Source organism: Lactuca virosa, chromosome 6 (genome assembly GCF_052849685.1).
Source record: "Lactuca virosa cultivar CGN04683 chromosome 6, Lactuca_virosa_CGN04683_v6, whole genome shotgun sequence".
NCBI classification, from domain to species: Eukaryota; Viridiplantae; Streptophyta; class Magnoliopsida; order Asterales; family Asteraceae; genus Lactuca; species Lactuca virosa.
The window spans coordinates 135,133,639-135,205,727 of NC_136431.1; the positions used below are offsets into that span (position 1 = coordinate 135,133,639).

General features: G+C 37.8%; 1 protein-coding gene and 1 non-coding gene across 2 annotated transcripts; one reads left to right on the forward strand and one right to left on the reverse strand.

Moving 5' to 3' along the window:
- The first annotated feature begins 23,632 nt into the window (after nucleotides 1-23,632).
- Nucleotides 23,633-23,739, forward strand: LOC145122870 (small nucleolar RNA R71). The gene has a single exon (XR_013714771.1). It is a non-coding gene; the product is annotated as a small nucleolar RNA R71 (small nucleolar RNA).
- A 5,669-nt stretch (nucleotides 23,740-29,408) lies between these two features.
- LOC145122135 (phosphate transporter PHO1-like) lies at nucleotides 29,409-36,425 on the reverse strand. The gene is made up of 15 exons (XM_079057791.1): nucleotides 36,053-36,425; nucleotides 35,201-35,296; nucleotides 34,856-35,102; nucleotides 34,168-34,516; nucleotides 33,554-33,602; nucleotides 33,374-33,445; nucleotides 31,676-31,805; nucleotides 31,448-31,568; nucleotides 31,039-31,288; nucleotides 30,849-30,953; nucleotides 30,709-30,753; nucleotides 30,459-30,611; nucleotides 30,048-30,326; nucleotides 29,813-29,949; nucleotides 29,409-29,710 (listed from the first exon to the last, which is right to left on the reverse strand). The coding sequence occupies exons 1-15, from the start codon at nucleotides 36,287-36,289 to the stop codon at nucleotides 29,620-29,622; spliced, it is 2,361 nt and encodes a 786-aa protein (XP_078913917.1). The 5' UTR covers nucleotides 36,290-36,425; the 3' UTR covers nucleotides 29,409-29,619.
- Between the last annotated feature and the right edge of the window lie 35,664 nt (nucleotides 36,426-72,089).

Below are 72,089 nucleotides of genomic sequence, written 5' to 3' on the forward strand. Positions count from 1 at the left end.
ACCACAAAATCCTCGACTCCCTCGGGGAGCGTCAACACTGGCGCCTCACACAAACGTCGCTGGAGGGTCTCAAATGCCCTTTGCTGCTCAGAGCCCCATCGGAAATCCACCCCCTTCCTCGTAAGACGAGTGAGGGGTACTACAATCTTGGAGAAATCTAGAATAAATCTCCGGTAATGCCCTGCTAAACCCAAGAAACTCCTGATGTCCGAGGGAGACTTCGGAGTCTCCCACTGCATAACCGCCTCCACCTTGGCCGGATCGACCAAAATCCCCTCCTGGTTAACGAGATGTCCGAGGAACTGCACCTCTCGCAACCAAAACTCACACTTCGAGAACTTGGCATACAGTCGTTCTCGCCGCAGAACCTCTAGCAGCTCCCTGAGATGCTCCTCATGCTGCTCTCGGGTCTTGGAATATACCAAGATATCATCTATGAACACAATGACCGAGTGATCGAGCATCGGTCTGCAGACTCGGTTCATCAGATCCATGAACACCGGTGGCGCATTGGTGAGCCCAAACACGGCATCACCACGAACTCATAATGTCCATAACGAGTCCGAAACGCGGTCTTCTCCACGTCTTCCTCCCTCACCCTGACCTGGTGGTATCCTGATCTCAAATCAATCTCGGAAAACCAAGATGCACCCTGCAGCTGATCGAAAAGATCGTCTATCCTCGGGAGTGGATAACGGTTCTTCACCGTTAACTTGTTCAGCTCCCTATAGTCACTGCACATCCTGTGCGAACCGTCCTTCTTCCTGACGAAAAGGATCGGTGCTCCCCAGGGTGAGCTACTCGGACGAATAAACTGCTTACCCAACAGCTCCTGCAACTGAGATGATAGCTCCTGCATCTCTGGCGGTGCCAAACGGTACGACGCCTTGGCGATAGGGGCCGCACCTGGCACTAGATCAATCCTAAACTCAACCTGCCTCACCGGAGGCACTCGAGGTAACTCCTCCGGAAACACATCAGCAAACTCTCTAACCACCGGGACCTCTGAAACTGAGAGCTGCTCTCTAACCCGCACATCTACCACATACGCCAAATAACCGACACACCCGTGCTGAATATACTGTCGAGCCCTGGCCGCCGAACAAAACCCTGATCCCGACCTGGTGCCTTCACCATATACTACCAGTTCTCCCCCACTTGGGGTTCGAACCATCACCCGTTGTCCCTCACAGCCGATCATGGCGCCAAAACGGCTACGCCAATCCATCCCTACAATCACGCATACATCCCCCATGGGGATAGAGATCAAATCTATCGGGAAGGACACCCCGAAAATCTCCAACTCGCATCCCCGGTAGACCAAAGAAGCAGAAACCCCGTGCTCGTTGGCGATCGAAACTCGCAACGGACACTCAAGATCATCTATCGGCACACTGAACCCTCTAGAGAAGGTCTGAGATACAAACGACCGACTCGCCCCCGAGTCAAATAATACCAAAGCGGGCAAAGAATTCACTAAAAACGTACCTAACCACAGGTACAATCAATAAGTATAACACCAATACAATAACTGAGACAGAGAAAAAACGTACCAGCAACCACATCTGATGCTGCCTTGGCCTCCTCGGCCGTGAGCTGGAAGGCGCGACCCTGAGCCTTCGGAGGCTCCACCTTGACTGGCCTCCCATCTCCAATCCTCACAGTAGCTGGCGTGGAACCCAACGCCGGCTTGGCGGCGAACTGCGGACAGTTGGTCTTCACATGACCAACCTGATGACAATGGTAACAAATCCTCATATCTGCTGGAGGGGCGGACTGACGGCAGTCCCTGGCATAGTGCCCCTCCTTGCCACATTTTTGGCACCCACCTCCCGCTCGACAAACTCCCGAATGACCCCAGCCACACTTTCCACAAGTGCGGCACCCACCTCGCGCTCGACAAACTCCCGAATGTGTCGGTGCCTGATGCTGCTCCTTCAGCTGCAGCTCTATCTCCAACTCACGCCGCCTCGCGGCTTCCTGTATATCCAGGAGGATCTCGCAACGCTGTGTAGCCACAAACTGTCGTTTATCCGTCTTGAGCATACTCAGATAACGAGTCATCTGAGACTGCTCTGACGCAAACTCCGGGCAAAACATAGCCCTCTCAGTGAACATCCGGGTAATCTCCATCACAGACTCCCCATCCTGTCTCAATTTCAAAAACTCCTGAGCAAGCCGCTCCCGTTCCACGCGCGGAACGTAGCGGGTGTGAAACATATCCCGGAACTGCTCCCAAGTAATAGCAGCCCGCTGATCATCAGAATATGAACCTGTCGTCAACCTCCACCAGTGCTTTGCCCCGAGCCTAAGCAGGTTCACAGCACACCTGACCTTCTGGTCAGTAGGACATGAGCACGTGAAGAAATAGCCCTCCACGTCAGACAACCACCGCATAGCTCTGATCGCATCCTGAGTACCATCAAATGTCGGGGGCTTCGTATTATCAAAGTCCCGGTACTGGAAAGCCCTGCCGGCTCCTCCTCCAGCCTCTGCTGCAGTTACAGCCGAAGTGGTTGCAGCAGCTGCTGTCTCTGCCAGAGCTGCATATCGCTCATCAAAGTACTCAACCATCGCGGTCTTGATCAACCCAAACATCTCTGGTAGCTGCGCTCGGAAAGCCGCAGCGACCTCATCGTGCATGATCTCCCGGATCCTGGCATCCAACTCCTCGGTCCCTATTTGTACCACGGGCTCAGGTGCTACCGGCACCTCCAACCCTCCATCTCCCGACCCCGATCCTGATCCTGATCCGGATCCAGAAGCAACACGTCTCGTCACCACCATACTGAAATATATAAATCATCAGATAAATAACATAATATCGGGAGACCAAAACCCACAAATCCTAGGGGTTGTGACTTCCTTGCTACGCGTATGGGTCCTGTGCTTCCAGTAGTACAGGCCCATACTACCATCCACACCTACCCATATTTGTCTCAAGTATCACCACAACGCCCTAATACTATACTCAACATAATGTACACTCAACCCTCACTACTAGGGGACATCGCCTATCTCACAACTGATCCCACAGCTCTGCACAACTCACACCTCCATGGAACTTCATCAGCCCCTGCAGCGCTAGTGTATGCTAGCCGCACATAACGCTGGACCCGATAGACTTTCGAATATCCAATCCTACTCTAAGGTCGAATCAGACATTCTCAGGCTATAAGATCTTGACTATACACAGCCGTGATGCATATACTAAACATCTACAGTTATGATGTCAATTCCATATACAAGAAACCCTAGGCTAATAGGTATCATATAATCAGGCAAATCTATCATGCGATCCCTGAAGATCCCTAGCCTAGCACTAGCATGTTGTTCTAACATATCAGAATATCAAATAACTTTATGGTATTTTGGGGTTTACTTATAGGCTCCGGCTGATCGTACCCACTGCATCCTCCATCCTTTATTTTGAAAACCATTTTTAAAACTTACTTTCCGAAAATCTCCTTGATTTGAGACTGGATTCACACGAGTGTTCCTCCAATTCACTCAAACCAAGGCTCTGATACCAACTTGAAACATCCATAAATTTTACGCCAAATTTAAACTTTTTCGATCATAAATAAAAATCAAATAGCATCGTTTACAAAATGTTTTCAAATCAATATTCATCAGAGTGTCCCAAAATCATAACTTAAGGATGAGGAGCTGTACGGTCACGCCTTCGCCTTGCCATGATCTCCTGAAGTACCTGAAACAATAAACTGAAACCTGTAAGCCCGAGGGCTTAGTGAGCTACCCCCAAAATACCAATACCACACTGACAATGCCATATCAGTAACACTCAATCAATCAACATGCATACTGGGCCATCAGCCTGACTAGACCGCCCTACTGGGCCTACAGTCTATCTGAATCTATCGCGAGCCTTCGGCATGACTGGTCCGCCACGTGGGCCTGCAATCTCCCCGGACCGCTCATAGGGTATGATGGCTTATAGCACAAAGCAGGACCGCCTCAACCCAACCAACAAGCAAATAACCAAGTGCGCATAACTATTATATACTGGCATATACAAGCATCAAACATATCTATCACACTGATCATCAATCATAGAGTTCTCTCGTAACTAGAGTACCGACCCAACAGGTCACTAACATACCAATCCTTACAGATCATAATAGCATAACATACTGTCTACCCTGATTCCGATCTAGCAGATCATAACCACATGCAACATACCACAATAATAACAACTAAAGGGCCGACCTTGGTGCCGTAGACCCTATCGATATAGTGAGGATGACTCACCTTGCAGATGTCGACTCGGAAGATACACTCCAACTCTCGGATCACTTGACACAGGCTCCACCACCTATGATCATAGTACAATATAGTCATAAGTCCTTAACCTTATAAGGTACCCCATAACCCACCAGTAAACCCCTGGTCAAAGTCAAAGTCCTCAGTCAAGGTCAACAGTCCATGTTGACCCCAACTCGCCGAGTACCCTCGACTACTCGCCGAGTTCCTTGAAGTACAATCCAACTCGCCGAGTCATCGGGGTGACTCGCCGAGTTCCTTCGATTCTTGATCAAACTTTAAGGCCACCCGTCGAGTTCCCTCCTTGCAACTCGACGGATACACACGCATACATATTCTAGGGAAAACTCATCCGACTCGCCGAGTTGTTCTTCAACTCGTCGAGTCTTATGGTAATCTTCATCGGACTCGCCGAGTTGTTCATCCAACTCGTCGAGTTCACGGCCATCTTCATGTGACTCGCCGAGTCAACCTTGCGACTCGTCGAGTCCATTCAGTCCTCTTTCCATACAGACTTGTTCTGAGCCATGCAGCGGCTTCAAATCACAGATCCAAGCTTCTAGGGCATGCTTATCACGTAAAGTTGCAAACTTTACGTGCATGCATGGCTTTAAAGGCTCTAAATGCCTATTTTAAGTTCTTAATGGAACTTCATGCTCAAGAGGGACCTTAATCGTGACCAAAACTGAAACTTTATGCTTCTAGAATCCAGAGGGTCCAGATCTGAAGTTACAACCTCAGATCTAGCCCATAGCTCATCTTTCCAACTTAATATCTCACCAAAAACCCTAAAACTCAACCAATAGAAGAGATTCACAAGGAAAAAGGCGATATGGTTACCTCCAGAAGATGATAAATGAGATAGGAGTTGATTCCCACACTCTACTTGCTCCAATCTCCTTCTCCTCCAAGCCTTCTCCCTCCAAAGATCCTCTTTTCAAGCTTAAAACACATAATGGTCACACACACGCGTATGAGGGTTTTAAGGAGCTCTCAAAGACTACAAAGAGGCCAAAGGAGGCTGAGGCTCCTTTAAATAGAGGTGCAAACCCCGGGATTTAGGGTTTCATCTGCCAGCTCCTACTCGCCGAGTCCCAACATGGACTCATCGAGTAGGTCACTTAACACGCGATCCCACCCCGCTGCTACTCGACGAGTAGGTCAACCAACTCGTCGAGTAGAGCTTAACCCAGTAGATCTTATTTAAACAATACCTGAGAATCGGGGCGTTACAAAGGGAAAAAGGTATGGAGAGAGCTGAGGTAGGAGAGAAAAGGAAGTTTGATAGATCTTTAAGTTCCAACAACAAGAGGAAGTTCTCAAGGTCTGGTTCGAAGAAGTTCAGAGGAGGAGGAGGCAAAGCAAGATGGTGTGAGAAGTGCAAAAAAAGGCACTTTGGAAAGTGTGGCGAGGAAGTCACTTGTTTTAAATGTGGAAAGTTTGGGCATTAGGCCAACAAGTGCACATTCAACAAGAAGGTGTGTTTTGGATGTAATGAAGAAGGGCATATTTCTAGGGACTGCCCGAAGAAGAAAGAGGCAGCAAGGCCTAATGTTCCCCTGAGGCCAAAGGCAAGAGCATTCTAGATGACCCTGAAAGCAGAAAAGGATGCAGCAGATGTCGCTTGAGGTACCTTTCTCGTAAATGGATTGCCCGCCAATATATTTTTTGATTCTGGAGAAAATTACTCCTTTATATCACATAAATTTGGTGGAAGACTAGCATTACCTGTAGATAAACTTGATAATGCTCTATTTGTAAAAGTTGCTAGTGGCAAATTCACACCTGTAAGCGATTGCATTAAAAACATCGCCATCGACTTGAACGAGAATAAATTCCACGAGGAGTTGTTACCCATTGAGTTGAACGGTTTCGACATCGTACTCGGAATGGATTGGCTTAGTGTAAACGATGCCGAAATACTATGCAAGAAAAAGATGGTGAGAGTAAACCCACAAGAGTCATTTGTGGTGTACAGGGACAAACATAGAGTAAATTCGGGAATCATTTCCCTAATGAAATCCAGAAAATGTTTGTCTAAAGGATGCACATCATACTTGGCATTTGTGATCGATGCAATGAAAGAGAAAAAAGAGATATAAAGAATACCAGTGTTGTGTGACTATCCGGAAGTCTTTCCCGAAGATCTTCCTAGATTGCCCCCTAATAGACAAGAGAATTCCGTATCGAATTGTATCCAGGAACCACACCAATAGCGAAAGCACCATACTGAATAACACCAACAGAGATGAAGGAGCTTATGATGCAACTTCAGGAATTATTGGACAAAGGTTTCATTAGACCTAGTTTATCACCCTGGGGAGCTCTAGTGTTATTCTTAAAGAAGAAGGATGGAAGCATGAGGATGTGCATAGACTATAGAGAGCTGAACAAGGCAACGGTAAAGAATAAATACCCATAGCCAAGGATTGATGGCTTGTTCGATCAGCTGCAAGGTTCGAGCTATTTCTCAAAGATTGATCTCAAGACAGGAAATCATCAGCTAAAGGTGAGAGAACAAGATATTGAAAAGACCGCATTCAGGACGAGATATGGACACTATGAGTTTGTATTTATGTCGTTTGGACTAACCAATGCCCCAGCAACATTTATGGATTTGATGAACAGGGTTTGTAAACCATTCCTAGATAAATTCGTGATAGTGTTCATAGATGACATTCTGATTTACTCAAAGAGACAGCACGAGCATGGCAAGCACTTGCGAGAAGTATTAGAAGTTCTGAAGAAGAAGAAGTTGTATGAAACGTTCTCCAAATGTATTTTTAGATTCGAGAAGTCCAATTCTTGGGTCACGTGGTTAACCATGAAGGAATAATGGTTGATCCAACAAAGATTGAAGTTGTGATGAAATGGGAACGACCAAAAAGTCCTACTGAGATTCGAAGCTTTCTGGGATTAGCTAGATACTACCGAAGGTTTATCCAAGGCTTTTCTTCGATAGCTGCTCCATTGACAGCTTTGACCCATAAAGGAGTTACATATACATGGAGTGAGAAACATGAAGAAGCATTCGAGAAATTAAAGAAGAAGTTGTGTGAAGCATCAATTCTTTCTTTACTTGACGGAGTTGAAGACTTCACAGTCTATAGCGATGCATCTGGAGTTGGGTTAGGATGTGTTATGACACAGAGAGAGAAAGTTATAGCATAGCATCTCGACAATTGAAAGAGCACGAGAAGAACTACCCCACTCATGATCTGGAGTTAGCAGCGGTAGTATTTGCATTAAATATATGGAGGCATTATCTTTATGGCACGAAGTGCAAGCTCCACGCCGATCATAAAAGTCTCTAGTATCTCTTTGATCAAAAAGAATTGAATATGAGGAAGCGATGTTGGCTAGAGTTGCTCAACGATTACGACTGTGAGATACTTTACCACCCTGGTAAAGTAAATGATGTAGCTGATGCTCTAAGTCGAAAAGTAAACCTCGAAAGAAAGAGGCCAAGAGCGTTAAGAATAGAAGTTGTCTCAAAAATTGTGGAAATCATCAAGAAAGCTTAGGAAGAAGCTTTGGAGAAAAATGACCGAAAGGAAGAACGTTTAGGCAAGAAGTTGGTATTCGGTATAAATAGTCAAGGTTTGAAGGTATTCCAATATAGGATTTGGGTACCTAATATGGGAGGAATGAGAGATCTTCTAATGGAAGAAGCTCACAAGACCATGTACTCGATTCATCCCGGCAGAACTAAGATGTATAGGGATCTAAAACCTTGCTACTGGTGGCTGACGATGAAGCTCGATGTTGCAAAGTATGTGGCAGAGTGTGTAACGTGTGCAAGAGTTAAAGCACAACATTAAAATCCATATGGGAGTTTAGAACCTTTACATGTACACATGGGTAAATGGGAAGATATCACCATGGATTTTGTGACTAAACTGCCCAGGACGAAGAATGGTCACAACATGATTTGGGTAGTTGATGTGCGTAAAACGAACTAGTTTTAATCCTACTTATAAAATCTAATTTTAATCACACAAAGGCAGTGGACCTGTCTATTGGTGGTATAGTTCTAGTAAGCAGGGTATCGAACTCAGGGAACGGCAATTTAAACTAATTACTAAAATTATCTAATAGCCACTAACAAATAATAAAAGAGAAGGTTTTCTCTAGTTTTACAAGACTAGAAACTTACTACTTAATACTTAAACTAATTAACTGAAGACTAGATAAGCAAAGATTCGACTAAATTCAATAATGAAGGAGACTTCTGTTTAGGTTCAACTCAATTGATCCTATGGTTGATTTTGTGGTAATAGTGCAATGGATTAACTCTTTTATTGGCTACCGATTCAGGTGATTAGGTTCACATTCGCTACACTAATCCTTAGAAAACAAACTAACTCAAACAGTGGCCAGTTGTCTAAATTAATTTAATTCCCTAGGTTATTTATTCGGGTTAATTAAGACTTGTTGTGGTTAACTAATTTGGTCCTTTAGTTAACCTCTTGTTGATGGTCATCACACAAGCTCACACGTAAATTTACCTATTTTCTTATTAATTCTAGTTTCACATTCGCTAATCCTAGTCATATAATAAAGTGTTCACATAAATTATACGAGGTAAACAATTAAGAGATGTTCATGCAACTTAATTATCTTCCTATTAACAGAAAAATAGTTTTCATTCACACATAAGGTTCTTTAACAAGCTTAAATTAACGAAATCACCAATATTAAGCTAATCCTACCATAAATCAAACCATAATCTTAACATTGTCTCCCCAAATAGAAGCTATAAAAGTTTTAGCTCATGATTAAGGTAAAAACGAACTCAAACACAGATTCTAAAAGCTTAAAGATAATTAAAACTAAAGATCTAAGTAAAGAGTTATGATTTGTGCCTTAATTCTCCTTTGAAATTGGATCTAGGGTTGGATCTTCACTCTCCAGGTCTCCTATGGCTCTTAATCGCAGCTTCTCTCCCCCAACGGTTCTCTGGAAAAAAACGTGAATCGATCTGAGGGTCTCTTTTTATAGATTCGACCCGACTCGTCGAGTCCAAGACTGGCTCGTCGAGTCCATCGTTAAATTCCCGTGTACGGCAAGTCAAGGATTCCTCAGCTTCGCGAATCTTCGTAGCGACTCGTCGAGTCGGTGCCAGACTCGACGAGTCCCCTGTGGTTTTTGGTCTTTTCTTCTTTTGATAATTCCAAAACTTTCTGATGGTTACTCTTGCTTCTTTTTGCTTCCGAGCATTCCTTTTGGACTGAAAACACAATTCAAACACTTTTAAGTATCTTTTGTCCATATTATGCAAATAAATAGCTAATAAATGATAAAAATCAATATTAAATAAAGGACTAAATATGCACATATCAAAATACCCCACACTTGACTTTTGCTTGCCCCCAAGCAAAACTGAATTTTAGCACACTAAAATCACATAAGACAGTCCCAATCAAACCCAGCCATTATGCCAAGACCGCAACGCATGCATTTGTGTCTAAATTTTTTCCTAAGGACCCCCCTCATCCTAAATACTCACAATCCTCATAAACACTCGCCCACTTCTTTTGAGCAATGCTCATTTTATGCATCCCTCCGAATCCATCAGCAGAAAACCTCCTAGCCTCAAGGTATTTTTGGTTGAGCAACCCAAGCATACATAATCTAAAAATTACAACTTAAATACCACTATGGAGCTTTGTTTTTTTGGAATTCTTCACTTCTTTGATATTTGATCTTTGATTTCTTTGAATTCACCACCTTTTTGATTTTTGGTATCTTCAACTTTTGAATTTTTGGAATTTTGATCTTCAAATTTACACTTTACTAGCTCCAAAATTTCTTCAACTTTTTTGTAATTCTCTCTTTTTTTTTTATTACATGTAACTCACTTTTTTCCACTCAATACCTACATGCTTAAGCAGGGGCGCTCAACTTCAACCTTTATTGATTAAAGATAAAAAATTTCCTGGATACATTTCTGGTACACGATGCTAAACATATTGCATCTCTCAAACTAAGCGAGGTTGTGTTTTTGTCCCATGATTTCACTAGAATAAAGGGGGCCACAAATGCATTATAACGTGTATAGGCTTAACTAAACATTTGGGTCTTTATGCAATCATCAAACATAATACTTAGCATGATTCCTAATTGCTTTTACCAAAATTTTCTCAATTAAGTCCTAGCAATTTTTATGCAAAAATTTCAAAATTTTCAAAATTTAACTAAAAATTTCAACTAATGTAACCAACCCCCTACCCCACACTTAATTTATGCAATGTCCCCATTGCATATTATGCATGATAAAGAACAATAAAATAAAGAGGGAATTGGAACAAACTCCCCTGGGATAGTAGTCACGAGGTCGATCTTCTTCATGTAAAGCTCCATCTTCAGCTGTCTTGAGACATGGGAACAGCTCATCCATGCCTTGGGTGTCATGTCACGTGTGGTTGAAAGCTCTAAAAACACAGGAAAAACTTTCAGAAATTTCCAGAAATCACGCTTCAAAATAAGAACCAAACGCCGTGGAATATAAGCATCAAGTCAGCAGTCAAGTAATGAAAATTGTATTAACTCGTCGAGTCAGTAGATGCACTCGGCGAGTCGTAGCGGGAAAGTGCAGAAATCGCGATTGTACTCTTGGACTCGTCGAGTCAGAAAATGCACTCGTCAAGTCGGCCGGTGGGTGAAAATACTTCGCTTCCTACGCCCAGTCTGTTTGTATAGACTCCAATTACTTCAGATTTGAATTAATTCTAATACTCCTCTTCAGTAATAAGACTCATTTTAATGCTCCTTATGACCGAACTCAAAACTTGGACTTAATTAACCCTTTCGCTGAGACTTGAAACTCCTATAACTCTCGAGACGTTTTAGACTTGACCCATTCCAAATTCTGAAAAGAAAACTAAAAACAAACCATGAGAACATAAACTAAATAAATCCTAACGTACTTAAAATTCAAACAACCAAAACCAAACAAATAAAAATAATAAATTGTTCAACAAAACACAAATAAAAATAAACTAGTCTTCATCCGCTTCCGCATCATCGTCCCCTCCATGCATAGCTCCACTTCCTCCGGCTCCACTACGCCTCGCGTTAATGACCTCGTCTTAAGGTGGAATGTAGGGGAAGTTACCCCCATCAATGTGTGGAATGTGGAAATGATCAAAAAGTCGAACGTGGGATTCGTTGCTAAAATTTATACCCCTTGCCATTAGATCTTGAAGCCGCCTCATCTCGACATTGTACCAATCCATTGGTACTTCGTCATGATCAACCGCAATCACCGGCGGTTCCTCTTCCACTTCCCGCTCACGCCTCCTCACTCGCCGACCCGGCTCCGCGGGACCAATTACCACGTCATCACGGGGTATGATAAAATCTCCTCCACCAATATCCTCGACAATCCTTGCCCTTCTGAAAAGTATGGTATTAAAAAGAGGGGTTGGAACCTCCGTTAACATCCCCCATGCTCCCGCACCCATTAATCCATAGGAATGAGCCAAACGGGTCACAAACATCCCGCCATTAATCTTTGATGTTTTGCGGTCCTTAACCGCCCCTTCGCTTAAATAAGTGGCCAAACACCATGGAATGTTACAAAAAATGTTTGGTGTGATAATGCACCAAAGGTAGAAAACATCAAGGTTTGGAACCTTGTCGTCATCTTTCCTTTGGTTAATTGTGCTGGCTATTAGGCGGTGGATAAGGCGGTGAGTGGGTGATCGGATGCTACCCTCTTGGGCAGATTTAGGAATATAGACGTTGTTGGCGATAGTGTTCCACCAACGTGAGCTTGTAATGCCATCCGGGAACACCTTGTGAGAGTGTTCCAAAAATGTACCAAAAGCAGCTGTATTGACCAATTGTTGGTCATAAATTCCCAAACGCCAAGCAAGTTCTACCACGGAGCATTGGCGGACCTCGCCCCCTAGACAAAAAGTAAGGCTCCCGGGGCTATAACAATCTTCTCCTCCTCGGAAAGTAATCGTGGAAAAGAACTCCCAACAAAGCTCTTGATATATCGGCTCCTGGATCCGGAAAAGTCGGCTCCATCCATCATATATTATAGAATCGCCATTATGGACAAAAGTTTTCATCAAATAAGGTGCCAATTCTTCTTCGTAATGAACCTCTCCAAGCCATCTCCAGTTTATGGCATTAGGCACGTAGATGTCTTTCCTCTTGATGTCAGCAAGCTTTTTCTTCCATCTAGTTATGGTGGATTTGGATTCAACCCTTGGGAAATCTAACCAAGGGTGATCCCCTTGGCTACCTTGAGAAGTCTGACCCCTAAAAAACATGGTTCCTGCACAACAAATAACAAACAATCCAGAAAACACAGAAACACATTAAAACAAAATAAATCTGGGTTTCACGACTGGACTCGTCGAGTCCATGGACAGACTCGGCGAGTCTGATGAACTGCACGAGTCAGTCGGCGGGTCTGTAAAATTTCAACCATAAAAACTCAAAATTAGTCCAAGGGTTTGTCCAGGAATGTGTATAAGGCATATTAATGCAAGAACATGCATCCAAAACACCATGATTAAGTCAAAATCAAAACCCTAAAAATTCTAAAATTCCAAAAACGGGTGTTCTATCAAATTGATACTTCCACACATCTATAAATCATGACTTTAACAACAATATAGAAGAAATTAAGTACCTTGCTTGATGAAATTCGAAAAATTGGGAGAAAATTGGAAGAAATTGATGAATGCTTGAGAGAGAAAGAGGCGCACGGCGAGTGTGTCGGCTGAGATGTGTTCTAAATGAGGGTTAAAACCCTAGTTTTACCAGATGTAAAAATATTATTTTTTTTCAGTAAATAAAGTCGACTCGTCGAGTCGGGGTCAGACTCGGCGAGTCTGGTCGCGAATGAAGGTTATCATCTCTTCGTAAAAATATTCAATCCACCCCACACTCAGACCATGCTTACCCTCAAGCAATCATTTTTGATGATTTAGAAGATGAAAACAGAAAAATCCTAAGAAAATCAAACAAAAACTAAAACGAAAATGATAAAGGAAAAAGAAAGCAAACTCTCATAACGGGTTGCCTCCCGCCAAGCGCTTCTTTTTGAGGAGTCTTTAGCTGGACTCTCTCCCGCTCTACGTTCCTTCGTTGTTCTTCATCGGGATGCCATGCTTAATCTTTTGTTGCTTATATTTCGTTTTGTAAACATGTATTTTCCTCTTGTATGCTCTTCTCACTTCCTCTTTTCTCTTCTTTTGAGCATTATTTTCAGATTCACTCCTAGCCCTTTTTCCACACTTCTTTTTCCTCACCCCTTTACTTCGACCCATTTCAAGCACTTTTTCTTTGTCAACCTCGAATTCTCGTTCAATTTCCACTTCATCGTCACTTGATATTAGGAATTCGTAATCACTCTCATCACCTTCCAAAGAATCCGGTGGTTCACATGTGAACACTTCATAATTAGTCGACACTTGGGCTCGAGGTTTTGTTCTTTTAAGTGTAGGTGACTTGTTCTTCTGATTAGCAATTTGTGACTCAATAGACAAATTCGGCAAGTCATTATTATCTGCCCTTGTATTCTCTTTTTCTCCCAAACTTGCCCCCTCGTTAAGTCGAATTGCTTCATCTTGTTGTATTAACGTGTCAAGGTAAGCTACTTGCGCGTTTTGGAAGTCACAATAATTTTTAACAAATTCTCCTTCTGCTATTGGATCTTCCAAAGACTCAGAAAAAATATGCAAGTCCGTGCCATAAAGAGAACTGGAAAGTGGCAGGTCAAATTTTTCAGTAAAATTGAAATTCTCGACTGGACTCGTCGATTCAGTCGATGCGACTCGGCGAGTCAATGCGTGTTCCACAATTTCAATTGTTTCTCCTAAATCAGCCTCCTCTAGTAACTTTTCTATCTCCTTTAAATCTTTTTCAGCATCAAAATTTCCTCTAGAAGTTAGTAGAAATTTACTTGGATCCTCTTCTTGCAAAAGTGCAAGCTCTTTCTCTAACATTTCATCATTCAAATCAATTGAGGAAACTTCTTCTTTCTTTGACTCTGTATGCTTAATGTCTTGTGTAGTCTTAAACACCACTGAATCGTTCCCCACCCTTAGTGTTAGGGTGGATTCGCATACATCGACCAATGCACAAGTGGTGTTCAAAAATGGTCTCCCCAAAATAATTGGAACTTTGGAGTCTTCTTCCATGTCAAGCACTACAAAATCCACAGGAAACACAAACTTATCTACCTTGATGAGAAGATCTTCACAAACACCTTTTGGATGAATGATTGTCTTATCGGCTAGATGGATCTTCATGTCAATAGGCTTTGGCTCCGGCAAGTTCAACTTCTTGAAGAAAGAGTATGGCATGAGATTAATGCTTGCACCCGAATCCTTCAACGCTCGAGTGGTAATTAGATTCCCAAATTGGCATGGTAAGGTAATACTACCCGGATCGCCCTTCTTCTTTGGCACCTCATTTAACACCAACTCAGCGACTTCTGCCATATTTTTTCTAGCGGTAAAGATGATGGGTTTTAAGCATAAGAACAATCCTATGTGCTCATACAAACCCTAATGCTTGGATCTAGGTTTCTCTATTGTACATGCAATGAATCCAAGACTCACAAACCCTAAATCTATCAAATAAGAACTGAATTAAGGGTTTAGTAATTACCTTTGATTGTCATATAGCAATAACAATCAATCCTTGCTTTGATTGGCTTCAGAAAGCTTAGTGCCTCAAGTGTTGCACCTCTAATGGAGTCACAAACACCACTAAGCAACTTGGATGAAGAGGGAGGAGAGAGGAGGCACCAAAAATGGCTGGAAACCCTAGAGGAACTCTTAGCCACGTTTTTGTGGCATAGGGGTCCTATATATACATGTAGGCTATTAGGGGTTGCAACTAGGAAACCCTAATCTGACTGCTTAAACCCTAAGCAGTCCAATGGACCATTCCAGAAGGCCCTTGGACGATTTCTTTATGGTCCTCCATATAGAATTCGTCCATTGCCATCTAATGGATCCTAAGCCCAACTTTGTAACTATCTTATAATTACAATATCAGTCCCCTTAATTTAATTAATCTCTTTTAGTCACAAAATTAATTCTTAATTAATTCTTAACTAATATTAATTAAACAATATGATTTCTCCTTTAATATATTATTCTTATAATATATTAATAAATCATAATTAAACCTTTCTCTCTCCTTAATTCATCCTACATATTGCTATGGTGAAGGCAACCCAAAAGGACCATGCTCATAATCGGGTCAAGTACATACCAAAATAGTTATGGACTTAGACACTAATCCAACAGTCTCCCACTTGGATAAGTCTAATAACCATTCTGTGTATGACTTCAGAACCTGATCAGTAATCGTAGCTTCCAAAAGCCGCTGTCAACTCTGATCTTATCAGATACGCGTTTCCTTTAGATAAGGGATTATATATTCCTCCATTCTACAAGATATCGTATAGACATGAGACATGGATTGAAATCATTCTCTCAGTCTATGTGTCGTTTCCCGATTTCCGATTTATGACGACTGACTAATGAACAAATCAAAATCAGTCCTGGCCCGACCGAGCACTTTCCTTTGTCATCACTAAATCATCGAGGGGCCCACAGATATCGCTTTTATCCCACCTTGGGTAAAAGGAATGGATAAACTTTGACTCAAATGCTTGCTTGCACCTACTAATCGAATCACACACAACAATAAGTTTTATAACACCAAGTTACTGGTGCGTTTACTTATCATCAATGTGCAACTGATCAGCAAGTAACAACTCACACGTCTTGGTTTCAAGAATATACAATATTATCGTCTCACCAATCACTCGTGATAAAACCATGAAGTGATTCAAGTGAGCGTGGGTTTAATCCAATACTTTAATCTTGTCAAAGCACTCATGAACTCTGCAGCAAACTTGTGCTATGTCTAAACACTTTAGACAATCTACAGACAGATTCATGACAGTCTTCCTTCATACCTACTTCCAACGTATGACCGACTGTGAAGGTTCGAATAACCTAGTTATTCTAGAAGTCAAAACATGCAAAGTGAAACGCAATAATAATATTAATCCTATATGGTCCCAAAACTTTTTGAGCGTAAATAAAACACTTTTATTTAAACACTATATTGATTACTCATTATTCATTGCTTACTGTTTCAGAAACTCAACTTATTACTCGAATTATAACCACAATTGTCCAATGCTCCAAGCATGCGCACTTTGGTTTCCTATGGTCCATACTTTGTGAAATAGATCAATTGAAAACTTTTCCAATGAAACTCATTTCACAATCCCCAATCCGTATTATTAGTATAAGAATACCAAATTCTTGCCACTTTTAGAATATGTCAGATTCTAACATTTTATGCAATGATTCTTTCGTAATGTCATAGCACAAAAGTCACCAAGACCTGGCTAATGAAATTACAAGGTATTCTATCGGAAATTGTTACAAGACAATTCCATAGACGTGAAGTCTCACATTCAAAGTACATTCCTTTGAACATGCTTCTCGCATAAAAGTTTCTAATCTAGACATATTTCTTAATATCCAACTCCCATTAATGGAAACATTTCCATATTTGCCATATGACAACTCATTCTTAATAGAATCTTATATATTCATAATAATGTCAATATAGTCCATCCAGTACTATACTTCCAACTACTCACAAGCGACAAATCCTCAGTGAACCTCAGATCGTCCTTTGATAGTTGTTTAATTATTTTAGTCAAAACCAGTTCTAGTCCCTTTTCCCTCTTAATGCCCTAGGGATTTGGAAAATTTTAGAATGGTCAAATATTATAGCATATGCAATCGATCCTATACCCGAAGCGTATTGGACATGATGCATAATGTCTCACATAAAGACATGATACTTCATCATCCTTCTGCCATAATATTTTATGTGCCCTGTTCCCACAATTCGAACTATGAAGATGGATGACGTAATCATAATCGAATTTTTGAGAATGCACTATGTATCCTTGACTAAATTTATTAACATTTCTCGCTCTAAGCTTTAGAATTTTGAAACGAAGTATAATATTCTCTCCCTTAATTATAGCAAAACAATTTTTCAACCCTTGCAACTTTGCAAAATGAATCTTTGTTTTCTATAATTAATATTGCTAACTTGCAATACTTACCATAATAATCATGCTCCCACTAACATGATGATTATTTTCTTACCAGCATAACACTTATGCTCCCACTAGCTTTGACATGTATTCAGAAAACAATTGAACTTCTAGAAAACAATGCTTATTGAATTCCTTAAGTTCATATTTCTAATACCTAATGCTTTGATAAGCCTTTATCTAAGCTTTTTAAGCTCATACACCTTTGCCTTAGATAGCTCACATGTGTGTCTAAACAATTCATAATTTATGTTACTAAGTCCCAAATGTTCAGATCAATTGCCAAATCTCACAATTCGAACTATGAAAAGGGATGCCGTAATCATAATCGAATTTGAGAATACAATTTTTCACAATTGCTATCTTCTTAAAATCTCTCTTAGTGAAAGCATTTCCTCATAATCATTTTCATGAAGGAGGAAAACCTTATGACACTTAGATTTTATGATGTATGTGTTCCTATCCATGTGAATTTGTCAAAACGAAAGTTTGCGACAAATCCAAAACCATATGGACTGAACTTGTTCAATCTTGATTTCTTGCCTCATGGTAACATGAATGCCCACCATGTCTTCCAACCAACTCACCCTTTCATATCAATGTACTTTCCATTGATCAAGGTGCTTTGTCTTTATGCATTCAAATGAGAACTCATAGAACTCACACGCATAATTAACTCAATTGGAATGGCACAGAAAAAGAGTATGTCATCCACGATAGGCTTTAAACCTCAAGTCGTGTGCTAGTGATGATCAACTAGGTTTACTCTTGATTTGTTCTTGAAACTTTTCAAGACCATTAAGACTCCCACTGAATCCTTGACATATAAGATTCTCTTGTCAAGAAACATTTCTTGACAAACAAATATTCAAGAGTTAGTGTAGCTTTTTGTCAAGTTTAACACTTCACACAGTTGGTCCTGGTTGGTCTTTGTCTTATCCAAGACATCACAACTTACCAATTTCAAATGTGCAAGAATAAGAAAACTTTTCCAAATTCCACATTTGTCGAGTGTTATAAACCTACTTAAGACTTGTCACTCATGTCAGAATCTTGACTCTTAGACTTGATATTGGAACGAAGTATGATTGACTTCTTCATTTAACCATTTCTACAATTCTTGATTCCTCTTCTTAGACATGCAATTGCACTAAGACTCACTTAGAGGATCAATTGGGATATGGTTCTTAATCATTAAGACTTATCATAAAACACAATAAAAGGTACTCTCCCTTCTTCTTAGAATAGAGAAACTTTTATCTTTCTGCCTACTTGATTCTTCTTATTCGTTCTGCTATTGATTGAAACTCTTTCAATCAACTCAGAATTATACTTAATCTTATAAGTATAATCATATTTACTAACCTTTAGTAAATCATGATGAATATCTTTATCACTGTTGTGGTGGACTTGATCAACGCACAACCTAGTGTACTCGATCTCCTGGTCCTTCTCTTGACACTTTGCCAAAGAATTAGTCTAATTTCCAAAATATGAAGTTTCTCATTCATCACGCAACCAAGTTGTATGATTCCAAGTTTCTATCCAATTGAAACTTGGGTGATGAGAATCTTCCTTTATTTGGCAAATCCTCGACATTTCACAAATAACATAATCAAGAATCACATCCAATTCAACATTGCTAAAATTAGAAATACATAAACATCCATTTTCACATATGCCATTGCAAGGATAAATAAATAGGACGAAATCAAAATTCATTTTATTGTGGAAAAACTTGTCCTTACAATGCAATTCAAATGAAAACTATGCTATTTCAATTTCTAAGCAATCTATTCTAACTCTAAAGTAGTAGCTCAAAAATCCGATCTTCAAGCAATGCGATCGAAATCCATTTCTTCATGATCAGATTCAGCTTACTTCTTCCCTTAAGCTTCCTCTCTTTTCTTCGATCCTACAAAACATCAAAATGTAATCTTATCACATCATGTATTGAAAATCAAAGAATATGAACTTATAGAGTTAGTTATTGGATTTTACCTGAAGTAGAGCCATACGTCTTGACTCTCCCATCTCTTAGATCTCTCAGGTAAACAGGGCAGCTTCGTCTCCAATGCCCCTTCTCTTGGCAGTAGAAGCAGATGGACTCTTTTGGAATGGCACAAGGAACTATCTCAGAATTTACCTTTTCTGGATTTCCAATGTCACCATTTTCAATGTCCATTGAAGTTTGGGAGTTTGATTTGCCAGACAAATTTGCTTGATCAGCATGCCAAATCATTTCTGATTCAGCAGCTATAAGCAAATAGGTCAAATCAATGAGGGTCACGTCATGGTCCATCATATAGTACTCTCTAACGAACTCACTATATGATTCAGGAAGTGACTGAAGAACCCAGTCAATAGCCAACATTTCTGAGATATCGACACCCATCATCCTTAACCTATCAATGTGTGACTTCATCTCTAAGATGTGTGCACACACAGGTTTCCCATCTTCGTGTTTACTTGCCAAAAGGGCTTGAGTGAGCTTGAACTTTTCAAGCCTTTGAACTTGTGGGTTAGGGAGAATAATTGGAGGAGGTGGAGGAAGTGAAGCATGACTCTCATTTCCTTGATCGTATCGTGGAACGTCATCTTCATTTGGAAAGCTTGTTCCAAGGGACTTGGGAAGACCATTGTAAGATTTAGACATCTACAAAACGGGAGAAAATTCAAGTTAGTTGATAAGAATCCTTGATGTAACACCCAAATGAAACATCAAGGCTAGGATCCAACACAACATTCTACAACCTAGAAGAGGGATGCCGTAATCTAGTTGCAGAATATTTGAAGGTAGGTAAATGACGATTTACCAATTCCCACCATGAAAAACGAAAAAGAAATTTAAGTTTTAAATGAATTGAAACTCCTAGATCTTTTGAGATTCATTGAACTTTTCAATGGCATGTTTAATCTCGATTATGCCCTTCTATTTGTGACTGGGATGCCGAGGATCACAAACAAGGTGTGAATAACCATACGAATCACGTGGTGCACCCAATTGCTACTATCACCTAATCAGTGTGCCGGTTAGCCACACACGCTCCATTGATCTATGATAAACATCGAGCCACCCTTCGCCACCAATGTCAATCCCAAATTAGTGTGCCGGTTAGCCACACACGCTCCACTAACGTTTGACAAGGGTACGAAGTGTAATTCCATGGATTAGCATACAAATTCACATTTTGCCCTAAAGTAACTAAGATTGGGAATTTGTAAAATCATTTAGTTACTTTGTACTTCATTATACTTATAATGGAAGGTTCCGTCCTATCCTACCCGTTCGGCTAACGACCCTCCACTAGTCAAGAGTGCGGTGGGTAAGAGTGGATATCCATTCAATCGCCATTTTATAAGCAATTTCCTTAAACATCTCTTATAGACCAGCTTCGTGAATGAGGCCTACTAACGGTAAGACTGACTCTTTACTCATATATATAATATTAGACTTTTAATGTTAAACATATATAGTATAGGGTGTATTTTACACTTTTAAAATACTAGGTGGTTTTATTAACTTTCTCTTTTAATTAAACTTTTAATTAACTTAACAAAACCATGAGGGTGTAATTTGAACTTTTCAAAATACTAGAGTTTTAGAATTTAAATATTTCATAATTAAACTATTAATCAAAATTTTAAATTCCAAAACTTGAGGGCAAGTTTTGAAACATTTCAAAACATTAGGTTTTAGAATTTAAATATTTCAACATTAAACTTTTAATCAAAATTTTAAATTCCAAAACTTGAGGGCAAGTTTTGAAACTTTTCAAACATTTGGGTTTAACTATTTAAATTTCAAAAACAAAACTTTTAAGTTCAAATTTAAACTATAAAACCTAAAGGGAGTAATTTGAAACTATTCAAACTTACTAGGGATCAAATAACAAATAATATAAATCAAACAATTAATTTAGTGATTATCTATATTTGACCTAATTCAATTTCTTGCAAGATAAGTTACCCAATTAATACAAATAATCAATTTTAATCATATAAGGAATTTATTATCTAATCAATTGGTAATTATCTTGTGTTTTGGCAAGGATAATCTTTCAATAACAATAAAATTCGAATTTTATCAGTTAAAAACATATAAGGCAATTATTCTTCACCAAAATAGCAAGAAATCCCGAGATATCCTCTGTCTGAGTCCCAAACTCGCCGAGTAGCAATCTGAACTCGCCGAGTAGGGCCAACTCGCCGAGTCCAGATACTGACTCGCCGAGTTGGTTCGGGCAGAGGCAAGAAAATCGCTTTTCAGCAAGAATTCGACAATTGCATCACATACAACAGAAACCAATCAAGGCTCTGATACCACTGATGGGTTTTAAGCATAAGAACAATCCTATGTGCTCATACAAACCCTAATGCTTGGATCTAGGTTTCTCTATTGTACATGCAATGAATCCAAGACTCACAAACCCTAAATCTATCAAATAAGAACTGAAGTAAGGGTTAAGTAATTACCTTTGATTGTTATATAGCAATAACAATCCATCCTTGCTTTGATTGGCTTCAGAAAGCTTAGTGCCTCAAGTGTTGCACCTCTAATGGAGTCACAAACACCACTAAGAAACTTGGATGAAGAGGGAGGAGAGAGGAGGCACCAAAAATGGCTGGAAACCCTAGAGGAACTCTTAGCCACATTTTTGGGGCATAGGGGTCCTATATATATATACATGTAGGCTATTAGGGTTTGCAACTAGGAAACCCTAATCTGACTGCTTAAGCCCTAAGTAGTCCAATGGACCATTCCAGAAGGCCCTTGGACGATTTCTTTATGGTCCTCCATATAGAATTCGTCCATTGCCATCTAATGGATCCTAAGCCCAACTTTGTAACTATCTTATAATTACAATATCAGTCCCCTTAATTTAATTAATCTCTTTTAGTCACAAAATTAATTCTTAATTAATTCTTAACTAATATTAATTAAACAATATGATTTCTCCTTTAATATATTATTCTTATAATATATTAATAAATCATAATTAAACCTTTCTCTCTCCTTAATTCATCCTACATATTGCTATGGTGAAGGCAACCCAAAAGGACCATGCTCATAATCGGGTCAAGTACATACCAAAATAGTTATGGACTTAGACACTAATCCAACAAAAGAGACCCTTAAGCAAACTTGCATATTTAGGCGTTTGAAGTATTGTTTCAACTAATGGAATATTGACTTGAAGGGCTTTTACATGCTCCATGAAAGCTCTGTATTCGTTAACCTTCTCATCAGGTATGGCTCGAATCGGGAATGGCAAAGGTGGCCTGTAAGGCTTTAAAGAAACAACAGATTTGTCATCAGGCCTTGGACTCGTTGAGTCCATGAGATGGACTCGGCGATTCGAGTCGGGTTTTGCTGAACTCGAGTATTCTGTCTTTTCTGCTTGCAACTTTGTTGAGGCCTTCTGTGCAGGGGTCAGAGGAGTGAAAATTTTCCCAGAACTAGTTGTTATTGCATTAATATGCGCCATTTTCGGATTGTTTTCGGTGTTTCTTGGAAGTTCACCCGCTTGTCTTTGGTTTACTTGTTGAGCTAGCTGTCATATCTGCTTCTCGATGTTATGAATGGATGCTTGCTGGTTCCTTAGTATAGTTCTTGTTTCTTGTATTGCAGCATCATGATCATTGTGTCTTTTCTCAGAAACAACTACAAATTTTGTTAGCATCTCTTCCAAGTTGGGTTTCATGTCTTGCACTGGTTCCTCTTTTTGGTATAAACCCCTTGCTTGTTGTCTAAACTTCTCCTCCTTTGCCTTCTTGTATTCATCATAGGGTAGCCATTCTTTCTTCGGTTTCCGCCAATCATAATCAAACCTATCACCGCTTGAATAGCATACTTGCGCCTTTTTATTTCCATTCTCGTCCAAGTCGCAATCTATCGTAAGGTGAGGTCCATTGCAATTTTCACAACCCACCCGAATAGCATGGATTGTTTGATCCATTTTATCCATTCTTCTATCCATGCTTTTCAACATCGCCATCATCGCCATCATCGCCGCCATGTCTTCAGAAGCATAATTCACATCTCCCCTAATTGGATTATTCCTAGGATTATGATATTCTCTAGAGTGCTTAGAGAATTCTTCAATCAATTGTTTAATCACCGGGGGTGCCTTCTTTGTGAGCGGGCCTTGCGAGTCAAGTAATTGTCTTGTCGTCACATTGACTCCATCATAGAAGATGGATACTTCTTGTTGGCTATTAAGGTCATGGTGTGGGCAATTCCTTAGTAGACTTTTTTACCTCTCCCACGCCTCATAAAGGGACTCTCCGGGTTGTTGTTCAAAATTGGCTATAGCTTTCTTCAACTTGGATATTTTAGAAGGTGGGCAAAACTGATCAATGAATTCTTCTTTCATCTTAGCCCAAGTCATGATGGATCCGGGAGGTAGTGATTTTAGCCAATCTTTTGCAGCACCCTTGAATGTAACTGGAAGCATACGAAGCAGCTGGGTCTCGCGAGACACATTTGGAACATTAAAGTAATCAGCTACATCATTGACTTCATCCAAGTGTTTATAAGCATCTTCGTGGTCTTTTCCATAAAAGGGTATCTCCTTGAGTTGAGCAAGTATATGACCCTTGAGCTCAAAAGTGGCAGTTGCTGGAATTGCGGGTTGCACAAGTCACGGGCCGGTGTCATCTCGTATCCTCTTCTTCCATTCCCCCATGGGGACTTCATCGATGTTAGACATGAGAATAGCTAACTCGTCGTCGGAATCGAAATCGTGCCCAAATGTAGGGTCTTCTTCTCCTTCGGTTTCGTACTCGGTGTCCTCTTTGATTGGGTCGTCGCTTGCGAAAGAGGCGCTGGATTCTCCGACTTTCTTGCCCTTTTTCTTGCTGAAAACGGATTTAAGATTCCTCAGTGGTGAGTTCTTCGGTTTTTCGGGATCTCCAATTGTTATGTCTTTGTTTCTTCTAAGTGTTGCTTCCGGATCGTCAAAAGGTGGAATCAGTGGTGTGCCTCCTCCCCTGGTCATAAACGTTCTGCAAACAAAAAGAAAGACACGCGTAAAAAGAACAAAAGAAAATTAATAACGAGAATTTTATGTTCAGCGATGGACTCGTCGAGTCTGTTCGAAGGGACTCGGAGAGTCGATTGCAAAAACAGCAAAATTTTTGAACAAAATTTCCTAAAACTACTAACTAAGGTGCAATCCTATGCTAAATCTAATAAAAACAGTAACCTTGTGCAAGAAAAATCTCACACAATGGATCGATAACAATAGTAATCAATTCAAAGTTGGAACCGTTCCCCGGCAACGGCGCCAAAAACTTGATGTGCATAAAACGAACTAGTTTTAATCCTACTTATAAAATCTAATTTTAATCACACAAAGGCAGTGGACCTGTCTAATGGTGGTATAGTTCTAGTAAGCAGGGTATCGAACTCAGGGAACGGCAATTTAAACTAATTACTAAAATTATCTAATAACCACTAACAAATAATAAAAGAGAAGGTTTTCTCTAGTTTTACAAGACTAGAAACTTACTACTTAATACTTAAACTAATTAACTGAAGACTAGATAAGCAAAAATTAGACTAAATTCAATAATTAAGGAGACTTCTATTTAGGTTCAACTCAATTGATCCTATGGTTGATTTTGTGGTAATAGTGCAATGGATTAACTCTTTTATTGGCTACCGATTCAGGTGATTAGGTTCACATTCGCTACACTAATCCTTAGAAAACAAACTAACTCAAACAGTGGCCAGTTGTCTAAATTAATTTAATTCCCTAGGTTATTTATTCGGGTTAATTAAGACTTGTTGTGGTTAACTAATTTGGTCCTTTAGTTAACCTCTTGTTGATGGTCATCACACAAGCTCACACGTAAATTTACTTATTTTCTTATTAACTCTAGTTTCACATTCGCTAATCCTAGTCATATAATAAAGTGTTCACATAAATTATACGAGGTAAACAATTAAGAGATGTTCATGCAACTTAATTATCTTCCTATTAACATAAAAATAGTTTTCATTCACACATAAGGTTCTTTAACAAGCTTAAATTAACGAAATCACCAATATTAAGCTAATCCTACCATAAATCAAACCATAATCTCAACATTGTCTCCCCAAACAGAAGCTATAAAAGTTTTAGCTCATGATTAAGGTAAAAACGAACTCAAACACAGATTCTAAAAGCTTAAACATAATTAAAACTAAAGATCTAAGTAAAGAGTTATGATTTGTGCCTTAATTCTCCTTTGAAATTGGATCTAGGGTTGGATCTTCACTCTCCAGGTCTCCTCTGGCTCTTAATCGCAGCTTCTCTCCCCCAACGGTTCTCTGGAAAAAACGTGAATCGATCTGAGGGTCTCTTTTTATAGATTCGACCCGACTCGTCGAGTCCAAGACTGACTCGTCGAGTCCATCGTTAAATTCCCGTGTACGGCAAGTCAAGGATTCCTCAACTTCGCGAATCTTCGTAGCGACTCGTCAAGTCCGTGCCAGACTCGGCGAGTCCCCTGTGGTTTTTGGTCTTTTCTTCTTTTGATCATTCCAAAACTTTCCGATGGTTACTCGTGCTTCTTTTTGCTTCCGATCATTCCTTTTGGACTGAAAACACAATTCAAACACTTTTAAGTATCTTTTGTCCATATTATGCAAATAAATAGCTAATAAATGATAAAAATCAATATTAAATAAAGGGCTAAATATCCACATATCAGTAGTCATGGATCGTTTCACAAAGAGTGCACACTTCATAGCAGCCAATGAGAAATGGTCTATGGATAAGCTTGCAAATGCTTACATGAAGGAGATAGTAAGACTTCACGGTGTACCATTAATGATTGTATCGGATCGTGACAGTCGTTTCACATCAAGATTTTGGAAAAGTCTACAAGAATAAATGGGTACGAAATTGTGTTTAAGTACAACTTACCATCCCCAGACTAATGGTCAGAGTGAAAGGAAGATTCAAACATTGGAGGATATGTTGCAAGCATGTACTTTGGAATTTCCAAGTAACTGGCATGAGCACTTAACACTAGTGGAATTATCCTACAACAACAGTTATCATTCAAGCATTAAGATGGCACTCTATCATGCGTTGTACGGACAGAAGTGTCGTACGCCATCTTGTTGGCTTGAAGCTAGAGAAAAGCAGTTTATGGGTCCTGAGATATTCCATCAAATTGTTGAAAATTGAAGGTGATCAAAGACAAAATGTTAGCAGCTCCAAATCATCAAAAGTGCTACACAGATAAGAAAACGATGACCAATAAGTTTCTAAGTTTGAGATTTGGTATTGCTCAAAGTCTCACCGTGGAATGGACTTATAAGATTTGGAAATAGAGGAAAGTTGAGTCCAAGGTTTATTGGACCATTCAAGGTATTGCTCAAATTCTCACCGTGGAAGGGACTTATAAGATCTGGAATTGCCAGTTGAACTAGAAGGCATCCATAACACCTTTCATGTGTCGTGCCTAGCATGTGTCGTGGCTACACGTGCAACTAAGTTTAGCCAAGTCTAGAACCGCCTCCAATTTTGACAGTTGTCACAAGTTAGACTAACCTTGGTTATGTTTTCATAGTTATTGTTTGTTTGTCCTTTGTGTGTTTTTAACACCTCTTGTTCTTATTATTTAATTAAGTCTTGATCATGAAAATGTGTACACTTATTTTGATATCTCAATATTCGCAATAAATGACAAAGCATAATGCTAATAGAAAGATTTGAACTTGATCCTTAAATTCTATAATTTCCTTAAGTTATTATAAAGAGCTGCAAAAGACTTAAAACCTTTATTGTTAACAACAGACTTCAAATCATATAATTCCATAGGTCACAACACCAACATTTGTCTATGGAGCTTCGTAGTCAAAGTCAGTGATAATGATTTAGAGCATTTTTTCAACATAGATAACTAGACATATCTAAAAATATTGTGTAAAAATATCATGATATATACATATTTACAGTCAACTTATATATGATAATTATAAAAAGTTTTGAATTTATCGATATTTTTCTAATGAACATGAACATAAACCTATTGGTAATTATGATGACTAAATAATTGAATTCACTAGGAAAATATAGGGTAACTTTTATTCATCACAATAGAGATTTAATGTTCTAGAAAATGAAGATAAAAACAAGGTGAAATTACAATAGAGGCTAAAAAAATCTTGGCATGCTTTCTGATGCTTCATCATATCATATGAATAGCCACACAGTTTTCCTTGTCTATGTAACGCTCGCGTTTCCTGTTTGGCATAATTATAAAATATGTATTTACATCGATCGACGATTGTAACCTTTTAAGAATAAGTGAAAGATAATTATTCGAGTATATGTTATATGCGTGGACATTTGACAAATATTATGTGTATATAATATTTGTGTAAAAAAGTTTAAAAAATAAAAAGATTATTTAGGATAAATAATCTTAACGAAAGTTGTAACGAACCTAAAATTTCAAATTATATGTTATAAGATGTATTTGGTCTAAATACATTTAAGGGTGAACCCAAGTAGTGAAACGATAATTTTTTTCCGTTACACCCGTTTTTCGATAATAATTGACCGAGTACTTTTTACGGCGTTAGTTATTGATTATAAATTTGGATAAGATTTTGTTATAAAGGGTATAATGAAGGATATATTGTGTTAATACAAGAATAACTGAGTGACCATAAATGTAGCTATAATTGATTTGTGAATTGCAAACCAACATCCATGTAAGAAATATAAGAAAGGTCGTACATATTTTATTAATTAAAAATAACACGTGTTGTTTAAATATGTGATCGTACAACTTCATTTAATAAAAAGGTATACGTGTTACTTTTACAAGATGACTAAGATAATTATAATGGTACATACGTGTCCAAATTTATGCTACATGTTGATTTTGATAAGATTGGGGATCACGTTTCATCATGGGTATAAATAGGATGATTTATATATATATATATATATATATATATATATATATATATATATATATATATATATATATATATATATATATATATATATATATATATATTTCGCAACATATAATTCACATAAATTTAGAAAGAAAGACTAGAAGATATTTTGAAAAAGGGAAATTTCAGCTAATAAGAGATCGGGAAGTTACTCTGAGAACTAATTACGATCTGTATTACACTTGTTATATCAGGTGAGTGCATAGTTACTTTCATCTTACACATAGATATGAAGTATTTAATATAAATTACGTGTTATGTGTGCATATTATCTGTGTTCTTCATATTTATGTTGAATGAACAAAATATACATGTTTTATTTGATTTAAACTGTACATGTATTTTATACCTATAATTATGATGGGTAAAGATGGGTAGATGATATAGATGATGAAATAAATGATGAGTGATGAATTAAAATGATGAGAGGCCTCGATGTTTAAGCTGACTTAGTCATCTAGACAGTCTAGTGGAACGCTGGTAGACTCGCAACCTGTAGGTGTTTGTGAACGATGTGTTCACCGGTGTACTCCATCCCCCTCATGGTTGCCTTATATATATTGCTGAGGAATCCCCTAAGCAGTATTGTCATCCCGATGATGATCCTTATGTTAGGTCCCTTAATTTAGATGTTTTAGGGACAGAAAATGAGGATAACGGGAACGGGTAACCGGGTTGATTGATTGATGAAATTAATAAATTTAATTAGAATAATGATGTATTGACCATGACATCCCAAGCCGGACCCACTCAGTTTCTTTGTATCACAAGTAGCGGCACAAGAGCACAGATGTGATGAGTTTAATATGGAGAGAGATTTAAAGGAGAATAAGCCATTAGAATAATGATCTATTGTAAGGCCTGTAATATTACATTTATGCTTATGTTGATGTATTGACCATGACATCCCAAGGTTTTTAAATATAAATGAAATACATTTCCTCGCAAATGCTTTGATAATGAAATTGTCGTATTTTTTGGAACAAATTCCGCATTATTACTCTTTTGAAAAGAATACTCTAATTTAAATAAGTATAAACAAATCTGTCTTTTCTGGCCGTGAAATTGGAGATGTCACAGTCTATTAGTTATATATGATTTTTGATGACTCTGATTCACATTGTCCAAACCATTCCATATATGCCACTATATAACAAAAGATGACACCCGCACTACATCATGTTATGCCCTTTAGATACACTTGATAGGGGAAACTAGACAAGGACATAAGACAAACTTCTCAGCCATCAGAATCCGTCTCATGAAATGGTAAAGGAACATTTTTCACTGCTCTAAACTTTCCAACATTATTTAAGTGCTCATTTTCCAACCTGTATCATATAAAAAAATTTAAAATACATGATACCTTCCAACTAATATATAACTTAACGAAAAAATAGTACAAACTATATGAAAACGCATATGTATCTTACCTATAGTAATTCCAATGCCCACGACGAATCACTTCTAACGAAGCAAGAGAAAACTCAAGCAAGCGTGATTCAAACAATCCAACTTTGAATTGCAGTACTATTTCTAACCAAGCGACCCTCAAAACAAAATTCAATGCCTACATATATATACAAAGATTTTGGTATTTCAAGTTATAAACCTGTTAAAACGTAAAAATTTTAACAAAAACGTGATACTTAGTGATATAAAACTTACAATGGCTGTGTAGTAAAATCCTTTTTTCTTAAGAACAAGTTCATCTCGAAGCCATTTGTTTTTTGAATCAAGATCAAGAAGTCCCCAGTCCTTGACAAAGTCCCAGTATAGCTGGTATACGGTGGCAAACAAGGAAGTCACCAAAACAATTATCAACCACAATTGTGTTTCTTGCCTTGCATAAGTTAACTGTGCCCCAGCTGCTATCATGGCTGACACATACTTACCCAAGTTAGCCAAGTGGTTAACGTCACACTCGTCAAACCATCTCCTCGTACAGTGTATATCCCAAAGTATTTAAGTTATCCATGTTGGGCGTATTATAAAATGGTAATTAAAATATTTTGGAATTCATATATATATATATATATATATATATATATATATATATATATATATATATATATACACCTGCATAGCACGCCAATAGTAAGGAGCAAAAGAGATTACATAAGCAAGCTCTGGATATAACTTCCCTGCTTTACAAGTATGAAAATGATGTGTTTTAAAACTTCCTGCAAGGAAATAACATGTTGTTGATTCCATATGCCTCAACAACGGGATCTGTAATAAATACATAAATAAATATAACAACTTTAACACCAGAAAATGTAAGATAACGATCCTAGAACATATATTTCCACCATATTAGAATATTTACCTGACTAGTAAGTTGATCTCCCATAAAGAAATCAATCATCAAAACCTACGTTTTTCCAAAAAAAAAATCATTATGTTGTTGTATACATATTTAATTTAGCTGCCATAGTTTAGGTGATAAATTGTGTAAATTAGGATTACCTTGTATAAAGGAGAGTAGATGATGTTTCGTATGACTCTAAGGAAACAGTAACGAGTTGGGCGGTAAAACATGTTCAATGGACATACAAGTATTCCAATGTATATCTAAATATCAAATTGAATATAAGAATAAGAACTAGAATCTTTTAAAAATATTGGTCGATGTAACTAGTCAAGGTAGTAAGTTTACCAAGAAAAGAATGCTCGGAATAATGTCAACTTGATTAGGTGAAAATCCATTTGAAACCAAAATGAGATGTAGTACCATGGCAGAAACCACTGTAGTCATCATGCATGTACAAATGAGAAATGCATCTCTATACTTGAGTGTTGTACCATCTTGGAATTCAAATATGAAGTTGTAATTAATCCTTGTCACCTTCCACATGAAAAGGTTGCAGCCATACATAAACATATGCAAGCTCAACAGTGCAAACATGCTGCATCAACATTTTACCAAGCAAACATAAGTATTTAATTGTTTTTTGTTATGGAAATTCATTCTTTACTTTACTTATCTAGTGAGAATATATATATATATATATATATATATATATATATATATATATAATACTAAACAAGCATGTACATTATTATACCTGAAGACGGGGTAGATAGTTTCAACATAGTTAGTTTGTGTACCATGGGAGAACATGCCACTAGTATGTGCCAATATTGCATATAGAGAGAAAAGGGTTATAAAACTACCCGTAAACAGTCCTGACACAACAAAATAAATGTCATTATCTAGTTTTGTTGCTTGATGTTGTCATGTTAATTATTTTTCTAACTAGTATTATGAAGATAGTTGATAAGAGGTTCAATACCAACAAAGAACGTGACCATGTGAGAGTCTTTTGGTTGACATGGCCTCAAAAATTTCATCGCCTTTTTCCTGTCATCCTTGGCAAAGTGTTTAGTGAAAGAAGATTCCACCTCATCCATTAATTTTACCACCTAAAATTCATAATTCTTTATTATCAAACATTATATCCACAAGGCTTGAAACTCAATAAAAATCAATTAATTGTCACATCACCATTTTATTTTAAATACAACTTTATGATTTTTCCTATAATGCATTGAATTTTATAGATACTTACTTGACTCGTCTACTCTAAGATCAAAAAAGTTTCATTTTTTTCCATTGAATAGTTTAATGGCGAGTGAACACCACCTCTATATTGAAGGCAAACGTGAAACCCCAGTTAAATTTTATCCATTAAATTCCATGTAGGCATTCCATTTCATTTAAATATTTTATTAAAATATGAATTGCGATGTTCTAAAAACACCATGTAGTTTGTGGTTCTAAAGAAAAAAACACTGATGTGTTTGAAAACATGTAAATTGCTCATTATGGATTCATTTGTCAAGAAGTATTAAAATTTGGTCTTAAAAACACCAAACATGACTATAACATTTTGAATTAAGAAGAAAAACAATTTAAGTAAGGAGTGATATATTAATCAGAAAAGCAAATTGGTGCATAAAGAAACAAATTGGTGCATAAATAATTATAAATGATCACCTTGTTAGACGGATCATGATTTATCTTTTCAATTTTAGTTTAATTAATTAATGTAAAGTTGACCATGTCTTTTTTTAGCCAATAAAGTTAGAAATTTTTTTTATCAATTTCTCTAAGAGCATCTATAATATAGTGAGTTTTTCATATAGTTTTTAGACCACCTCCAATCCTTAACATTATTTTTTTTATATTATACCTATAATTATAGTGTAAAAGATAGTATAAACACTAAAGTCCTCGACGCATTAAACTATATTTAACACTAAAGAGAATATTCTAGGTATATTGTTCTTTATTTAACATTATATTTAAAGTTACACTAAAATTGAACACTATATATAGTGTTAGGTATAGTGTAGGATTGGAACATTATAGGGTAAAAAGGGTAGGGTTGGAGATGCCTTTAATGTCATTTTATCACCTGGTCAAAAATCTAAAAAAATTAACATACCTCTATTATATGAGAGTTTTTTTTCACATAACTTATATATATGAGATACTCATTTTAACTTTTACAATTATATTTTTTTTAAATAAATTGTTCTAGTTAATAATGTTTTTATAATAATTAAAATCACCATAATCACCCAAAAGCTCTCAGCAATTTGTAAAAGCATCTCCCACTATAAAGATCAGGCTTTTCCAAAATGAAAAAATGCTTTAAAAAACTCTTATTGTAGATAAGAAAAAGTTTTTCACGACTGTGGGGAGCTATTATTGTTTTGGTTTTTTTTTCTAAATTCGTGCTAGCCCATTGAATATCTTCGACAGTTCAAAAAGAAAAACTGTATGGAGCAATTGCATCAATATATGGACATTTTTTCAAACCTATAAAAACTTGATACGACCCTGTTACATAAAGTAAACAGTTTTGAAGGACTGCTGAAGATTTATGTTATATAATTAAAGTAAAAAGGAGTGATTGTAACAAGTAAGCTAATATTAAAGCACAAATAAAAGAGAATGTATAATTGGTTTTAATCACTTGATTTACCTTATCAGAACTAATGAAATGAGATCTTTTGACAGCTTTTAGATAAGTTGCCGAAGACTGTCGATTAGAAACCTATTAAATTAAAGGGAAAAAAAAACAGTCGGAGTCAAAATTTTATCAAAATTAATGCGTCACAAATATTGTTTATATGGTTACCAACATGAAGCTTTGTCGACTTACCTTGTCAAATTTCTTCAGTATTTTCACAAATGCCACCATATTCAGAGAGCTGCAAAAAAATTCATTTGATCAGAAATTTATATGCCTATAGTAAATAGAAAAGTAAACATTTTGATGTTGCATTTTTAACATAAGAAACCGAAGTTTCTTATTTTAACAATGATGAATATATGTAAATAGTTAATTTTGTAAATTAGAGAAAAGATGCATAATATTAAGGGAAGGGAAGTGATTGACTGATTGTATACAACAGTTTTTCGTCATAGACAAATAAGGCAAAAAATTATAACATTTTTTGATGGCATGTCCACTATATATGAATCTTTGTTTATTAGCTCCTAATATATTATTTTACAAGTAATAGTTACATGTGCCATTATCATCATATAGTGATGGAAGCCTGGCGGTTGATGTTGTAGAATTCCATAAAAAAAGGTTTAATTAAGACTCGAGGTTTGGTAGCCAAGAATATTGCTAGCTAGTGAATTGTAATTTACCCCCAACATGATGAGTCGTGGACGGTTTCAGCATGGGTAGAGTGTGCGACTTACCCCTTTTTGTATGTGTAATTTTTATATATGCATGTAATTTTTACGAACGAGAACAATACGTACCTATACGTCTTTAATAGACCAAGACCTCTATAAAGTTCCACAAAAGCCCCTCTGATCATTTTTTCCGCGCATTGGAGCTTCTTGCGATTGACGTATTCACTTGGTCCACCTTCTTTCTTAGGATTGTTTACTAGATCTTCCCATAGCATTGATGTTACTGCTGTTATGGTTCTTGTAGGGGTGGTTGCTGGAATATCGATTCGCATGGCCACTTTAGGCTTTCCCTTTTTAGTCTTTCCTCTAGTAGCAGCACCAGCAAGTAGGTTGATACCATTTTTTTCTACAGCTGAAATCACATCATTTGTCTGTGTCCCCTCTCCAAGCCTTTCTGCAAACTCCGTGGGAGTTTCTGCATGCCAAATTTCAATAATTCAATTCATTTAGATCGGTTGCTAATCAATAGATAGAGCTAGCAGCATAGATCATTTTTTTTAGAAATACCCGAGCTATTAATTAATTAAATCTTGATTTAATATTTTTAGATATGATTCTTTCTTAAGAAAACACTATATATAAAGTATGCGCTTTAGTTAGCGACATTAATTAATTAATTAATTAATTATACAAGATTACAAGGTGCGATCGTGTGTAGGATCGAGCATTCTTTTAATTAATTTCCTGGAAATTAAAAAGGCCACTATTTAAGGAAGTTGAAGAAAATGGGAAATTGTGGTACTATTTTGGTTACCGGAGTCAGAGTCAGAGGTACGGCCAGACGAGTAAGAGCGGATGAGTCGGGAGGAGGTTGCGGATCGTGAGAAATTAAACCTGCCTGAAGATTGTCTCCGGCAACCAAGAACTTGCTGGAGGTCAAATAATATTTGGAGCTGTTTATTCAGCATTTCTCCTCTCTCAAGGAACTCGCTTTCTTTATTGGTATAAAACCGGTTCACCTTATCCAATTCCTCATCCAATTTCTCAAAGAACACCTTCAACTACGTACATGATTAATTGAATGATATAATAACCAAAATAAGTTTTTTATTTTTGCCAAAAATAAAACTAGAAATTAATCAACTTTACGTAATCTTACCTCGTCTTCCTCCGAGTTCAAATGCTCAACAAGTTCAGCGTCATCGTTTTCATCTTCACCTGATTCATCACCTTGTTCGGAAAGAGTGTTTTTCACCTATAACATGACACGTGGAACATCTATTTATAGCAATCATAACTATCAAGGAAACAATTCATATAATTATGTATTTTTGTGTACTGGTATGCCATGTGTTATATATCTTTTGGATCACGATACCATCGTGAATTAAGGAGCAGTGACAACCGTTTTTATTGGCTTTTAGTCCCCAAAAATAGTCAATTTCATGAAAATTAAGCCTTTGCAAACGCCATCTCACCGCTTCCTTTTATCAATTACAACTACATTCACCACAACTTTAACTCTCAATATATGTTTCGTCTCACACCCTCAGACACAGTAACTAATGTTATTATTGAAAATACACACATACTCCATGTGAAAAAAGAGTGGGTAAACCAAAAAAGTAATTATGTTTTGCAAAATATATCCTTCAAAAAATTAATTAATGTCATCTATTTATCTATCACTTAATGGAAAATGAGTAAACTGAATAGTCAATGAGATTTTATGTGTAACGTAACCAAATCCACAGCAGAATGCAAAAACACATCTGGTTCAATGGTAAAAAAGAAAAAAAAAATCGTGAACGCATGATGACACAAAAACCATGAAGAAGACATGCACCAAAAGTATTTTCTTTTCAAATTTCAACAGTACTAGCTTGCAAGCATTAAAGTAGATAGACACATGTTTTTTTCATTTTTAACATTTCAATTCGTAATTAATTAGCAAAAGCTTCACCATCTTCCGATGGCTATTACATTTCCTTGTAAATTGTAATTAGCATACCTGAAGAATCTGATCCGGTTGGTGATTGGTGACACTAGATGAAAGATGGCGAAAGAAAGAGCAAACAGGGTCGAATATAGAGATGCCATAATCATGACTACAAGTTGTTTGTGAAAGCTTCAACATCCTTGATAGTTTAACCTTCTTAACATGTTTCTTGAGCTGCCAATAATTGACAAATGCATCTTTCCATTCAGGGATGAGTTGGGCTTCAAGCTCTTTAGAGAACTTCACCATTCTTTAAGTACCAGAATCTCCACCTGGTTATTAGGAGAGAGAGAGAGAGAGAGAGAGAGAGAGAGAGAGAGAGAGAGAGAGAGAGAGAGAGATGAGTTAATGGGGGATGAGTGGCCGGATGGGTGCCAAATATGTAGCTAGAAGAAAGATGGTTTAACAAGCAATGACTTGAAAGGCTTCTATATATCTACTAAAGCCAAAAATGGAAAATTAATTATAAAAAAAAATGAAAATGAAAATGGCTGATGAAGAGGAAATTTGTCTGTTTCTGTGACTGTGCGTTTGGTTGTGGAAAATTTTCTAGTTTTCTAGGAAAAATTTCTATGAAAAACAGAAAATTTGAAAACGCGTTTGGTTCGTTCAGTTTTCCAAAATTTTCCAGGAAAATGAAAATTTTCAGTTTTTCAAATTGTATGTAAAATAGAAAAGTGACTTTTAATTTTTTCCAAAGTTTCCAAATTTATAAGATGGAAAATGAAAACTCCCCCGGTTTCAACCAAACGTGTTTTCTAAAATTTTCATTGAAAATTGAAAATAAAAACTAAACTCTATTTTCTGAAAACATTTTCTTAGAAAATGAAAACAATCTTCCACAACCAAACGCACCCTTAGGGTGCATTTGGTTGTGGAAAATTTTCTAGTTTTCTAGGAAAATTTTCCAAGATAAACGGAAAATTTGAAAACGCGTTTGGTTCGTTCTGTTTTCTAAAATTTTCCAGGAAAAAAAAATTCAGTTTTCCAAATTGTATGTAAATTAGAAAAGTGACTTTTACTGTTTTCAAAAGTTTTCCAAATTTATAAAATGGAAAATGAAAACTCCCCCGGTTTCAACCAAACGCGTTTTCTAAAATTTTCATTGAAAATTGAAAATGAAAACTTAACTCTATTTTCTGAAAACATTTTCTTAGAAAATGAAAACAATTTTCCACAACCAAACGCACCCTTAAACTTCCTTCTCTTCTCTGTTCTTTGATTTACTTCCAGATTCATGTTAATTAATGGAGAATGCAGACTCCACTTTCAATTGCATTTCCACAACCTTATTCTTCTTCCGTTATTATCTTTTTATGTATTATTATATGCATTTCTTAAATTTATCCTATAATGGAGGTCACGTAACTTCAAGGATTGCTTGTAAAAAAGTTTCATATCAATACTTTTTTACCTTCTATTAGTGGAAAAGACTCCTAAAGTTATTAACATTGCACGTACCACCTATATTTTGACAATCATATTTAAGCTACTCGGTACCTGCTCGGCCGACTACCGATGTAACACCCGGTTTTGAAAAGTACATCAGTTGCGGGTTCGGAGGCCCAGGGTATAAGCGATTCGGTCTTTTATGGGGTTCTCGGGTTTATCCGGAAGGTTTTAGTCTTGGGAGTGTGGCTAGGAGCGTAGGGCTTCCCGCCACCTTTTCATCGATATCAAGTTCGTCGGAAACGGACTTAGAATGAAGGAGTTATGGCATTTTGAAGTTATTGTCAATTTTAGCCCCTAATGGAGTTTTGTGACAACGCAGCCCATGCATGCCAGGAATGCATGCGTGTGTTTAGCTGGGTACGCCCAGCGTAAGTTGGGTTACGCCCAGCGTATAAGGATTTATGGTCGCGGGTGCGGAGAGGCGGACGCCCAACGTACGCTCAGAGTCCCTAAACCCTAATTTTTAGGGTTGGCTCACTATTTAAAGCACCTTAAGTCCAAGGGGTGCGCCTCCCTTTCATTCTCAGAGCCTTAAACCCTAATTTCGAGTGGTAGCTTCATCTAAGAGTGTTATGAGCTTTGTGGGTGCATTTTAGGTGGTTTGTGGTGCATTTCAAGAAGTTGGAACTTGTTGCAAAGATGGGAATCAAGGAGGAGCTTGTGGATCTAGCATTAGGGACTCATTCTCAGCTTGATGAAGGTATAAAGCTTTGATCTTGATCTTTCATCTCTTAGATCTACCATTGTGAGTTTTAGTTCATTTTGGTCCCAAGGATGGAACTTTATGGTTGAAATCCGATTCTTAGGCTTTGAGTCGCCACTCTCAGTGTTAGATGAGTCCCTAAGGCAGAAAGTTGCCATCTTGGAGGTCTTTATGGGTTCATGAATGAGTTAAGACCATTTCCATGGAATTAGTTTATCATTTTTGGAGTTTGAGCTTATGTGGGTCATGCAAAGCCATCAAGTAAGCAACTTTATGGTTTTAGACGTTAAAGAGGACTTGGATCTGTGATTGTAGCTTCTGGATCTGAGTATTAAGCACTTAATGGGAAAACGACCTAGGCTGTGTTTGGCGCGCCACAGCTAGCTGATAAGCTAGCTTATTTTTCCAGCTTTTTTATGTTGTCGTGTTTGACAAGCCAAAAAGTAGCTTATAAGCTAGCTTTTTGAAAAGCTACTTAGACTAGTTTTTAGGAGCTTTTTTAAAATTTTCCAAATACACCCCTTAATTAATTATAGAAACACATACTCATACATGTCCTTTTATGTAATTTTATATATTTCAGCTAGCTTTTCAGCTAGTTTTACCAAACGTTATTTTTTATCAGCTAGCTTTTCAGCTATCAGCTAGCTTTTTATTTAACAGCTAGCTTTTCAGCTATCAGCTAGCTTTTCAGCTAGTACGCCAAACATAGCCTTAATAAGGGAGTACGCTCAGCGTACATGCAGGTACGCCCAGCGTACACACCATTTGGCTAGTACGCTTAGTGTACAAGGGAGTACGCCCCGCATACTCGTCAGTATTGGGCTTGGAGTGTTTTGGGCCTCGGTTTGGGCCAGGCAGTGGAATTTGGGCCTTTAGGCCTTAGTGGACCATCAGTAGTCAGATGCTTTGGGCCAGGAATGTGTTTGGGCTTAAGGAAAGGCCCATTAGAGGGGTTGGGCTCAATTTGGCAAATTGGGCCATTACTGGGCCACTAGTGGGCTTGGAAAGCCTACCTAGTGTTGGGCTTTTGTTTTGGGTTTGGGCCTAAGTTTGGATCGTACTGGGCCAGGGGTAGAATGGTCATTTTACCCCATGCATGGATTAAGGATTATGGTATGGGACCCAACTGCTAATTGGGTATATTGATTAGTAGTGACAGCTCGGGAAGCTGGCGGGGCAACAGCTAAGGAATTCATGCGGGAAGCTTCTGCAGTGCGAGGTGAGTCTTCTCACCATACCAATGGGTCTAAGGCACCAAGGCCGGCCCATTTTATGATAGTTGGTATATTTGTTGTGTAGAGGTGTGTAACTTAAATATGTGATAATATGCAGTAGAGATAGCCTTTGTGGCTAATGGTAAAGATAGCCTTTATGGATAACGGTTGAGACAGCCTTTGGCGCTAATGGTAGAGATAGCCTTTGGGGCTAATGGTAGAGATAGCCTTTGGGGCTGACGGTAGAGATAGCCTTTGAGGCTAATAGTAGAGATAGCTTGATAGCTAATTGATATGTGATACGTGGTAGAGGTAGCTTTTATAGCTAATGGATATGTGATATGTGGTAGAGGCAGCTTTTGTAGATAATTGATCTGTATTATGTGGTAGAGGTAGCTTTTATAGCTAATTGATAGGTGGTATGCGGTAGAGATAGATTTTATGGCTAATATGATATGTGTTATGTGGATTGTGTGTGGGGTATGCTCTGGGGGACTCACTAAACTTTGTGCTTACGGTTTACAGTTTTGGTTTCAGGTATCAACGTTTGGAAAAGAAGAGCTCGGATTGATCGCAGTGCACACATCTATGATTTCCACAATGAATGATTTTGGGATGAACTCTGATAAATGTTTTACTTATAGATGATTTGAAATGTTCGATATAAATGATATTAATGTTTTAGCTATATTAAAAATGAAATTTTTACCCTTGATTTTTGGGTCGTTACCATTTGGTATCAGAGCCTTGGTTTGAGGGATTCGGACATACTTTCAGGTGTGTCTAAACTCAGACTGAGGATCAGTAAAGATTTCAAAAGAAAAATGTTTTAAGTAAAGAATTGCTAAGACAAGAAAGGGTGTGGTGCATGCAATCAGCCGAGCTCGAGTAAGTTTCCCCAGAATACTGACAATTGTTATCTGTTATGATTTGATTATGAATCTATGAATCGCATGCTAGTTAGGGCTAGGGGATATGCATGTATATGTTGTATGAGTTGGTAGACTTGCATGCTAGTGCTGCGTAGTCAGCAATAGATTGGCATGATATGTGGTGCTTGTAGCCATGAGGATATTGGATGTCATGCTGGAATGAGAATGATAGTTGGTATTTGTACTGCAATGTGTATGTTTTGAAAATTGTATACGGTTAGGATCTTATAGCCTTAGAATAGCTGATTTGACCTTATTTCCTGTGGTCTTAGGGTAGAGTCTATTATTCGACAGTCTATTAGATCCTGTTTTGTGTATAATTTGCATGCATAAGGCAGCCGGCAGCGAGGGTGGATGTGGACAGCATGGGTTGTGGTAGATGGGTCGGATGTTCTATGATAGTTTGTGGGTCAGAGATTACCCTAGGGGAAGCTTAGGATGAGGTTAGCGACAGGTGTTACCTGCTTGCAGGATGTATGTGTGGATAGACTGATTTGTCTAGTGTATGCTGGTCAGATTTACTGATTACCTGAATGTTGCTTGCTTTGTGCTTTGTAGGACTTTTATTAATGTGAGTTAGCTATTAAGTGAATATGCTAAGTCATATGTAGCACAGACTGGATAATCTCATAGTGATGGACTTGACCCTATTACGCAGCTCTCGTCTGAGTCTAACCGTTCTAGGGATGAGTCTTTTACTTGAAGGATTATCTGATCTCTGCTACATGTGGCTATATTCATGAGGTAGCTAGTTGACATTAATGGGAATCTTTTAGCAGCTGAGGGCAGGGTGAGGTTGGGGACCTAGGAAAGCCTAGGATATGCTCTAGTGAGCTCAGTGGGGTGGTTCGATGAAGTTGGGAGCCTAGGAGGTGATACAGTAGAGATTGTTTTGCTGTTTAGCAAACATTTAGTATATCTATGGAGTAAGTGACTCAAAAGATTGAGGACGATTGCTGAGGAAAGTATGGATAGGTGTGGAAGGTAGTATTGGGCCCGTACTACTGAAAGCACAGGATCCATACTTGAATCGGTGAGAGTCTTGGAGAATATAAGAAGCTTATGGGAAGGAGAATTCTTGGTTATACCTTGATCGTGGGAATAGCTGCTTTGCAGAATGAGGATGAGCACGCAGGGATGGGACCAGGGTTTGGTCTCGGCTCCGGTGGTGAGCCAGTTAGCGGAAGGACTGCGCAATGAAGTTTCGTTCCAAGGGTTTGGATTGTCATTAGGATCGGGATGAGGTGTTACATCATGTTCTTAGGGTGTTCGAGGTATCACAGGAGGAGGTGGTCAGGATTCCTTCAGAGGTTTGCGGATATGCTATCTTCGGCCATTTCCGGTGAATATCGGTTATTTTTATCGCTTGGGGATTGTGATAAGTTGGATATCGGGTCGGTTTTCTGCTATTGTCTGGGTTAACAAGGGTTGTGAGACGCCATTCTGCATGTCGAGGAATCTTTGAGAGATATTTAGACGGATGTATCTCGCGGAGTGGATTCCGCGTGTACCGTGATTGCTCCAAGTCGTTGTCGGAATCTATTCAGTGATCTGGGTTGTTACGGGTATAGCAGGTTTGGCCGCATCTTCAGGGATTGCGCATAGGGAGGAGCAGTGAATGCACCTGCTCCAGTCATCTTCGAGGTTGGTTCAAGGGATTGGACGAGGGAGTTATGTCTAGTTTGAGTAGCCTTAGTTTTTATGTTTGGAAGAGCCATCAGGATTGCCGAGGGAAGAGAGAGAGTTGTCGTTGAGGTTTGGTTAGAATATCCGTTCGTTGGACTCCGAGATCTGAGCGTGACATCGTTTAAGCGTTTGAAGTCATTGATGATGTTGGGATACAAGAAGTGTTAGATGGATTTCAGGAAGTGTGCTGTCTGGGCAGGGATATTTTTGGTATGCTAGCTTTGGTAAGCACCGGCCGTCAGCAAGATGAGCATGGGAACGTAATGAGGATTGGGAATCCTTCAATTTTCGTGTGACGAGCGGACTTAGTTGAATCTAAGTGGGGGAGAACCGTCCAGGTATCCAGGGCAGAAGCAAGGGTCAAGGTGATGTAAGACTACGGGAAGGTCGTAGCATTCACTAACGATCAATTAGGGTATAGTGTTGTAAGACTGCGGGGGAGCCGTAGCATTCACTAGCAGTAGAGAGTGTTGTAAGACTGCGGGGGTGCCGTAGCGTTCACAGACTCTTTCGGGTGATTTGGACTAGGGCAGGCTAGTTCGCAGGGTTGTGGGGGAGCCACATCTTAGTTAGGATCAGGACCAGATGTGTTTGACCAATCAGTCATCTGGGGGCGAGCCCGGGTGGTTATGGGAATTCAGGTTGGAACCGGTATAGTCTAGTGAGCCAAGGGTTGGGTCTTGAGATAAAGGATCATGTGGATGAGTAGTGCATGTTTCTGTAGGGCTACGGCTGGGTAGCCCTGTTATTGGATCTCATAAGAACCTGGAGGTTAGACCTGGTGCAAGACTGGAAGTCTCAGGGAATCGGCTAAGGGTATTTATTAATCGGTCGAGTAAAGGATGATGGGAAGTTATGGAGCATTACGCAAATGCCGATTCGAGGATCTCTGGATACGAGTGGAGTAACAATTCGGATTTGGATAGGATTCTGAGTCGGAATTCGTGCAGGATTTTGTTTCAGTGAGATGGGATGTGGGGCATCTATATGCCAAGGGCATTGAGGGCAGAATTCCAGGGTGGTGAACGGGTTGGTATTGATTGTAGTTTGAGCCATTGTGATGTGCCTCGGGTAGCTCTATCCGTAATAGAGCCACGACATGTCGGAATCAGGAAATGGCAGGTCGAAGGAGACCGGGTATGATGTAAGACTACAACTATTCTGGTAGTATTCACCCTTTTTTAGTCGGATTCAGTGGCGACAGATTGTCATCCTATCTCGCTCGGATGGATCAAATGGTATCATGCGGAGGTCGCAGGGGACTGCTGAGTGTGTTTTGGCTCAGCACTCGGGTAGGTATACGGTGTTCCGGACAGTTGACAGACAGGTTGGGACCAGGGAGGTCCCCGGTTGTTCTTCAGGAAAGCAGCTATGTGGCAGCAAGAGGAGTAGGAACGATTTTAGTGATTTGGGGTCTGTGTGTGGAATTGCTTGTTATTCGGTAGTCGCAGTTGATCGGTGATTTTGTTCTTTAGGAAGCCTCAAGGTATTGCGAGTGGGAAGTATTCTATCAAGGCTAGGGTATGCTCGAGGCTGTGGCCATGAGGCCTTAGTTATTTGGCGTGAGGATGGTATGGAATGATTTCGAGGATGAAATCTAATTTAAGTAGGGAGAGTTGTAACACCCGGTTTTAAAAGTACTTCGGTTGCGGGTTCGGAGGCCCAGGGAAAAAGCGATTCGGTCTTTTATGGGGTCTCGGGTTTATATGGAAGGTTTTAGGCTTGGGAGTGTGGCTAGGAGCGTAGGGCTTCCCGCCACCTTTTCATGGATATCAAGTTCGTCGGAAACGGACTTAGAATGAAGGAGTTAGGGCATTTTGAAATTATTGTCAGTTTTAGCCCCTAATGGAGTTTTGTGACAAGGCAGCCCATGCATGCCAGGAATGCATGCGTGTGTTTAGCTGGGTACGCCCAACGTATAAGGATTTATGGTCGCAGGTGCAGAGAGGCGTACGCTCAGAGTCCCTAAACCCTAATTTTTAGGGTTGGATCACTATTTAAAGCACCTTAAGTCTGAGGGGGTGCGCTTCCCTTTCATTCTCAGAGCCTTAAACCCTAATTTTGAGTGGTAGCTTCATCCAAGAGTGTTGTGAGCTTTGTGGGTGCATTTTAGGTGGTTTGTGGTGCATTTCAAGAAGTTGGAACTTGTTGCAAAGATGGGAATCAAGGAGGAGCTTGTAGATCTAGCATTTGGGACTCATTCTCAGCTTGATGAAGGTATAAAGCTTTGATCTTGATCTTTCATCTCTTAGATCTACCATTGTGAGTTTTAGTTCATTTTGGTCCCAAGGATGGAACTTTATGGTTGAAATCCGATTCTTAGGCTTTGAGTTGCCACTCTCAGTGTTAGATGAGTCCCTAAGGCAGAAAGTTGCCATCTTGGAGGTCTTTATGGGTTCATGCATGAGTTAAGACCATTTCTATGGAAGTAGTTTATCATTTTTGGAGTTTGAGCTTATGTGGGTCATGCAAAGCCATCAAGTAAGCAACTTTATGGTTTTAGACGTTAAAGAGGACTTGGATCTGTGATTGTAGCTTCTGGATCTGAGTATTAAGCACTTAATGGGAAAATGACTTAACAGGGGAGTACGCTGAGAGTACATGCAGGTACGCCCAGCGTACACACCATTTGGCTAGTACGCTTAGCTTATAAGGGAGTACGCCCCGTGTACTCGTCAGTATTGGGCTTGGAGTGTATTGGGCCTCGGGTTGGGCCAGGCAGTGGACTTTGGGCCTTTGGGCCTTAGTGGACCATCAGTAGTCAGATGCTTTGGGCCAGGAATAAGTTTGGGCTTAAGGTAAGGCCCATTAGAGGGGTTGGGCCTAATTTGGCAAATTGGGCCATTACTGGGCCACTAGTGGGCTTGGAAAGCCTACCTAGTGTTGGGCTTTTGTTTTGGGTTTGGGCTTAAGTTTGGATCTTACTGGGCCAAGGGTAGAATGGTCATTTTACCCCATGCATAGATTAAGGATTATGGTATGGGACCCAATTGCTAATTGGGTATATTGATTGGTAGTGACAGCTCGGGAAGCTGACTGGGCTACAGCTAAGGAATTCATGCGGGAAGCTTCTGCAGTGCGAGATGAGTCTTCTCACCATACCAATGGGTCTAAGGCACCAAGGTCGGCCCATTTTATGATAGTTGGTATACTTGTTGTGTAGAGGTGTGTAACTTGAATATGTGATAATATGCGGTAGAGATAGCCTTTGTGGCTAATGGTAGAGATAGCATTTATGGATAACGGTAGAGATAACCTTTGGGGCTAACGGTAGAGATAGCCTTTGGGGCTAACGGTAGAGATAGCCTTTGTGGCTAATGGTAGAGATAACTTGATAGCTAATTGATATGTGATACGTGGTAGAGGTAGCTTTTAAAGCTAATGGATATGTGATATGTGGTAGAGGCAGCTTTTGTAGCTAATTGATCTGTAGTATGTGGTAGAGGTAGCTTTTATAGCTAATTGATAGGTGGTATGCGGTAGAGATAGCTTTTATGGCTAATATGATATGTGGATTGTGGATTGTGTGTGGGGTATGCTCTGGGGCACTCACTAAGCTTTGTGCTTACGGTTTACAGTTTTGGTGTCAGGTATCAACGTTTTGGAAAAGAAGAGCTCAGATTGATCGTAGTGCACACACCTATGATTTCCGCAATGAATGATTTTGGGATGAACTCTGATAAATGTTTTACTTAACGATGATTTGAAATGTTCGAAATAAATGGTATTAATGTTTTAGCTATATTAAAAATGAAATTTTTACCCTTGATTTTTAGGTCGTTACAACCGAGTAGCGAGTAGTCGGGAGTTAAAATCATAATTTGATTGGAATATTTTTAAGAAAATTTTATATGTCAAAATCATAAGTTAAAATCATAATTTGATTGAAATGTATAACAAAATTAGATACATGTGAATACATAAAACCTGAAATACACACACCGTCTCAATTCCAACCTCTCCATCTCCCGCTGCTCCTGAATTCCTTGACTACCCCTGCTCCCGAATTCCTTGACTACCCCTGCCAACGGGTTCGATGGTTCACGAGACTTTTCAACATCTTTAAATATTGCTTGTTGTTTAGTACACTAGAATTATAAAAACCGGATTTTATTCTACCACTATCCGTCTTAAATAGTTATGTTTCGGACTAAATTATGGTTAATATGGTTATTAACTTTTTTTATAATCTTTCTAATTAATTATCTGTATTAAAAAAAAAGTAAAATCATGAACATGAACTAAAATCTGTAAAAGCACAAGAAATTAATAAAATAGAACTTAATAGAATTCTAAAAAGAAATTGTGTTCCTTATATGGATTAGCAAAAATAGGAAAATGAAAAGATTATTATATATATATATAATAATAATAATAATAATAATAATGACGATAAAACAAATGATTGTTGTTTGAAATTGTTGATGAAATACATCAATGTTTATAGAGAACATATGTTCATAGATGAACATATGTCCATAACTTCCTTTTTATTTTCTTCTTTCTCCTGTCAACAAATAAACAACAAATAGGATTCAACATTTCAGAAATATACACGAATATACAATGGATGTGCTTAAACAAGGATTCTTTATTTCTTCTGTTCATATCGTCATGAATGTATCAGAGATGAAGAAGAAGCAAAGATTATCAAATCTGACACAAGTTCAATCACCAAAAGAAATAGATATAACTTACTCAATCATACCAGAAAACTTATATGCATATGAATAATATAGTTTATTATTGTGGCTCTTATGTGACTAACAAAAAGCTAAAAGCAAGGCCCTCTACGATTCAATCAATAACCATATTTTAATATATTATGCGCATGGTGTTCATAGAGTTTTTATTTTGCCTCTACTACAAATTACATAAATAGTAGATCTACAAGTTCCATTTATATTTCTAATCTTTTAGGGAATACCCAAATTCATGTCTTTTCTATTAATTTGTAAAACTATGTATAGATTATTTCCCTTTTCTAGCAGATAAATCAAGCATAATAACATGTTTTCATTATTTATTACTTTTTAGGGCAAGTTATATGTCAAAGAAAGAGATCCAATCACAGTGAATAAATAACTATAAAAGATAAATTATATACCTTTAATCTTAGATTACTAACTTTAATGAAACAAACAACATTGTTTCTCCATGAACCAAGTAATATGAGAGTATCCACCAATCAATGCTTTCCAGATTAAGAAATTCCGTTGTTGCATTTTGTTAGACACTTTATGGGCAGCCGACAAGTAAACAAAAATGTCATGTTCTAAGGATCGTGACAAGCTAGGCTATTAACCCCAAAGAACCCAGAATAGAGGCAAAAGAAGAATTATAATCCTCTTGAAACTATTTAATAACTAATTGAGGATTTTACTGTATTTATGAAATTGGATAAGCAACAAATAAAAATCGTCCATGATTGTGTTTATCAGTCTAATTGTTGGTTGTGTATGCGCTGGTGATCATTTGAATAAGCCAAGTCCATCTGTTGTGTGTGTCATCTGTTATTATCCTTTAGAGAATGAGGAAGATAGTATATGAAGTAATAACCGCTCCAATTAGTATTCCAGTAATAATCTTATATGCAAACATTATTCTTCCATAACCTTCGTATGTTTTTAGTGAATTAGCATATTGTTGCTTCACCTCCATCAATTCATGAAATAATTCACACCGTCGATTGAAAGTAACAATCAATATCTTTATTTGAAATCAACAGTCGATTCATGAAATAATTCACACCATCGGTTAAAATTAACAGTCAATATCTGTGTTAGATGCATTTGATATGCATCTATTAGCATGCTTTGGTCACTATTTTCTTATAAAATGCTAACTATTTCCCTTGTTTTGTTATAGATTGTGTGTTTCTCATTATATTTCCAGAATGTCCGTACTACCCACTTTTGTTATGATTTTCAGGGAAAATTAGCAAGGATTGAGAATACGCCACACTGAGGATGCATTTTATGGAGCTTTGGAGCTAAATTGGAGCTTGGAACTAGTGGAGGATGTTGACCAATGCTTGGAAGCTGATTTAATTGAGGAAAAATCGATGCTTAGGTCAGAATTCAAGAAATTCGATTGAATTATTTAGAAATTCGATCGAATTAAAGTTTCGAGGATTTATTAGTTCATTTTCAGTCGATGAAAAATAGGAAAGCAGAAAAATTCGATCAAATTTCCTAATAAATTCGATCGCACTAGGTCTTCGCAGTCAAAAATTCGAGAAAAATCAGAAAACTTGATGTAACACCTGTTCCAGGTATTACTTAAATTATTTATTTAAGTTTCAATGTTTTGTGCGTGGACTCGGCGAGTTGGGAGTTCAACTCGTCGAGTAGAGGCGTTATTGGTAGACACGGGATTGAGACCTACACGACGAGTCGGAAGGACCGACTCGACAAGTAGGAGCTGCAGAGAGAAACCCTAATTTTTAGGGTTTGCACCCTATTTAAAGAACATGTTCTGCCTCTTGTGGCCTCCCTTAGCACTCTATCAGCCAAACAAAACTCTAGATCGACCTTGCACCCTCTTGACTAAAAGAAAGAGCATTTGTGAGCAATTTTGGGGTGATTGTGAACGACTTTAGAGCTTGAAGAAGAAGGAGATAAGAGAGGAATAGTAGATCCATCATCTACATCATATTGGCCAGCATCCTAAGGTATAAAGAAATGATCTTGATCTCTAGTTGCTTAGATCTCCTTTCATGGAAGTAAATGGTGTCACACCCCCAAACCGGAACGGCGGAAACGTTCGGGGGCGGAGGACGTCATGTAAAGTATCACAGCAATTGTATAATAGTAATCAAAGTAACAACAACCATCGTATTAATAATATAAAGTTTACATTGTATTCAAAACATTTTGTGATTTACATTATTACTATAGCAAAATATAAGACGTAAAGTTCTGTCTTCGCAACACATAAGAAGGTACCTGTCTACTATCGATCCTGAGAATACAAGTGGTTTGAAAAAGTTTCAACATTAATGTTGGTGAGTACATAAGTATTTTTGTTATAAAAAGTATATTCTTTGTTCTTTGGAAAAGTTCGCATGTTCCTCCAGAAAATCCTATATTTTCTTAATGAGTAATATGACCATAACCGTTCCTTCTTCAATCATTTAGTGAATACAAATTATATATAATACAAATCGAATAAACAGTTGAATGTGTGGAAGTCACACATTCCACTGTCTACCGGATCTTCATTATATATAACTCCAGCGTATTCACCAAGTAATCACAGAATTAACATTAATGATTCTTTTAGATATGATGAATATGTTTCCTTCAGAAAATCCTATATTTTCTTTAGTAGAATGGTAACCACAATAGTTCCTTCTATAACCACTTACTTTATACTAGCTATATATAATCTAATATCGAACGAATAGTTGATTGTGTGAATTTGTCCTAAGCCCACAACCAAACAAGGAACAGGAAATAAGGCGGAAGTCACACATTCCACTGCCTATCGGATATTATTTATATATAACTCTGATGTATAAACTAAGAAATTATAGAATTAACCATTAAAGGTCCTTTATGTTATACTAGTTTGTAAATAAGTGTTGAACCTTTTGTAAATATATTCCTAGTTCCACTTACTCTATTGTAAAACATTGTTTTCAGTAATAATTGTTATTGTTTTTCAGAAAGTTAAATCGAAAACTGTTTACCTTTAAAATAATGATGTTAATCATAGAAAATCCTATATTTTCTATAAAAACCAATTTGTAGTCTTAATCGTTCCAAGACCGAAAAGCACAAGTATAATTACCATACTTAGTTTAATGATACCTAGTTTCATTTATAAGAAAAACTAGCTGAAGATGTGTTTGCCCTGAAAATTCGATGTGACGATACTACCCCCCTATGATCACTTAGTACATACGAGTTGTATATAACCGAGATCGAATAGACAGTTGAGTGGGTGAATTTGCCCTAAGCCCACAACCAAACAAGGAACAGGAAGTAAGGCGGAAGTCACACATTCCACTGTCTACCGGACTTCAATTTTATCTAACCATATTGTATATACTGAGTAATCACATAGTTAATATCCCTTGAGATTGTTTAAGAAAAAGTATATTACTACGTAAATATATCGTAAATATATCGTTGTTTTCTCCTTGTGAGTTCTTATAACCATACTAATATGACGGATATCCTGATACGATGTGAATCGGTTTTCAATATCAAAAATAACTTTTGTCACCCAGAACGACTGTAGCTAATAGTCAGGGCGCGGGATTGTCAGTCCCGTATAGATCTATACACAAATTCACCCTCTCCCTCTAGGAGACTCTGGTTCATAAGGCTAGACTTCCACTGGTACTTATGTAAGTACGCGAAGACGTGTCTCACAAATAGCTTCAACGAATTTATAAGTAATAATGCGAAAACCTTTTTATAAATAACAATTAATTTTGTAAAAAGATCTCTTTGTTCCATAAACTATACTTATTATAGTTTATAAGTTTATTTCCATGTTTTAACCTGGACTTTGTAAAATAGTTCATATGATCCATAAACTATAACTATTATAGTTTATAAGTTTATTTCCATGTTTTAACAAGTTTCACGTTTAAATACATATTAATGGTAAGAAAAACATAATAAGTAAATTATATTTTAAAACACAAAATTTCTTGTGTTTTACTTGTATTCCCCCCTAAAAACATTGAAAAAGCTTGGAAAAATATGGGGGTATGAACTCACCTTGTGTACATGTTTCTGGTTAGATTCGATGTGGTTGCGATGATTCCCGGGATAGAATACGTGTAATTAACCGTATCCTAATTATATTTTACACATAATTATATGATTAAATTAGATAGCTAATAATATTAACATGATAATTAATATTAATTTGTATAAATCGTTTACTAATTGTGAAGAAACTTCTGGGTATTGATTTTGGATGTTTGAAGGTGAACTGGGTAATTGTTTGCAGATACGAAGAATTGTTTTGATACTTGAGAGAATAAGGAACTTTTGTGGTTACTGTATGTGTAAAATGAAGGATAATTCCATAGAATGACTTAAGTATGAAGGAAAAGGTAAGGCGGTGAATGTAAGGTTTACGGAGGTTATCACATTGGGAAGCTAACTATGGATAAAATTATGAAGATATTTGATGTGTTTACGGATGAAATATATTCTAGAAGATGTGTTTTCGAAATTAGACAAACCGTGAACCCTTCCTTGTATCAATTGCCAACCGTGAACACAAAAGTATTTAGATTGTTTGGCCGTAAACTACCTTTGATTTTCATTCCAAACCGTGAACTACATTTGTGAATTAAACCTAGGTCGTGAACCCTTTGTTGAATTGACTTCCTAGCCGTAAACTTGTTGGATAAGGTGTCTAAGTCCATAACTATTTCTGGTATGTACTTGACCCGGTTGGCATGGTCCATTTGGGTTGCATGGCATCATGATAATTGGATAGACAAAATGAGAAAAAGGACACTTATGATTTGTTAATATATTATAAGTTATAATATATTAATATGAAATCATATTATTTAATTAGTATTGTTCAAGAATTAATTTGGAATTAATTATGTGATCAAAAAGAGACTAATTAAATATATGGGGTTGATTGTGTAAGTCATCCATTCTTATATAGTGGGCTTATGATCCATGGTTCATTGGATTGGGTTAAAACCCATAGGGTGCTCCATGGATGCTCCATGGAGGTTAAAACCCATGGATCATGGAGGAAATGAAAAGCCATGTCAATTAGGGTTTACATGGTGTAACCCTACTTGTGACACACTATAAAAGGAACCCCATAAGGAGCAAAATCGGCACTTAGACATACACAAGTGAGGGCTAGCCGATTTTGAGCAAGAGTGTTCTTCTCAAAAAGTTATTCCAAAAGTTATGGTGTTGTGTGAAACATTTGAGGCATCACATTTGGGGTGCTAGGCTCACAAAGTTCTTAAGGAATTCAAGAAACAAGAAAGGTATGTTATTCTATTAGCTTTTACATTACAAGTAACCCATGCCATGCTAGTTAGGTTAAGAACCTTGGAAAAATCAAATTTGCATGTATCTTAGTAAAACATAGATCCAAGGTTTCTAGGGTTGTATGTACACCATAGGAGTGTTAGAATGCTCAAATCCCATCAATGGTATCAGAGCCTAGGCTTGTTTTCTTGATACTTGATGCAAAATGCTTGAAAAATTCGTTTTTTCTGTTCAGTGTACAGTGGACGCACCCATGGGGGGACTCGACGAGTCCAAGTGAAAATGCATCCTACTCGTCGAGTAGGTTCTTGCATTCGGCGAGTAGGAGCCCCTGTGTGCAGAATTTCGAGTTTTGCTGCTGGAAATGGACTAGAATCATTACCCTAAACTGTTTTTGACTTGTAAAACCTGTTTTTGGTGGGGTAATGATTATGCTAATCCATTTTCAATGGTTATTATAAAAAATTTCAAGTTTTATATGTGTTTATATGATTCTTGAAATTGTTTATATGAATGTTTATGAGTTTGGTAGATCATAGGAATTATTTGCAAATTGTTTGTTAGTTTAATTCTTGATCTAGATGTTTTAACGGAGTCCATAATTTGTCCTCTAGTTATGTATTACCAAAAGTCTTTTAAAGTCCATTAAAGAACACATAGGTTACATAAAATGAAGATTCTTCATTTTAATAAACCATTAACTCATAAGTTATGAAGTTGAAAAGTTTTGAATAGTTACAAAACTTGCCCTCAAGTTTTGGAACATGTAAAGTCACTTTAGAAAACTTTAGTTCCAACCCCTAGAATTTTAAAAGTTAAAATTCAACCCTTATACTTTATAGTATTATAAGTTAATAATATATATATATATATATATATATATATATATACATATATATATATATATATATATATATATATATATATATATATATATATATATATATATATATATATATATATATATATATATATATATATATATATATATAAGGGGGGGGGGAGGGTATAAGGTTGTTGCCTATAAAATGGCAGCTTAATGGGTATCCACTTTCACCCACCGCTTCCTTGACTGGTGGAGGGTCGTTAGCCGAACGAGTAGGACAATGACTTTAATTCTCATTAAAAGTATAATGATTATTATAAAGTATCTAATTGTTTTTATAAATTCCCAATCTTAGTTACTTTAGGAAAATGTGAATTTGGTGCTAATCCATGAAATTACACTTTGCACCTTGCTTAAGTCATTAGTGGAGCGTGTGTGGTTAACCGGCATACTAACTTGGATTTAACATGGTTGGCAAAGGGTGGCTTAAGGTTTATCATAAATCGGTGGAGCGCGTGTGGTTAACCGGCACATCGATTAGGTGATAAAAATTAAGAGTACCAAGTTAATTTGCATGGTTATTCTCACCTTGTTTTGTGATCCTCGGCATCCCAGTCACAAAACTTGAAGAGCACAATTAAGATTGAAACATGCCATTGAAAAGTTCAATGAATCTCAAAAGATTCTAGGAGTTTCAAAACCAATTAAAACCTAATAATACATTTCATTTTCATGGTGGAAATTGGTGAATCGTCATTCACCTACCTTCAAATATTTTATATCTTGGATTACGGCATCCCTCTTCTAAGTTATAAAATATTATGTTGGGTCCTAGCCTTAATATTGTTGGATAAATGTCTAAGTCCATAACTATATTTGGTATGTACTTGACCCGACCCGGCATGGTCCATTTGGGTTGCACTTCACCGGCACAATTTCTATGGATAGTCTTTTGAGAATAGTATATTTATGATTTATATTAATATATTATAAGTTCTAATATATTAATATGGAATCATATTATTTAATTAGTATTGATCAAGAATTAATTTAGAATTAATTAAGTGATCAAAAAGAACTAATTAAATATGGACTCTTATATATATGGAATGGGCCAAGTTCATTTAGGTTGGGCTAAGCTTTCATGGATGGTCCATGGAGCTTTTAACCCATGGATCCTATGTAAATGAAAGGTCATGGGTATTAGGGTTTACATGGATGTAACCCTAATCCTCCATAATATATAAAGGGGTCATTGGCTCACAAAATTGGCACAAGTGTGTGAAAATAAGAGTGGGCCGATTTTAGTGTGCATACATATTCTCTCAAGTTCTTCCAAGGTGTTTTGGTGATTTGTGATTCCATTTGAGGCTTCCACACTATTGGGGCTAAGCTCTTAAAGCTTGAAGACATCAAACTACATCAAAAGGTATGTCATCTAACTAGAACTTTGTAGTATAGGTGCTTCATAATATGCTAGTTTGGATGAAACCTTGGAATAGTTAATATTTGCATGTATAATAGAGAAAACATAGATCCAATGTTTATAGGGTTGCATCTACACCATAGGAGTGTTAGAATGCTCAAAACCCAACAGTGGTATCAGAGCCATGGGTTGTTTTCTGTTATATTGATGCAAATGTTTTATTTTCAAGTTGAAAAAAAAGGAAAAAAAAATGACGTTTGTCAAATTTTAAGATAATTACTTGTATTGTGAAAAAAAAAATTATTTGTAAAATTTGAATCATTTGTTATATGAGTTGAATTAGGTCAAATTTAGTAAAAGATAAAATGATATGATTATTTTATTAGTTTTAAAAGTTTGATCTAAATGTTTTAAGGAGTTACATATTTTGTCATAAAATTTTGGAGCTCAAAAGTTTTTTTTAAAGTTGTGATCTTAAGGGTTTTTGAAACTTCCATAAGTTATGGATATGAAAGTTTTTTTTTTTAAAAAAAAATTTGATTCAAAGTTTTTTTGGAGTTACAAAATTTGGTGTTAATGTTTTAAAGAATTTCATAACTTGTTCTTAAGTTATGGAACATGGAAATTTTCATCATAAAACACCATTAAGTCCATAAGTTATGGAATCCAAAGGTTTTCAAGAATTACAAAACTTGCCCTCAAGTTTTGGAATTTGAGAAAAGTTTTTTATGAAAAAAAGAATTGAATTCTAAAACTCTTGTGTTCATAACTTAAACAATTAATTAAATGGTTTTAATTTTGAGTTTAATAATTGGAATTATGATGTTTTGTTGAATAGTTCAAATTAACTCTTATGGACTTTATTAATAGTTAATTAAAGCGTTTAATTAAAAGAGTATTATTAATCTATAAATATATGGTTTGAGTTTAATTAAATTAAAAGTCTAGTTTAATTAATAGATTAAACCACCAAGTATTTTAAATGTCTAAAATACACCCTTATACTATTATAATATTAAAAGTTTAATATATTATATGTATAATAGCAAGTCGTCTTACCATTAGTAGGCCTCATTCACGAAGCCGGTCTATAATGGGGGTATAAGGTTACTGCCTATAAAATGACAGTTTAATGGGTGTCCACTCTCACTCACCGCTTCCTTGACCGGTGGAGGGTCGTTAGCCGAACATGTAGGACAAGGACTATAATTCTCCCTTCATTATAAGTATAATGATAAATACTAAGTAAGTAAACACTTATAAATTCTCAATCTTAGTTACTTAGGAAAATGTGAATAAGGTGCTAATCCATGAAATTACGCTTTGCACTTTGTTTAAGCTGTTAGTGGAGCGTGTGTGGTTAACCGGCACACTAACCTGGACTTAACAAGGTAGGCAAAGGGTAACTTAATGTTTATCATAGTATCGTTGGAGCGTGTGTGGTTAACCGGCACATCGATTGAGGGGTAAATATTAAGGGTACCAAGTATATTTGCATGGTTACTTCACACCTTGTTTTGTGATCCTCGGCATCCCAGTCACAAAACCTGAAGGGCACACTCGAGATTGAAACATGCCATTGAAAAGTTCAATGAATCTCAAAAGAATCTAGGAGTTTCAAAACCAATTAAAACCTAATAATACATTTCGTTTATCTTGGTGGAAATTGGTGAATCGTCATTCACCTACCTTCAAATATTTTATAGCTTGGATTACGGCATCCATCTTCCAAGTTATAAAATAGTTTGTTGGGTCCTAGCCTTAATATATCATATTGGGTGTTATATTAAGGACTTAAATCAACTTTACGTGAATTTCTCCCATTGTTGATGTCTGGTTTAGACAACAATGATCTTCCCAAACCAAGCTTTCCTAATGAATATGACTTCCCGAGTTTGGCTCATGGAAGTCATACTTCTCTTCCTCCACCTCCTCCAATTATTCTCCCTAACCCACAAGTTCAAGGTCACTCAAGCCCTAATGGCAAGCAAGGTCTATGTGTGATCACATCTTAGAGATGAAGTCACATATTGACAAGCCGGGAGAGTTGGGTGTCAAAGTCTTGAGAAAGTTGGATGTTCAATCACTTTCTAAGTCACATAGTGAGTTCCTTTGGGACTACTATGAAACAGACTATGACATGAACCTTAATGATCATATCTATTTGCTTGGTGCTGCTGAATCAGCAATGATTTGGAACGATAGTAAAGCAAATTTGATTAGAAGATCAACTTCCCAAAAACTTTATGGACAGTGACAATGGTGACACTGGAAATCCAGAAAAAGCATTCTCTTCCCAATGGAAAGGGATTGGCCATAGTCAACCCGGTTGACCAAATGGTAAAGAGGAAGGCTAAGTCCGAGATAGTCCCATTACCAAAGGGTTCATATGTTTATTTTGCCAAAGGAAGGGGCGTTGATTGCAAAGCTGCCAAATTTACCTAAGGATGTTAAAGTCAATAAGTTTGACTCTACATCAGGTAGAGCCCATTATCTAACTCTGTTAAGTTCTATTCTGAGATCCTCATTACATGATGTGACTGGGTCACATGTTGATGTTTTAAGAATCAAAGAATAGAGAGAAATCTTAAAGGAAGTATATGTTGATTCTGATCGCGAAGGTGGATTTCGATCGCATCAGAATTTTGAGCAGTTGCTTAAGAAGTTATGATATATTGGTAAGGAATAGATAACAACAATTTTCCATGTGGATTGTAAGGATAAGTTTTTCCGCAAAGTTTTAAAATAAAAGAAAATTGTTTAATTTTATTTATTTGAAGTATCCTTACAATGGCATTTGTGGAAAATTGTTGCTTATATGATTCCACTGACAGCAATATTGGAAAATGGATTTGATTCTTTCATTTGTGGTAGTGTCTAAATTTACCAAATCAGGAAAGTTCCTCATCACCCAAGTTTCAATTGGACCGAAACTTGGAATCATGCAAGTTGAATAGTATGATGAATGAGAACTTTCAAGCATTGGAAAATCAAGACTAATTACTTGTTCACATGGATGTGTGAGTCAAGTGAATGACTAAAGGGATCGAGTACACATTCTTGTGCACTGGTCATGTCCACCACAAAGCTCGTTAAGACTATTTGATTTACTAAAGTTTAGTAAATATGGTTATACTTACAAGTTTAAGTATAATTCTGAAATATTGGAAAAGTCTCAATGTATGGCAGAACGAATGGGAAGAATCAAATTAGGCAGAAAGATAAAAGTTTCTCAAATCTGAAAAGATGGGAGAGTACTTTAGTATCATGTTTGTGATCATCTTAATGATTTAGAAATCATATCACAATTAGTCCTCTAAAGGTCATCTTAGTGCATTCTTATGACTAAGAAGAGGAGTCATGAATTGTTGAAATGGTTAGATCAGGATGATGAGTCATACTTCGTTCCAAAACAATTCTTAGAGTCATACTCCAAGATTGTAACTTGAGTGACATATCTTAAAGAAAGGTTTAAAACACTTGTCAAATGTAAGAGTAAAAGTGTCCTACTCTTGTACATTTGAAGTTGGTAAGTTGTGATGTTTTGGATAAAACAAAGACCAACTAAGGCCAATTGTGTGAAGTGTTTGTCTTGATAAAGAATCCGCACTATCTCTTGAATATTTTGCAAGATAGTCTTATATGTCAAGAGGATAGTGGGAGTCTTAAAGATCCTAAAAAGAATTTCAAGAACTAATCAAGAATAAAACCTGAGGTTCTTCACTAGCACACGACTTGAGGTTTATAACCTATCGTGTTGACATATTCTGTGCCCATTCCAGTTAAAGTTGGCTTTGCATAGGAGTTCTGAAAGTTCTCAATTGGTTGATTAACAACTTGGAAGCAATGGCAGGCCCTGTACTGCCAGGTGGCAAGAAGTTAAGATTGCATAAGTTCAGTCCATATGAGTTTGGATTTGTCATTATCCTTGTCTTGTGACTATGGTTTTGACGATTCACATGGATAAGAACACATACACCATAAAATCTAAGGGTCATAAGGTTTCTCTCCGATTCATGAAAATGACGGTGAGGAAACACTTCCACCAAGTAGATTTGAAGCAGATGGCAAAAGGTCTAAACAATTGAGACTATGATTACGACATCCCTTTTCATAGTTCTGAAATTGTTTAGACACACATGCATGCTATCTAAGGAAAGGTGTATGATTTTGATAAAGTTTTATCAAAGCATCTCGTATCAGAAATCTGAACTTTGGTAAGAAAGTCAATAAAGTTTTGATTTCTAGAAGTCCAGCTGATTTCTGAGTACATGTCAAAGCTAGTGGGAGCATATGTGTTATGCTAATAATCATCATGTTAGTGGGAGCATGATAATTATTGTTAGTGTTGCAAGTTAGCAATGTTAATTATAGAAAACAAAAGTTTCAATTCGTGAGGCTACAGGGATTGAAAAAAGTTGTTTTGCTATAATTAAGGGAGAGGATATACTTCATTTCAGTTCTAAAGGCTTAGATTGAGACCTTAATCATCTTTAGTCAAGAATATATATATATGAATTTCATGTTGGATTGGTTCAACTTAAGGAAATTCTATATATTGCGTTCTCAAAATACAATTATGATTACGGCATCCCTCTTCATAGTCAAATTTTAAAAACATGGGAAATAAAAATATTGTAGCAAAAGACTGGTCTAGAATCATGTCTTTATGTGAGACATCATGAATCGTGTACCATTTGCTTTGGGTACAGGATCGATTGCATGTGCTAGAATATTTGTCATTTCTAAATTTTTCCAAATGCCCAGAGGCATTAAGAAGGGAAAAGGTCTAGAATTGGATATGACTAAAATGATTAAGCAATTGTCGAGGACAATCTGAGGTTTACCAAAGATTGGTTGCTCAGGGACAGTTGGAAGTATAGTGCTAATTCTGGAAGGACCATATTGACGTATTCTAAAAAGAGGCATCTCTTATTCAGAAGTGATAGTCAAAATGAGAATATGGAGTTGTCTCCATAGGTGGAAGTTATCTGTGTAAGATTAGAAAACTTAATGCAAGAAGCATGTCCAAAGCAATGTACTTTGAATATGAGACTTAGTTTCCATGGAGTTGATCTCCATTGGAATACCTTATAATGACTGTTGACAAGTCTTTGTGACTTTGTACATATTCATTACAGGAGGGTCAGTGCATATAAGTTTAAAATCTAAACAGATTTCGATAAATGATAGGAATTTGAAATTCTCACATTTTTCGATAAGGATTTGGGAGTGTGAAATTAGAATCATTGAAATTATGTTCAATTGGTTTATTTCACAAAGTAAGGATCATAGACAAACATAGAGTGCATACTTGGTGTATGGCAAAGCTATTGTTTAAGAAAAACATAGTGTACATGCTTGGAGCATGGGACAACTAGTGTTTTTTAATTCAAGTATAAAGTTGATAAAACCGAAACAATGAATAATGAGTAATCAGTATGGTGATAAATAAAAGTGTTTATTTATATTCATAGGGTTTGATACCATATTTGATTCATTTATTCTTGTGTTTCACTTTGCATGTTTTGACTTCCAGAATAACTAAGTCGCTCTTCCTGAATGATTAAGTTATTCAAACCATCCACAGTCGGTCATATGTTGGAAGTAGATATGAATCAAGACTGTCATGGGTTGGTTTGTAGAGGTCCAAGTTGGTGGACAAAGTGGTGCTACAACACTCATGAGTGCTCATAAGTTCTGAGTATTGGATTCAACCCGCGCTCATTTGAATCACTTCATGGATTTTATCACGAGTGATCATGAGACGATAATATCTTATATTCTTCAAACCTAGAGATATGAGTTGTTACTATGAGTTGGTTATACATTGATTGCACGAAAACGCATTTGGTAACTCGATGTTATAAAACGTGCCTTTGTGTATGATTCAACAAGTAGTAGAACAAGCCATATGAGTCGAAGTTTATCCATTCCTTTTACCTTCGGGATAAAAGCGATATCTGTGGGCCCCTCGATGATTTAGCGATGTCACATGTGAGTGCTTGGCCAAGCCAGGACTGATTTGATTTGTTCAATCAGTCAGTCATCATAAATCGAAAATCGGGAAACAACAAATGGACAGAGAGAATGATTATAATCCATGTCTCAGTCCATATGATATCTAGAATGGAGGAATATATGATCCCTTATCTAATGGACAAGTCATTGACAAGGTCAGAGTTCGACAGCGGCTTTAAGAGCTACGATTGCCAGTTAGGTTTTGAAGTCATACTAAATAATAGTTTTAGACTTATCCAAGTGGGAGACTGTTGGATAAATGTCTAAGTCCATAACTATATTTGGTTTGTACTTGACCCGACCCGACATGGTCCATTTGGGTTGCACTTCACCGACACAATTTATATGGATAATCTTTTGAGAATAGTATATTTATGATTTATATTAATATATTATAAGTTCTAATATATTAATATGGAATCATATTATTTAATTAGTATTGATCAAGAATTAATTTAGAATTAATTAAGTGATCAAAAAGAACTAATTAAATATGGACTCTTATATATATGGAATGGGCCAAGTTCATTTAGGTTGGGCTAAGCTTTCATGGATGGTCCATGGAGCTTTTAACCCATGGATCCTATGTAAATGAAAGGTCATGGGTATTAGGGTTTACATGGATGTAACCCTAATCCTCCATAATATATAAAGGGGTCATTGGCTCACAAAATTGGCACAAGTGTGTGAAAATAAGAGTGGGCCGATTTTAGTGTGCATACGTATTCTCTCAAGTTCTTCCAAGGTGTTTTGGTGATTTGTGATTCCATTTGACATGCCAGGGAGTAGCTGCAGTGGACAACAAGTCTAAAAACTTACCAAAAGCATAACCTTTTTGAATCAAACATAACATTTAGAATACTATAGGAGTATTTGGTAAATGCAATAAGTTTAAACTTTGATACTTCCGTATATGCTTTAGTTTATAGTCAAATCTTAACCCTATTCTCGTATAGACACAATGGTTGGATTCCATCTACCCGGAGACCCCTACTACCCCAATCAAGGCAACGGAGGATGGGTGGAAGACGACCCAGAAGAGGATGAGGAACCCATGGAAGAGGAGGAAGAGGAAGGCTCTGACGGGACAGACTCAGAACCAGAAGTAATCAATCCACCAGCCGTCCGACCTCCTGCGGTTCGAAGAGGTTTTCAAGGACCAACTCCCGTCTGGGGAAGTCACATTCACCATTGGAGTCAACAGCAAGGATTGCACCCTCCCTACGGCATGTATTGGGTCTTCTACGACGTCAGTAGTGGAAGTTCAGCTGACCGGGCACTCCCAGTCATTGTGGGCAAGCTAGCCAACTAGTCCTACCAATCAGGAGTCCAAGCGAACCGGATTCGCGAAGTAAACGTGCAGGTACAAGGTAACGCAGCCGATATCCGTCGCCTGGACATGTTGCAGGAGGATGCCCAACTTCACACCGACACACTCCACGACCGAATGGATGCAGCCCTCTCCGAAATAAGGGAAATGAGGTAGCAGCAAGTCATCTTTGAGAGGCGTCTAATGGAAGCCAAACAATCAGACGCGAAGTCTAGCTCCAAGCGCCACCCGCGTTGCAAGTAGTACTTGCTCGACCCCAAAATTTTGTTATAGTATAGGATCTCGGCTAAAAGTCCTACTTTTCTTTAACTTCTGTATCGGAGACCTTTAGAAAGGTCAAAATTTTCCTAACACTATGATGTAACCCAACTTATATATATATATATATATATATATATATATATATATATATATATATATATATATATTTCCTTTGCATGTAAAAATTTCTTGGTTATCACTCAAATTCATAAGTTTATCTACTAATATATAAACTCTCATTATGAACCAAACTCAAAACCTTGTTTAGGTCAAATCCAATTCATGAGATGTTTAAAATAACTAACTCATTAACACGCGGCTTTCAACCATTAAAGACTTATTGTCTTCATTGTTATTTCTTTGATAGCATGATGCCGCCTCGCAGATCTGCTCGCAGGGTAAACAACACAACACCAACGCCACCACCACCACCTCCCCATTATGACCCCAACGTGGTGCAGGCTGCTATCACCGTAGCAGTAGCAGCTGCACTATCACAAATAAACTCTAATGGCAATGGAGGGGCCGGAAGTAGTACCAATCATCTTAACCATGGCACTGGTCATGGTCAGGTCAGGGAATGCACATACAAAGAGTTCTCAAACGCAAAGCCAAAGATGTTCAACGACACTGGAGGAGTCATTGCACTTATGCAATGGTTCGAAAAGACCGAGACGGTCTTTGGAATCTGTGCATGCCAAGAAGCAAGCAAGGTAAAATTTGCTGCTTGTACTTTCACAGACCGAGCCCTCACATGGTGGAAGGGCCATGTGAAATCGGTATCTCTTCCAGTCGCCAACGTCATGAGCTGGGAGGACTTAAAAGTCCTACTATTAGAAGAATACAACCCAAGAGGCGAAATTCAAAAACTGGAGCAGGAGTTATGGAACCTAAAGATGACTGGGTCCGACCTAGCCGCCTACACGGCCAGGTTCAGTGACTTGTCAGCTCTGTGCTCGGGTATGGTCAACCCGGAACCAAAGAAAGTGGAAAGATACATATGGGGGCTGTCACCCCAGATTCAAGGGCATGTTTTGGCTTCCAACCCAGTCACATTCAACAGCGCGAAGCGCCTGGCACAACGATTAATCGATCACGGGGTTAAACAGGGTACCATCACAGTTGCTGCTGACCCACCGAAGGAGGTAGAGGACCGAAGGAAACCCTGGAACAAGAGAAAGGGGCAAGCCCCGCAAGAGAACCCCAAAAGGCAACAGTTAGTGACAGCTCACGCTGTTACTGTCCCTACCACCACCACACCAACAAAGTCGTACATCGGCAATCTGCCGAAGTGTAATAGGTGCAACTTTCACCACCACGGACCCTGCCGTGAGATGCATTGCACCAAGTGAAACCGGAAGGGACACACTGTCCGCTTCTACAAGGAACCAACCCAACCAGCCGCTCCAGCCGCAAATGTGGGAGTAGGTCGTACTTGTTACGAGTGTGGAGCAACAGGACACTTCCGAAAGGACTGCCCGAAAGCAAACAATGGGAATGCTGGGGGAAGTGGCCGAGTATTCGCAATAGGCCAGGAGGAAGCCGTTGCAGACCCCACTATTGTTACGGGTACGTTCCTCCTTGATAACTCATATGCATGCATGTTATTTTATAGTGGAGCGGAGAGGAGTTTTGTGAGTCATAGTTTTAAAAATCTACTCAAACAAATCCCTCAATCATTAAGTGAAACTTTTATAGTAGAAATGGCTAACGGGAAAACAGAAGGTGCTAAGGAAATATACTCAAACTGTACCCTCTCATTAAACAATAAATCCTTTCCAATCAACCTCATGTCAGTCTCAATAAAAAGTTTCGACGTCATCATAGGCATGGATTGGCTAAGTTCTCATCGTGCGGACATTTTATGTTACGATAAGGCCGTTCGCCTTAATCTGCCAAATGGCGAAGCCCTCGTTATTTATGGCCACAAACCTAGCACCCCTCTTCGTATCATCTCTTGCATCAAGGCTCAAAAATATATGCGCAAGGAATGCCACGCGTTCTTGGCACATATTGTGGATGTGGAGCGAGGAGTAGAAGACATCAAGAGCGTGCCTGACGTCTGTGACTTTCCCGATGTCTTTCCTGAGGATCTTCCGGGAATACCTCCTGCAAGGCAAGTCGAATTCAGAATCGACTTAATTCCTGGAGCCACCCCTGTGGCCAAAGCGCCGTATCGCTTAGCCCCAGCAGAGATGCAAGAACTATCCAGTCAACTGAACGAACTTCTCAGCAAAGGATTCATCCGACCAAGTTTCTCACCTTGGGGAGCACCAATGCTTTTTTGATGAAAAAGAAAGACGGATCGTTTAGAATGTGCATCGACTACCGAGAACTCAACAAACTTACCATTAAGAACCGGTACCCCCTACCACGAATAGACGATCTGTTCGATCAACTCCAAGGAGCAAACTACTTTTCCAAGATCGATCTGAGGTCGGGATATCACCAGCTGAGAGTCCTAGAGAGCGATGTTACTAAGACGGCCTTCCGAACTAGATACGGTCACTACGAATTCGTAGTGATGCCGTTCGGACTAACCAATGTACCCGCCGTGTTCATGGACTTAATAAATCGGGTATGTTGTTCGTTCCTGGAAAAATTTGTGATAGTATTCATAGATGACATACTCATCTATTCAAAAAGTAAAGAAGAACATGGTCAGCGCCTGAGACAAGTCTTAGAGACACTAAGAACTGAGAAGCTTTACGCGAAATTATCAAAATGCGAGTTTTGGATTAGGAAGGTGGACTTCCTAGGTCACGTGGTCAGCAAAGAGGGAATCCACGTGGACCCTTCCAAGATCAAGGCTATCCAGAATTGGTCTGCGCCAACAACGCCAACCGAAATTCACCAATTTCTAGGCCTTGCTGGCTATTACCGCAGGTTCATACAGAACTTCTCCAGCATTGCAAAACCTCTTACCTCCCTGACTCAGAAGGGTGTAACTTACAACTGGGGGGAAAAGCAAGATACTGCATTCCAAACCTTGAAGCAAGCCCTATGCAGTGCACCCATTTTGTCTCTTCCAGAGGGGACAGAAGACTTTGTAGTATACATCGATGCATCCAAACAAGGGCTGGGTTATGTACTAATGTAGCGAGGAAAGGTTATTACGTACGCCTCACGATAACTAAAAACGCATGAGGTCAACTACACCACTCATGACTTAGAACTTGGAGCAGTGGTGTTCGCCCTAAAAATATGGAGGCACTACCTATACGGTACAAAGTGCACCATCTTCACAGACCACAAGAGCCTTCAACATATATTCGATCAGAAGGAGCTCAATATGAGGCAAAGACGTTGGGTTGAGCTACTCAACGACTACGAATGCGAGATTCGTTATCATCCGGGAAAAGACAATGTGGTGGCAGATTCCCTTAGTCGTAAGGAGTACTCTGGTCGAAGAGTGAAGTCATTAACCATGACGATCCATTCGCACCTGTCAACACAAATCAAGGAAGCTCAACTGGAAGCCTTGAAACCCAAAAATGTGACAGGTGAAACACTTAGAGGGATGGACAAGAATCTTGAGATCAAGAGTGACGGAGTACGTTACCTCATGAACCGAATCTGGACACCGAAGTTCGGTGGGTTTAGAGAAATGGTTATGGACGAAGCACACAAGACCCCATACTCCGTGCACCCAGGTTCAGATAAGATGTATCTGGATCTCAAACAACTCTACTGGTGTCCAAACATGAAAGCAGAAATTGCAACCTATGTGGGCAAATGCTTGACTTGCGCCAAGATCAAAGTAGAACATCAGAAGCCCTCAGGTCTACTCCATCAGCCCGAAATAACAGAGTGGAAGTGGGAGCAGATTTCCATGGACTTCATAACCAAACTACCCAAGACACAGGGTGGTCACGATACTATTTGGGTGATCGTCGACAGGTTAACCAAATCTACCCACTTCTTGCCGATCAAAGAGACCGATATGATGGAGAAACTAACAAGAACCTACATCCGAGAGATCGTGCGCCTTCATGGAGTGCCGATATCTATCATCTCGGACAGAGACAGTAGATTCACTTCAAGGTTCTGGAAAATGCTACAGAAGGCCTTAGGTACTAAGCTAGATATGAGTACAACCTATCACCCACAAACTGACGGGCAGAGTGAGAGAACGATCCAAACCCTAGAAGACATGTTGCGAGCATGTGTGATCGACTTTGGTAAAGCATGGGACATCCACTTACCATTAGTTGAGTTCTCTTATAACAACAGTTATCACACTAGTATCAAGACTGCTACATTTGAAGCCCTGTACGGCTGCAAGTGCAGATCACCTCTGTGCTGGGCGGAAGTAGGCGACACGCAGTTGGCGAGATGTCTAGTCCCTGATAGCACTCTCACTGGTCCGGAGATCATTAGGGAAACGACTGAAAAGATCGTTCAAATTCGAGAGCGACTGAAAGCCTTGAGGGGTAGACAAAAGAGCTATGCCGACAAAAGACGAAAACCCTTGGAATTTCAGGTTGGTGACCGCGTTCTACTGAAGGTCTCACCCTGGAAGGGCATGATATGCTTCGGGAAGCGTGGAAAACTAAACCCAAGGTACGTTGGACCCTTCGAAATTACTTCAAGGATTGGTCCAGTAGCTTATAGACTTCAACTTCCAGTCAAACTTAACAAAGTACACCCGGTGTTTCATATATCTAATTTGAAGAAATGTCTATCCGACGAAACTCTTGTAATTCCACTAAAGGAAATCGAACTAAATGAAAATCTTAACTTTGTGGAAGAACCCGTCGAGGTCATGGATAGGGAAATTAAACAAACTAAACAGAGTCGCATACCAATAGTGAAGGTTCGCTGGAATGCTAAGCGAGGACCTGAATTCACTTCGGAGCGAGAAGATCAGATGCAACAAAAGTACCCGCATCTTTTCCCTAGTCCATAAACTTTTACATTGTAATTAATTCCGGGACAAAATTCCCTCTAACGGGGGGATGATGTAACAACCCGTTATTTTCCGATCAATGTAATGACTAAGAGTCAAATGATGTAATCTCTTTATGAATTAATAAAAATAGCGTCAAAAATGAAATATTCAAAAAGCTCAGTTGAAGTATACGAAGTGGTAGATATCATAATAAGGTTTCCAAAAATATAAAGAACACTAAAATCCGAGGTGTAACGAATGAGTTATGACCAATTGAAGGTCTGTAACAATTCCGGTAAAACGCTATTAAGCGTAAAACGAGAAATTTCAATAAAATACTTTTTAGCCTTAGGTATCTAAATTAAATTCATAGATATCATTAAACCATGAACGTGCATAAAAAGAACGCCCAAATCTGACTTCGTATGAGGAAGTTATGATTTTTCGAAGTTTCGGACATAGCGGTAGACAACTAAAAGCTCGAAATAGAGATCGAGTGACTTTTGGCCAATGCAACCTAAACGAGAATCGAAGACCTCGATAGTAGTAATACAACGGTAAAAAGACAGATGGAAACAGAAGTCGGATGAAGAAGTTATGGATTTTTAACAGACTTTTTCAGTGCCGGCCTATTAAAAATATGTTATTAAAGTCAAAACTAGCCAACGGAGTCTAAACGAAAGTTGTAGAGTACAGTCTCACCTACGCGTGGATATAAAAAAAACCAAAAATGGAGCTCGTACGCGAGAGTTACGTAATTTAGAAGTTTGGAAATTCACATTACGCCCCACGTACTAGGCGATAAGGGCCTTGTCCCTTCGGCCAGCAAACCTCCCATCGGCCATCAGAGGCTCGTGACATAAGAGCTGACGACCCACTACGCCCCGCGTACTCCTTGAGTACGCCCGACGTACCGAGGCGGTTCAGCCTCTATAAAAGGGGTGCGAGGGTTCCGGGCTTAATTGCTCAACTCTTCTCTTTCTCGTGCTTTTGCTCTGCGTGTAACCCCTCGAAGCCATCCCGAAGCCTCAGTTTTCATATCCAAGTTCCGAAGGAATTTTTACGCTCCCAAGATTCCCAAGAATCCCGAGAAATCAGCTTTCTCCAGTCAAAGTTATGCTCGATTCTTGTCTCATCTTCTTCAAACCGCCACTTCAACCAAGTGAGTTCATACCCCTATCACTACGTTTTTAAATACTTTTTTTAAAATGCTTTTAAGGGGGGGAATACAAGTAAACACACGGCTAACATCGTGTGAAACGTCAATCTTGGATATACTTTTCATACTGTCGTTTTAACTATCTTATGAAGTCATCATCATGCAAAATATCTCATAACACAACTTTACTCTCTTGGAAAAAACAACATGTTGTATAAATGAAATATGTTTTGTTTATAAGTTTGCATATTATAGAGTAAACATTTCAACTACAACATTGTATATTCACAAGAACATATCAATCTCTATTATGCCTTGTTAATATCGTTGAAAAGGATAAACATTTTAGAAACAAATACATTCATTTTAATACGGGACTTAATTGAGAATTCGTGAGTCATTCATCTTCAATATACCTATTAAGGTACCGCTAGAAGTCCTGTTTATAACCAGAATCTCCCGTCCGGAGAACGTGACAAGTGTGTATAGATCTATACGGGACTAATGATCCCGCGCCCTGACTGTTAGCTACAGTCCCCGGGGTGACAAGTGTCATCTCATTTCGACGCCTGAAGAACGTCGCTACAGGTAAATTATGATAGTATGGTTATGAAAACTCATTGTATAGACAATTATTATGGTATTACGTTTTCACAGGAAAAGTAACAGATACAGTTCTTTTCACATTCAAATACAAATCTTCTTATAGTTTTGTTTTATAATAAAACTATACATCATTCTTATGAGCATGTCATAGTTGCTTACAGGTTACGGTCTTGGTCATTTGAGACTGCATTTCACTTTTAGTAAAATATAGGATTTTCCTGGTTCAAATACATACAACTTATACAACAATCTTTCATACTCATTTCATACATTTGTTAGAAAATATCGGATTTTCTGGAAAACATACACAAATTTTCGAATGGCATACATTTTCTCAAAACACTACTTATGAACTCACCAACTTTATTGTTGACACTTTTTCTTTGAAATAACTTGTATTCTCAGGAAAACGCTAAACCAGGTAGCAACTACTTTTGAAGACTAACGCGTTGGCGTTAGTAACATATTTTGGATCACCATATTGTATTTGATATTCAAACATGTAACACATACAATCATGTAAACTTTTCAAATATATTTATATTATGGTGGTGTGTACTTTCTTTACTATTCAATTGTTATGATACTGAACATGACGTCCTCCGCCCCCGAACGTTTCCGCCATTCAGGTTTGGGGTGTGACATAATCTCCACAAGTTCATCAAACACTCCAAGTGTTTAGGATCAAAACTTTCCTCTCATCACTTCAACTATACCCTTCAACTACCCAAGGTGAGCTTCATACCCCACTTTTTTCAAGTTTTCATTCTTTATTTTTTTTTTTGGGGGGGGGATACAAGTCAAGTCTTGTTGAAATCTTTGGATATTTGTATGCACTTGTATGTTTATATGTTTATGTGTGTTGAAATGTTGTTATTTCATGCTAATACTCCTTAAACTCGAGATTTCAAAAAGTCTCAAGTTGTTGGAACAAAGTTATCTTTGTGTAGTTTCACATATTTTGGTATCATGTTACAAACGAAACAAGTTGCTAAGTGAAAACAGTTTCTTATAATGTGTGGTAAAAATCTCAAATTATGTCAAAGAAAATGTTAAAACATTTTTGGTTATAAAATCTTGAAAGATGGTAAAATATGAGAGTTTACACTCAAAATGGTAAATTTTTTGATATATAAATTTTTACCACTAATACTTGTAAAATTGTCGAAACATAATAAATTTCAAGGTTTTATGTAATTTTTTTGTAAATTGTGATAAGTTCTAGTCACAACAAAAATAGAGCATTTTTGGTGTTACAAAACACTCAAACAAATTTTTTGTGTGTTAAAAACCCACCATCCCACTTGAATATTTTACTAAAAATATAGTTTTATCAGTAAAATAACCATAAAAGATTGTACTATTTCAAAGGTTTAAAAACCTAGAGTATTTTGTTACTTTTACAACACATATGGTAAGTTGACAAGCTATTAGTAATTATTTATAAATATCGTTATAAATAATTTAATATAGCCGGTATGCAAAATAGAGTTTTATGACAGGAATATACGTGTGTCATAATCTGACCAACATAAAGCTTTAAAATTACAAGTGTTAAGCTGTATGTTATAAAGCTGTGAAGCGCGTGTCATAAAATTGTAGTCATAAATTTATACTAGGAACGCCATATGCATTATTCGATAAATTCGCGTAAATTTTTATTGAAGCTCTTGTGAGACTTTCCTTCGCCGTACCTACCTAGCGTACACCGGAAGTCCTGTAGTTATAACCAGAGTCTCCTGCAGGGAGAGCTGGGTAATTGTGTATAGATCTATACGGGGTCGACACCCCCACACCTGAGCTGTTCGCTACAGCTAGACGGGCCCGTCTAGGGTGACAAATATCTTATTAGAAACCGAAGCCTAAAGAACGTCAAGACAGGCGCTTTAGTCGTATTAGCATGGTTGTAACGACTCACATAGGGAATAACAATAATATTTTGAATTTACGAGGAATATGCACTCAACTAGTTTATTAAATACAAAACTATGTTTCGTCTATTTTGTAAACTAATATCACCATTCCGGTCTTAGGGTTTCAAGACTACAACTGTTTATATATATCAGAAAACATAGGATTTTCTGGGGTCACACTCTTTTCAAATACAAACAAAGGGATATAAGAATTATGCACCCAATTATACACGGTTTTGGGAAAGAGATTCACAAACTACTTTTATAGAAAATATTGGATTTTCTGGAGTTTTACAACTTACTTTAAACAAATACCTTACAAAGTTTTTCTTGCAAACATTCTTATGAACTCACCAACATTCTATGTTGACGCTTTTCAAAACGACTTGTATTCTCAGGGAGTCAGTGAACAGGTACTCGAGCCTTGAATCCGGATATTTTGCTATCTTTTTGAGACATCATACTTAATGTTATTTTTGTGTAATCGAAGAACAAGTACAATATGTAAACAATGAATGTTGGTATATTGTAATGTATGATGTTTGGTTGCTCTGTATCATTTATATCCAATTGTTATGATATTACAAGATGAAGTCACCCGCCCCCGGACGTTTCCGCCGTCCCGGTTCGGGGGTGTGACAGAGTCCATGGCAATCTTGTATGTATGTGTGCATGGCATTATGTGATTTTATGTTTTGGTTTTTGGGAAACTCACTAAGCGTATGCTTACAGTTGTGCTGGTTGTTTAAGGAACTTCTAGCTCTAAGGGCAAGGGCCCGACTTGATGGAGCAGCGTGCACTCTGCAACATTTTTCCCACTTATTATTATGGACACTCTGATCTTTCTGAATAATATGTTGATTTATCGGATTTTGGAAATAATTGTGATGGGAATTTCTAATTATTAAACATGGGTTGTTAATGTTTAAATGAAATTTTTTACTTGAAATTTTAGGCTGTAGATTGTCTTGACTGGTCGGTGCCTTATCAGCTAGACCTGAAGTAACAAACAATAATTAATAAGGCATGAATACAACAAATAAGAAATATAGAGTCATACATGAAGACTCAGACCCGCGATGAGAATACACCTAAACATCCGGAATGTGTTTGATCTCAAGGATTTAGATCAAATATTCCAACTAAAGTTTATATGTGCGTAGATCCTATCACAACTAGGTGTAGGTACGCAACTACATTTTATTATGATCAAATCATATGGACTATTTAATTTGGAAGTAATATTTGATAGACTAAACACTTGGTGATCCAAAATGTATAGGAATTCGACATGGCTCATTCTCGAGAATGGATAATCCTAGAAGATATAGATGAAGAACAAGAGATTCCATCTCCTCTTTTGGCAGGTGATCCTTACTACCCCAGGATTCCCACTAATTTCAACCCAATACCCTCAAACGACAGAGCACCTTTACCATCCGACGAACCATCTAAGGAAATAGAAGAGAGCGAACCTATGGAAGAAAGCGAACCCATGGAAGATATAGTTGCAGTTGCATCTTCTATACCACCAATGAATACTCTTTATCGTCAATTTCCAGGAGGAGCCAAGATGAAACGCATTGATCGTAAGTCCATACCAAAATGGATAAGGATTAAGAAGAATCAAAAGG

What these genes read in the sequence shown, in the direction of transcription:
- LOC145122135 (XM_079057791.1), bottom strand. Translation starts at nt 36,289, where the DNA reads ATGGTGAAGTTCTCTAAAGAGCTTGAAGCCCAACTCATCCCTGAATGG. An exon ending in TTCCGAGCATTCTTTTCTTG is followed by an intron (nt 30,954 to 31,038) that starts GTAAACTTACTA and finishes TTTGATATTTAG; the next exon opens with ATATACATTGGAATACTTGT. An exon ending in GGGCATTGGAATTACTATAG is followed by an intron (nt 29,711 to 29,812) that starts GTAAGATACATA and finishes TATATGATACAG; the next exon opens with GTTGGAAAATGAGCACTTAA.